We start from the raw sequence: 66,591 nt of genomic DNA on the forward strand, positions 1-66,591 counted from the left end.
CTTGTCCTCCTCCTCATCCTCCTCCTCTCCTTTTCCTCCTCCCCTCCTCCTCCTCCTTCTCCCCTCCTTTTCCCTTTCTCCTCCTCCTCCCCCTCCTCCTCCTCATTTCCTTCCTCCTCCTCTTCCTGTGGTAGACAGTTGAACAGGGAAGTAGGTATAGCTGGGGTTGGCTACCCAGTGGAGCTGGCTCTTGAAGAAGACCAGGAGAGAGAGCAATCTGGGAGGAGTAAGGCAGATGAACAATAACTCAGGGACTTCTTCAGCTGAGTTGCGGCTGCATTAAATCAGTTCGGTGCCTGTAATGGTTGGCACTAATCTGCCTGCAGCAGCCCAAGCTGGAATGGGCACCACAGCCCAGCAGCGGGTAGTCGTCATCCTGGGCATGACCTGCATCTCTTCCTACTTGTGGTGGAAGAGCTGAGAAGCTGAGATGGAGCAATATACAGTATTTATTGGGCGCTTAGTGCAGAGTACTGTACTGAGCATTTGGGTGAGTCCAGAAAAGTTTATAGCTGCAATCCCTATGCACGAGAAGCTTACAATCTCAGGCCCATCTCCCTAGGTGGGTCGTCACTTGAAGGAGGGAGGTGGGGCGCATGGGTGGCCTAGAACATCTCCCGGATATCCTGCCCCTGGTCCTGACCAGGCCTGACCCCTTCCTGGCAGGGGTCACCTGGACAGAGTGCCTTTGTGCGGGGACAGTGGGGAAGAGGAGTAATTCCCTCTGTCTACTTTTCACAGCCCAAACTGTCACCATGCTGCTCCAAACGTTTGTCATAACTCCCCTCGACAGCTGCCTCTCCCCTCTCCACTCCATAAACTATTCTCATGTCTGGGTCATTTTCTAAAGAATCATTCTGCGCATATCTCCCCATTCCTCAAGATTCTCCAGTGGTTGCCCAACCAATTCATTCACTCATTTAATCCTATTTATAGAGCGCTTACTGTATGCAGAGCACTGTACTGAGCACTTGGAAAGTAGATTACAGCAATAAAGAGAGACAATCCCTGCCCACAGCGGTCTCACCGCCACATCAGGCAGAAACTCTTCACCCTCAGCTTTAGAACACTCCCTTTTAGCTCTTCTCCTGCTCCTATGTATCCACTCTCCTGTTCCTTCACAACCCGGCCTGCGTACTCCACTCCTCTAATGCCAACCTGCTCCCCGTACCTCGATCTCGACTCTCTTGCCGCCGACTCCTTGCTCACCCCTTCCCAACTGCCTGGAACAACTTCCCCCTTCATATCCGACTGACCACTGCTCTCCCAACCTTCAAAGCTCTGCTAAAATCATATCTCCTCCAGGAATCCTTCCCTGACACCCGCCCATCCTATTTTCCCTCCTTATTGTCTTTTCCGTGCACTTAGTTCCACCCCCAAGCACTTAGATACTCACCCCACCCTCAGCCCCTCAGCACTTATTCTGTAGACGCCATGCCCTGCCCGGTGCAATCTTCTATTCGAAAGAATACCTCCTCCCCCTCCCCCTTTCTCCCTTTTCCTCACATCCTTATTCTCGGTTGTTTCCCTACCTGTACTTTATTTGAATGTCTGTCTCCCCTGTCAGGCTGTCAATTCTCTGAGGGCAGAGTTCATGTCTAACAATAACAATAATAATAATTATGGTATTTAAGTGCTTACTATGTGCCAAACTCTGTTCTAAGTGCTGGGGTAGATACAAGGAAATCAAGTTGTACACAGTCCATGTCGCACCTGGGGCTCCCAATCTTGATCCCCGTTTTCCAGATGAGGTAACTGAGGCACAGAGAAGTGAAGTGACTTGCCCAAGGTCACACAGCAGACGTGGCAGAGCCGGGATTAGAACCAACAAGCTGTGACTCCCAGACCCGTGCTCTTTCCACTAGGCCATGCCGTCTACCAACTGTATTCTCTCCCAGGAGTTTAGTACAGTGCTCAGCACACAGTAAGAGCTCCCAATGATAGACTGATTGATTGATTGAGGCTGCCAATGCTATCGGGCACACTGATTATGGACTTCTACACTAGCAGCCCATAGGAAGGCTTATCTAGGGCAACATCAGACTCTCCGACGACACCTCTTTCTGACCGGATCAACCATCCAGTCGTCTTCGGATCACACCTGCTGATCCCATCCTCCGCTTCAAAGTCTTATCGAAGGCACATCTCCTCCAGGAGGCCCTCCTTGACTAAGCCCCTCCTTTCCTCTTCTTCTACACCCCTTGTGTCGCCCTGACTCACTCCTTTTGTTCTTCCCCCCTCCCAGCCCCACAGCCCTTACGGACATGTCTCTCATTGATTTATTTATATTAATGCCCCCTCTAGACTGCAAGCTCGTTGTGGTCAGGGAGCGTGCCTGTTTATTGTTGTACTGTACTCTCCCAAGTGCTTAATACAGTGCTCTGCACACAGTAAGGGTTCAATAAATACTAATGACTGAATGACTGAATCCTCTGGATGGCTTTTCTCCCTCTGGACTGGATGCTGCCCCTTTACAGGGACATCTTAGTAGCATCTAGTCTACATTTTTTCTCACGGTCCTTCTAGATTTTTTTAGTGGTATTTGTTAAGTGCTTACTATGTGCCAGGCACTGTACTAAGCACTGGGGTAAATACAAGATAATCGGGTGGGATGCGGTCTCTGCCCCACATAGGGCTCTGAGTCTTAATCCCTATTTTACAGATGAGGGAACTGAGGCACAGAGAAGTTAAGTGACTTGCCCAGGGTCACACAGTAGAGAGACAAACCCTGCCCACAACGGGCTCACAGCCACATAAGGCAGAAACTTTCACCCTCAGCTTTAGAACACTCAATCAAATCTTCTCTGAGATTAGAACCCAGGTCCTCTGACTCCCGGCCCGTGCTCTTTCCGTGATTTATTTGTATTCATGTCTGCCTCCCCCTCTGGACTGTAAAATTGTTGTGGGCAGGGAATGTGTCTGTTCAGTTATAGTGTACTCTCCCAAGCATTGAGTACAGTGCTCTGCACACAGTAAGCGTTCAATAAATATGATTGAATGCAAAATGACTTTCCTCCAGGGATGCTGTTACCTCTCTAACTTCCTTTTTTCGCTCCAGGCAACCAACAACTGCGGCAATATTTCCCTCTCATCTCTTTTCCTTAGGGGCCTCTGGGTCAAGGGGCTGCACTGACAGTGGCCACGTTTGGCCCGGAAGTGACCAGGTGTCCCTGCCCTTACCTAGCCAGGGGTCCTGGGGATGAGCTGTGTGGCTCAGTGGAAAGACCCCGGGCTTGGGAGGCAGCGGTCATGGGTTCGAATCCCGGCTCCACCACCTGTCAGCTGTGTGACTCTGGGCAAGTCACTTCACTTCTCTGTGCCTCAGTGACCTCATCTGTAAAACGGGGATGAAGACTGTGAGCCTCACGTGGGACAACCTGATTACCCTGGATCTACCCTAGCGCTTAGAACAGTGCTCAGCACATAGGAAGCGCTTAACAAATACCATCATTATTATTATTATTATTATTATTATCATTAGAGCTGTGGATTGCGTAGGCAGCACCTGGTCTTGCTCGGTTTAGCCACTGGGTGGCAGCAAACCCCTGGGACCCAACTCCAGCTGTTCATTCATTCCTTCACTCAATCTATTTATTGAGCGCTTTCTGTGCAGAACACTGTGCTAAGCGCTTGGAAAGTACGATTGGGCAACAGATAGAGACTAATCCCTACCCGACAACGAGCTGCCAGTCTTGTTGCACTCCGTTCTTTTGCGGGGGGGGCGGAGTTACTAAGCCCTGGGGTAGATACAAGGTAATCAGGTTGCAATGTAGTAATTGATAATTATGATATTTGTTAAGCGCTTACTATGTGCAAGGCACTGTTCTAAGCGCTGGGGTTGGTACAAGGTAATCAGGTCGTCCCACGTGGGGTTCACAGTCTTCATCCCCATTTTACAGATGAGGGAACTGAGGCACAGAGAAGTAAAGTGACACAGTCCATCTCCTTCATGGGTCTCACAGTCTTGATCTCCGTTTGACAGACGAGGTGACTGAGGCACAGAGAAGTGAAGAGACTCGCCCAAGTTCACATGGCAGACGTATGGCAGAGGCAGGATGAGAACCCACAACCCGTGACCCCCAGGCACGTGCGCTTTTTGCACTAGGCCGTGCCGTCTGCCAACCGTCTTCTCCCCCGGACTTTTTTTTAATGGTAAAATAATAATAATTCTGGTACTTGCTAAGCGCTTGCTGTATGCCAGACCCTGTACTAAGCGCTGGGGTGGAAACAAGAAAACCGGGTTGGACACAGTCCCTGTCCCACATGGGGCTCACAGCCCTAATCCTCACTTTAAGGATGAGGACACCGAGGCACAGAGCAGTGAAGTGACTTGTCCAAGGTCACGCAGCAGACAAGTGGCGGAACGGGAATTAGAATCCATGACTCCCAGGCTCATGCTTCAGCCACTACGCCATGCTGCCGGGAAGTGCTTTCTATATGGACTGTACTAAGCGCTGGGGTGGATACAAACTGATCAGGTTAGACATAATCCATGACCCACATGGGGCTCACAGTCTTAACCCCCACTTTACAAACTAGTCTGATCTGGTCTGATCTGGGGACTAGACTAAACACCAATTCATACCCCCGCCTTGGAGTTTCTTGCTTTGTTAGGATTCCTACCTCTTTCTGTCTGGTTCTCTCTCTCGTTCATTCAGTCGTATTTATTGAGCGCTGACCGTGGGCAGAACACTGTTCTGAGCGGTTGGAAAGTACAGTATAGCAAAAAAGAGAGGCAATCCCTGCCCACAATGCCCTTACAGTCTAGACAGATAGCAAAACATGTAAACAGGCATCAACAGAAATAAATAGAATTATATATATTATATATATATATACACATATATGTACACATAAGTGCTGTGGGGTGGGGGGGCCCGTGCTCTATCTACTGGGCCACACTGCTTCTCTAGGCCACCTTCCACTTCCTCAGCTCCCCCTCCCTTCCGCTTCATCATAACTCGGTCCCTTTACAAATACAAATTATGAGAAGCAGTGTGGCCTAGTGGATAGAACATGGGCCTGGGCTTCAGAGGGACCTGGGTTCTAATCCCAGCTCCGTCACTTGCCCGTTATGTGACCTTGGGCAAATCATATCTGTGCTTCGGTTACTTCGTCTGTGAAATGAGGATTAAGACTTTGAGCCCCATGTGGGGCAGGGACTGTGTCCGACCCCATCACTTTCTGCAGTGTCCGGCACATAGAAAGCGCTTGACAGATACCATTAAAAAAACAAAAGGAAAAAAATGGAGTAAAATTGTAAATTGCTGTAAAATTGAGTTGAGCGGACTGGAAATCGTGGAAGGGCGGGGAGGGCTCCTCTGCCCCGGAGAGGTAGGGGGAGGTGGCTACTCAACCACTTCCCTCCCCACTGCTGGCGTGGGGCCAGGATGGAAGATTTCCGAGTGAGTGATTCTGTGAAATTCCGGGGGCCTCGGTGGGGAAGTGAGAGGGTGAGAGTAGGAGGGTGGTTGTGAGAGTGAGAGGGGTGGGGGAATCAGCACTATCTAGTGGAGAGACTGCAGGTTTGGGAGTCAGAGGAGCTGGGTTCTAATCCTGACTCCACCTTTACCTGTGGCGTAACCCTGGGCAGGTCTCTTCTCTGTTCCTCATTTCCCTCATCTGAAAAAAGGGGACTCAATCCCGGATGCTCTCTCCTATTAATAATAATAATAATAATAATGTGGGTATTTGTTAAATGCTTACTATGTGCAAAGTACTTTTCTAAGCGTTGAGGGGATACAAGGTGAACAGGTTGCCCCACGTGGGGCTCACAGTCTTCATCCCCATTTTACAGATAAGGTAACTGAGGCCCAGAGAAGTAAAGTGACTTGCCCAAAGTCATTAGGCTTGATTAGCTTACTTGATTACTCCTGCACCAGTAATAATAATAATAGTGATGGCATTTGTTAAGCACTACGTGCCCAGTACTGTTCTAAGCAGTGGGGTAGATACAAGATAATCAGGTTGTTCCACGTGGGGCTCACAGTCTTCATCCCCATTTGACAGATGAGGTGACTGGGACACAGAGAAGTGAAGTGACTTGCCCAAAGTCACCCAGCTGACAAGTGGTGGAGGCAGAATTAGAACCCACAACCTCTGACTCCCAAGCCCGGGCTCTTTCCACTAAGCCATGCTGCTCCTCTTCAGTACTCTTCTCTGCTTCAGTTCTTGGCACAGAGTAAGCGCTTAGCAAATATCTCAATCATTATGAGCACAGGAGCAAGAAGAGGGCACAAATTTTAGGGGGGATGTGGATTGGGAGGGGTTGAGCAAGTCTGGAATTTCAGCTCGCAGAACAGTGGGAGGGTTGTTTCTTTCCCCCATGGCCCTGTGGATTATTCCCCCATGATGGTAGGGCCTGGTTCTCTCTCCCTGCTCCCTTTCTTTATCCCCTTCTCTCCGTGTATTAGGTTCTCCAAAACACAGGAGAAGCAGCATGGCCTAGTGGATAGAGCACAGGCCTGGGTGTCAGAAGGACAAAGCTTCTCAATCCCGGTTCTGCCACTTATCTGCTGCAATAATAATAATAATTATGATGTTTGTTAAGCGCTTACTACGTGCCAAGCACCGTTCTAAGCGCTGGGGTATTTTTGGGGTAATCAGGTTGTCCCACATGGGGCTCACACTTTCCATCCCCATTTTATAGATGAGGTAACTGAGGCACGGAGAAGTGAAGTGACTAACCCTAGGTCACCCAGCAGACAAGCCAGGATTAGAACCCACATCCTCTAATCCTGCTCTTAGCCCCTGCTCTTTCCACTAAAGACACACTGTGTGACCTTGGGCAAGTCGCTTTAGTTCTCTGTGACTCAGTTACCTCACCTGTAAAATGAGGATCAAGACCATGAGCCCCACGTGGCTCACAGTGCTTGTACCCACCCCAGAGCTTAGTACAGTGTCTGGCACATAATAAGCGCTTAACAAATCTGATTACTATTATTAAGGAACTTACTGGTAACCTCTGGGTGACCTAGGTGACCCAGGGGTCCTGGGTGGAGTGAGTATCCCCCTGGGGAGTCTCAGGAGCAGGCAGTGGAGCAAGGAGAGCAGGCGGCGGTTAAGCGCTTACTATGTACCAGGCACTGTACTAAGCTCTGGGGTGGATATAAGCAAATCGGGTTGACCCACTCCCTCTCCCAAGTGGGGCTTACAGTCTCGATCCCCATTTTTCAAATGAGGCAACTGAGGTCCAGAGAAGTGAAGTGACTCACCCAAGGTCACACAGCAGACAAGTGGCGGAGCCGGAATTAGAACCCAGGACCTTCTGACTCCCAGGCCCGCGTTCTACCTGCTAGGCTATGCTGCTTCTGTAGAGGGTGAAGGGTAAGCAGAGCTGTTGCCGGGAATGTGCCTGCTAATTCTGATGTAATATACTCTCCCAAGCACTTAGTACAGTGCTCTGCACATAGTAAGCACTCAATAAATGCCACTGATTGATCAATTGATTGCCTCTGCCAACAAGGGATGATTGATGTCCAGGGGGCATAAGTGGACAAGGCCTGGCTTGCACCATTGGTGGTATTTATTGAGCCCTGACTCCGGGAGAATTCATTCATTCAATCGTATTTATTGAGCGCTTACTGTGTGCAAAGCACTGTCTTAAGCGCTTGGGAGAGTACAATATAACAACAAAAACAGACCCATTCCTGCCCACAAGGAATTCACAGTCCAGAGGGGATTTTTGTTAAACAACTGCAAGTTCTGTATTCTTAGACTGCCTTAGGTTACTGATTCGATTCTAGCTTGAAGGATTCTTCAATTAATATTAAGCATTCAGTACACTGCCCTGCACGTAGTAAGTGTTCAATAAATACCACTGATGATTTGGCTGCTGCCACACATTGGCTCAGTGAGTTAAAAGAGAAGCAGCACGGCTTAGTGGAAAGAGCATGGGCTTGGGAGTCAGAAGGCGTGGGTTCTAATCCCGGCTCCGCCAACTAATACTATGTGTGACCTTGGGCAAGTCACTTAATTTCTCTGGGCCTCAGTTACCTCATCTGTAAAATGGAGATTTAAAGTGTGAGCCCCACGTGGGACAACCTGATTACTCTGTATCGACTCCAGTGCTCAGAACAGTGCTTGGCACACAGTAAGCACTTAATAAATCCCATTATTATTATTAAAAGAATAGGCAATGATGACTCTTGAGAGCTCTTTCATTCATTCAATCGTATTTACTGAGCGCTCACTGTGTGCAGAGCACTCTACTAAGCGTGAACTATAATGTGGGGGCCTCTGTCAATTTAGCTGTACAATTCTTTCGGCCAAAAAGCATGTTTTCTTTCTGCAATTTAGACCAAACTTAATGGAATCTGTTAAGCGCTTGCTAGGGGTCAAAACCTGTACATAGCGAGCTGGAAAACACGCTCCTTGCCCACAAAGAGCTTACAGTCTAGAGGGGGAAGCGAAGATTAAAATTAATTAAAGCATGTGCATAAATGCCATAGGACTGAGGTGGGTGGGGTGAATATCAAGTGATAATATCAATATTAATTTAATAACAATAACAACACGTCCAAGAGTATAGGCGACACGGAAGGGAGAAGAGGGTAGGAGAAATGAGGATACAAATGAGGTAACTGCTTATCCTCTCCTTCCTCCCCCACTGCTCTTCCTCCTTCCCCTCCCCTTAGCACTGTGCTCATTTGTATATATTATTTATTATCCTATTTATTTTGTTAATGAGATGTATATCTCCTTGATTCTATTTATCTTAATGATGTCGTCTTGTTTTTGTTTTGTTCTGTTTTGCTTTGCTGTCTCCCCCGCTTAGACTGTGAGCCCGTCACTGGGCAGGGATGGTCTCTATGTGTCACCCAATTGTCCATTCCAAGCGCTTAGTACAGTGCTCTGCACATAGTAAGCGCTCAATAAATACTACTGAATGAATGAATGAGTGAGGGCTTAGTCGGGGAAAGCTTCTTGGGGGAGATGCGATTTTAGGATTTTAGGAAGGGTTTGAAAATGGGAGAGTGGTGGTCCATCACATGGGGTTGGGGGGAGGGAATCCAGGCCAGAGGAAGGACGTGGGCAAGGGAGAGAGATAGAGGAGATGGAGGAACGATGAGTAGGCGGTCGTTAGAGGAGCCAAGTGTTGGGGTTGGCACACTGACGGAGAACGTTGGCATTGGCAAGGCCATAGCTGTGTTTGTGGCTAAGACTGTTAGGAGCTGGGGGGAACTTGAGACTCTGCTTTTCTAGTCCCAGGGCCCCACTGCCCTGTCAAATTTAGTTTTTCTTTTTTCTGGTCTTTGTGTTTTTAATGTTCCACCGTCCCCAAGTGTCCATCATCCACTTTTCTTCTCAGTCGTGAACTTCCTGAGGGCCGGGGACCCTGTCTAATTCTCATCAGTGTATTTTTTTTCCCAGCACCCTTACACCGTGAACCCTGAGCCGGACAGGGCCTGCGTCGGATGCGATTATCTTGCATCTACCCTAGCGCTTACCAGAGGGCTTGGGGCGTGAGAAGCAGCATGGCACGGTGCAGTAGAGGACGGGCCTGGTAGGCAGAAGGTCTTGAGTTCTAATCCCGGCTCTGTTACTTGGCTGCTGTGTGATCTGGGGCAAATCGCTTCACTTCCCTGGGCCTCAGTTCCCTCATCTGTAAAATGGGGATTGAGACTGTGAGCCCCATGTGGGACAGGGATTGGGTCCAACCCGATTTGTTTGGATCCAGCCTAGCGTTTAAGACAGTGCCCTCTGTAGTTTAACAAATATCATCATTATTATTATTAGTATTATTAGAAAGTAATTAATATCATCATCCTCCCTGCAGTGTTCTGCCCACAAGAAGCATGTGATGAACACTACCGCTGGGATTACTACCGTGTGACACCCTGCTCCCCCCCCCACATTCATTACCATTGCGAAATGAACTCTCTGGCAAGTATTTAAAATTCATTGTTTAAAAGAAACTGATTGTAAGTCGTGCTAATTGCTTTCCCATGAGGTGCTAAAGACCACAGATAAGTGTCAGTGATAAAACACAAGCACAATAACTTCCTCTCAGTTTTAGCTGTAAAAAGCTGGAAAGAAGCCACACGAACCCTTTTCACCTTCCTCTGCCTTGGATTTTAACCCAGGGAGAGAGAAGCCATACAGAATTTCAATTGCTTTTCGCTGTTTTGGGTTTTTTTAAATGGTATTTGTTAAGTGCTCACTGGGTGCCGGGCCCCGTATCCACCCTGGGGTGGATAGAGTCTCTGTCCCAGGAGGGGCTCACAGTCTTAATTCCCATTTTACAGAGGAGGTAACATGGAGCCAGAAGTGGATTGGAGGTGGAAAAAGGCTTCTGATATAAGGATTAGCAATTAGGAATTTAGATTTATAAACTCACTGTGGACAGGGAATATGTCTGCCAACTCTAGTACACTGTACTCTCCTTAGTGCTTAGTAGAGGGCCTGGGACACGGTAAGCACTCAATAACTACAACTGAAAGAGATTTAAAATGAATTGTAAGAGCTACCTACCATATTCCATGGGAGTTCGGCTTTTGTTTCTGAAACAGTAAGTGAGTTAAACCCCAAAGGGTCCCCGAGCAGTCTCAAGGGATAAACCTCTCCATTGCTTAACAACTTTACCTTCTCAGAACTTGGAAAGAGCCTATTTTTAACCACATAGCAACACAGTCTATCTTCGGTAGGAAAACTGCGTGTCTAGTGGAAAGAGCTCAGGCTGCGAGTCAGAAAGACCTGGGTTCTAATTCTGCTCCGCCACTAGGCTGCTGTGTGATTTTTGGCAAGTCGCTTCACTTTCCTGGGCCTTGGTTGCCTCATCTGCAAAGGGGAATCCTGTTCAAATCCCGTTCTCCCTCAGACTGTGAGCCTCATGTAGGACCTGATGATCTTGTACCCAATCCAGCGCTTAGTACAGTGCTTGGCACATAATAAGCACTTAAAAATACCTCTATTATTAGTATTATTATTGTTGTTATAGCTTTGTGCTTTCAAAACATTCAAGCAGAGATCCAGTTTGAAATCTGACAACGGAACTGCAGAGGAGGAAAAAAGAAACTACAATACCAGGAACCAAAAGAGCGGACTAATGGCTTTTTGCACCTTCCCTCCCTCTTTGATTGTTTTTATGGTATTTGTTAAGCGTTTACCATGTGCCATGCACTGTACTAAACGTTGGGGCTTAGTATAAGATAATTAGGTTGGACACAGTCCTTGTCCCACATGGGGCTCACAGTCTTAATCTCCATTTTACAGATGAAGTAACTGGGGCACAAATAAATTAAGTGACTTACTCAGAATCACACAGCAGACAGTGGCGGAGCCGGGATTAGAAGGATTGGTAGTCTGTCAGGTGTGATCGTGGAAGGAGCCAATCTCCCCAGAGTTTTCTTGAGGCGGGGAAGACGAAACATATCGTTCTCTTCTCTGCTGGCCCTGGTCAAGATGGGTGGGCTGGGTCAAACTCTCTGAAGCTGACTTCTGTCCACATGAAAAAAAACACCCTATCACCTGATTAAGCAGATGGGAATTCAGGCCTGGGAAGTGGGGCTGCTGCCCTTTTTAGGGTTTTCTGGTTTAAATCTTCTTTGATAGGTTTTGTCTGGCCTAGAACTCCCTCCCCCATCATACTGAATGTAAGCTCACTGTGGACAGGGAATGTATCTACCAACTCTTTTGTACCCTACTCTCCCAAGCGCTTAATACACAGTGCCGTGCAAATCGTAAGCGTTTAATAAATACAATTGATTGAGATACGACAAACTGTCACCCTCCCCACTCTTAAAGCTTTATTAAAATCACATCTCCTCAAGGAGGCTGACCCCTCACTCCCCCTCACCCATCTCCCTTCACTGTCACTTATGCACTCGATGATGACGATGATGGTATTTGTTAAGCGCTTACTTTGTGCCAAGCACTGTTTTAAGCACTAGGGTAGATACAAGGTAATCACGTTGTCCCACGTGGGGCTCAGTCCTAATCCCATTACAGATGAGGTGATAGAGGCACAGAGAAATGAAGTGACTTGCCCCAAGTCACACAGTTAATAAGGAGCAGTGCTGAGATTCGAACCCACGACCTCTGGCTCCCAAGCCCGTGCTCTATAGATCTCACTTGGATCTATACCCTTTAAAAACTCAATATTTACCCCACCCTGAACCCCACACATATCCCTAATCCATTTTTATGTTTGTCTCCCCCCAGACTGTAAGTTCCTTGCGGGCAGGGAACGTATCTATCAACTCTGGTGTATTGTACTATCCTAAGTGCTTACTACAGTGCTCTGCACAAAGTAAACAGTCTAATCCCCTAATCTCCCGATTAGACCGTAAACCCATCAATGGGCAGGGATTGTTTCTATCTGTTGCCTAAATGTACATTCCAAGCACTTAGTACGGTGTTCTGCACATAGTCAGCGCTCAGTAAATACTATTGAATGAATGAATGAATGAAAGTAAACACTCAATATGCTACTGACTAAGTCTCGATTTGAGTCTTGCATTCTTTTCATTGGTATCTCTGATTAAAATATTGTTAGCAAATTTGCGTAGGCAGAGTTTTACAATTCTTCCAGGGACCCAGGCCTAGTTCTTTTTAAGATTCTGGAAAGATTTCACGATTCCCTCGTGCGGTCTGAAAGCCCGGTTTGGCCAAGGGCTCTGCTGGCTTCTCAGTCTAAGTACTTCAACAAAGTGGCCTCTTAGCGCAGTCTCAGAAAATAATCAAGCCCAATATTTACACGGTTGTCCTTTGTACTTGAGGAAAAACGCCACTGAAGCCTTGGAGATGTGTGTGGTTGAAGCTGACCAACCCACATCCTGGAAACATTGTGCACACACAAAGACTGACCACTGGGAACCCCTCCTGTCCATCATCAATGGCTTTCCCTCCCAATATGCTCTGTGCCCTAAATAATAATAATAATAATAATGTTGGTATTTGTTAAGTGCTTACTATGTGCAGAGCACTAGGCGCTGGGGTAGATACAGGGTAATCAGATTGTCCCACGTGAGGCTCACGGTCTTAATCCCCACTTTACAGATGAGGTAACTGAGGCACAGAGAAGTGAAGTGACTTGCCCACAGTCACACAGCTGCCAAGTGGCAGAGCCGGGATTCGAACCCAAGACCTCTGACTCCCAAGCCCGGACTCTTTCCACTGAGCCACACCTAAAGGACTGTGAGGGATTGAAACGGTCCGTTGACCGCTGGAATTTATTTAGGACTCACTGTAAGCGTTTGGAAAAGTGCGGTGAAATAAGTAGACATGATCCCTGCTTTCAAGGAGCCTTCATTCCAGAGGGAGGAGACAGATTCTAAAATAAATTGCAGATAGAAGGAAGTAATAAGAGGAAGTAATAAAGGGAGTGTGTGAGTACTCAAGTGCTTAGTTGGCATGAAACCGCTAGGGTGGCAAGTCGTGGGTGATAGCAGTCGGGGAATGAGAGATCAAGCAGGGAAGGCTTCCCGGAGGAGATGGGCTTTCAGAGGGTTTTGAAGATGGGGAAAACAGTGATCTTTTAGATGGGAAAGGGTGTGGAGTCCTAGGTAGGAAGGGAGGGAACAAGAGGTCGGCTGTGGGAGGGGGGAGAAAGAGGAACAGAGAGCGTGTTGGATTAAAAGGAACCAAGCGGACAAGCTGGAGCGTCCAGGGAAAAGAGTGAGGATTGGTAGGGGGGAGAGAGCTTGATTGAATGTCTCAAAGAAAGAGTTTCCGCTTGATGTAGAAGTGGACGAGCAACCATTAGAGGGTTTTGAGGAGGGGGGAAAAGGGTTCCAATGGATGGCCCGTTGTTGGGCAGGGATTGTCTCTATCTGTTGCTGAACTGTACATTCCTAGTGCTTCGTACAGTGCTCTGCCCACAGTAAGCGTTCAATAAATACACCTGAATGAATGAAATGGTATTTGAGAAAAACGACCAGGGCACAGAGTAAATTATGGATCGGAGGGAGGAGAGGCAGGAGGCGGGGACGTCGGCGAGGAGCCTGATGCAGTAGTGGAGACAGATTATGACAGGTGCCTGAATTATTCAGTCATTCAATCGTATTTACTGAGTGCTTACTGTGTGCAGAGCATTGCACTTGGAAAGTACAATTCAGCAACAGAGACAATCACTGCCCCCAAAGGGCTCACAGTCTAGAAAGGGGGGAGGCAGATATCAAACAAGAAACCAGGCATCAAAAGCATCAATATAAATACAATTATAAATATATACACATCATTAATAAGATAAATAGAATAATAAGTATGTACATATATATGCACGAGTGCTGTGGGGCGGGGAGGGGGTTAGAGCAGAGGGAGGGAGTCAGAGCGATGGGGAAGGAAGGGGGAGCAGAGGAAAAGGGGGGCTTAGTCTGGGAAGGCCTCCTGGAGGTGGTGAGCTTTTAGTAAGGCTTTGAAGGGGGGAAGTGTGCTAGTTTGGCAAATGTGAGGAGGGAGGGTGTTCCGGGCCAGAGGTAGGACAAGGGCCAGGGGTGGAAGGCGGGACAGGAGAGGACGAGACCCATCGAGGAGGTGAGCGGCAGCAGAGGAGCGGAGTGTGCGGGCCGGGCTGAAGAAGGAGAGGAGGGAGGTGAGGTAGGAGGGGGCAAGGGGATGGACAGCTTTGATGGCAAGAGTGAGGAGTTTTTGCTTGAAGCGAAGGTTGACAGGCAACCACTGGAGGTTTTTGAGGAGGGGAGTGACAGGCCCAGAGCCTTTCTGTAGAAAGAGAATCCGGGCAGCAGAGTGAAATGTAGATTGAAGTGGGGAGAGACAGGAGGTTGGGAGATCAGAAGGGATGCTGATGCAATAATCCAGTGGGGATATGATGAGTGATCGTACTAGCGTGACTGAATTAACATGGTGGCCTTTTGTATGAAGAGGAAGGGGAGGATCCTGGAGATGTGGTGGAGAAAACTCATAGGATTGGGAGCAGACTGAATAAGGGCTTCAAGGAGAGGAAGGAGTCAAGGATAATGCCAAGTTTATGTGCTTGACCTATCCTCCCTGTCTTACAAGCATTGTCTTGAAGTCCCCCTCCCATATAACCCACATATTCAATCCTGTAGGTGCTACCTTCATAACATCAAGCACGGGCTTGGGAGTCAGAGGACGTGGGTTCTAATCCCGACTCCGCCACTAGTCTGCTGTGTGACCCTTGGGCAAGTCCCTTCACTTCTCTGTGCGTCAGTTACCTCATCTGTAAAACGGGTATTCAAAGTGTGAGTCCCATGTGGGATAACTTGATTACCCTGAATCTACCCCAGCGCTTAGAACAGTGCTTGGCACATTGTAAGCGCTTAACAAATGCCATCATTATTATTATTATAACATTGCTAAACCCTGCCTTTACTGCATCGGCAGCCCCACGTGGGACAACCTGATTATCTTGTATCTACCACAGTGCTTAGAACAGTGCGTGGCACATAGTAAGCGCTTAACAAATATCATCATGATTATCCTCCTACTACAGCCCAGCCTACACTTTGCTCCTCTAATAGCAATTTGCTCACTGTGCCCTAATCTCTTCCATCTTGCTGCTGACCCCTTTCCTACATCCTTTCTCTGGCCTGGAACTCCCTCCCCCTCCCTATAAGCAAGACCACTCCTTCCCCCACCTTCAAAGCTTTATTAAGGTCACACATCCTCCAAGAGGCCTTCCCAATGAAGCCTTCTCTTTTCCTGCTTCCTCTCTTATGCATCATCTATGTACTTGGATCTGTACTCTTTGGGCACTTGATATTCACCCCACCCTCAGCCCCACAGCATTTATATACTTACTTGCAAATTATTTATTTATATTAAAGTTTTAGACCATCAACTCATTCTGGATAGGAAATGTGTCTATCAACTCTGTTATATTGTAACACTCAGGACATAGCAAGCACTCAATAAATACGATCGAATAACCGAATGTTGTACTCTCCCAAGTGCTTATAGTGCTCTATTGATTGATCTGTCCCCTCTCAAATCTGACAGAACAATCAAATCAATGGCATTTACTTATTTATGGTATTTGTTAAGCGCTTACTATGTGTCCAAACAGTTCTAAGCACTGGCATACCCTCATGTTAATTAGGTCAGACACAGTCCCTGCCCCACATGGGGCTCAGCCTAAGTAGGATAGAGAACAGGTATTTAATCCCCATTTTACAGTTGAGGAAATTGAGGGACAGCGAAGTTAAGTGACTTGCCCAAGATCGAACAGCAAGTAATTGGCAGAGCTGGGATTAGATCCCAGGCCCATGCTCTTTCCACTAGGCCACGCTGCTTCCCTTGAGCACCTCTCTGCGCAGGGCACTGTGTCAAACACTTGGGTGAGAATAATGAGGTTGGAAGATACAATCCCTGTTAATATTATCTTTATTTTTATGTCTGTCTCCCTTGTCAGAAGGGAAGAAATACATCACCTGCTTGTTTTGAACTTCCCAAGCATTTAGTTCAATGCTTGCACTTAGTAAGTGTTCTAACAGCACACTCAGTCAACCATATTAATACAACACTTTGTGCAAAGCACTGTACTAAGGACTTGGGCGAGTGCAATAGAGTTAGTAGACATGATCACAGCCCTCAAGAAACATAAAATCAAGTAGGAGAGACAGATGCTAAAATAAATTACAGGTAGAGTGAAGCCTTCAAGTGTTTAGATATGTTCCAAAGTCTTGGCGGTGGGGGTGGGGGGGAGAACAAAGCTGAGTATGTGCTTACAGATAGACTCAAATGCCTAGGTAAAGTAATATGGAGGTGAATAAGGTGGGGAAATGAGAGATTAGCCAGGGAAGGCTTCCTGGAGGAGATCTGTAGTAGAGCTTTGAAGATGGGGAAAGCAGTGGTCTGTTGGATGTGAGGAGAGGGAATTCCAGGCAGGAGGAAGGAAGGAGTAAGAAGCCGAGGGCAAGAGAGATGAGCACAAGGCACAGTAAATAGGTTGGCAATAAAGGAACTAAAGGGTAGGAGTTGGGCTGCAGTGGGAGAAGTGTGAGGAAAGGTAGAGGGAGAGAGAGCTGATTGAGTGCCTTCAAGCCATTGATGAGGAGTTTCTGATTGACGTGGAGACGAACAAGCAACCATAGAAGGTTTGTGAGGAGTGGAGAAACCTCAGAATGGTTTAGAAAAATCATATGGGCAGCAGATAGGAAAGGCTGGTGGCAGGGAGGGTTAGCAAAGAAGTTAATGCAGGAGGGGAGTCAGGATATGAGAAATGCTTGAACCAGTTTGGTGGCAGGGTGGATGGAGATGAAGGGAATAGACGTTCGAGAGGCTGTGAGGAGAGGGCTGACAGGATCTGGCGACCACCTGAATATGCAAGTTGAGAGAGAGATGAGATGTGAGACAGGGAGGGTTGTGGGTCAGGTTGGTCTCGATAGCAAGAGGAAGTTGTGAGGAGGGGAAAGTTTAGGCGGGAAGATGAGGAATTGAATTTTGGATACGTTAGGTTTGCGGTGTCAATGGGGCATCCAAGTCAAGATGTCCGGAAGGCAGGAGGAAATGAGAGATTGCAGGGGTGAGGTGGGGGATGGAGTGGTAAAATTGGTAGTCAATAGTGTAGAGATGGTACTTGAAGCCTTGGGAGTGGATGAGTTTCCCAGGGGAGTGGGTAGAAGTGGAGGATAGAAGAGGACCCAGAATCAAGTCTGAGGGACTCCTACAATTAGAGGGTGAGAGGCAGAGGAGGAGCCAGTGAGACTGAACGGGAATGGCCAGAGAGGTTGGGAGGGAGTTGAGTTCAGGGGAGAAGGCAAAGTTGAAGATGTGGGTTTGTGATTCAAGAATCAGGAGGTAAGATAATGGTCTGGGATAAGTAGAGGGGGTCGAGAGACTGGAGATCTCTGGGGGGAGAGAAGACAGTTCTCTGGGGAAGAGGTGTACAGGAGAGAAAGGTGAGGAGGTTGTCATTGAAGAGTGAGATTTCAGAGCAGGTGAGATTAGAGATTGTTCAGCGATTACCAAAACAACTTTCAGGTAGCGAGGAAAAACTGGTATAAGGCAAACAAACATTTCCATGGGGTTAACTAGGGAGAACCACAGAACTTCGAAAAAAGGGCACAAACTAGCCAGCTGGAAGAAAGATTGTTTGAGGCAGGAAGAAAAATGGTATTGTCAGGTTGCAGGGATGGAAAATGTGACCTCCTTTCGGTCTTCCTTAGGGGAAGGTCTGAAATGATGGAGCCTAGACAGGTGATCAACGAAGAGCTGAGCAGTTGTCCCCCAGCACTTTGTGTAGAGGAATGTGAAAGCTCTGGGGTGAGGAGGGTAATTGAACCCCTGTAGGCTAGGTAGTTTGTAATGGATTTCTTTTTATAGTGTTCTCTGGAAAAGAAATGCTACATACTTGGATCACATTTTATATTCAGACAGGTTATTATGACTCACCAGGGTGTGTGGATGTTTCCAGGTGGAAAAAAAAGACCCAAGCCTGCAGCTGAGAAGAAAAATTGAAAATGTCCAGAAGGGTGGGTACCATCTCCAAGTTAACAAGGAGACCTCTAGAAAAGGGACGGGAGGAGAAACAGATGGACCCCAAAAGACCAATTTGCTTTTGAGGGTCTAATTGGAAAGCAAGGTGCTGATGAAATCTAGGCGAAGGAAGTTGCTGGGGGCACTACTGAAAACAGTTCGGGTCCTGGGAAGGGACAAACGTGAGTTTTTTTTTTTTTCTGGGGAGGTTGTGGGGGTGGTAGAGGGGAGAAAATAAGAGCAGAGGCCTGGAGAATATCCAGACATCTTCCCAGTGACCCTTGTGGCTTTTCTGGATGGGAGGAGAGCTATGGGGAACGCCAACATGTCACATGGCTCCATCGAGTCTTTTTCCAAGAATCAGTCCTCCAGGGTCAAGTGTTAGACCCTGGAAGCCCTAGGAAAGAAGACCCACTTTTTTCTAAAGGTCACTATCATTGTGGTATTTGTTAAGTGCTTTCCACTCGCCAAACATTGTACTTTGTGCTGGGGTAGACAGAAGATAATCAGGTTGGACACAGTCCCTGTCCCACATGGGGCTCCCCAGTCTGCCCCAGAGGATAAAAGGACAAGGGCTAAACTGTCAAGGGAGTTAATACCAAACATACAAGAGGAAGGTTTATTACATGTACATTCATTATAAAAAAAAATTCCAAATGATATTTTATACATTTATCATGACAACAGGAAATCAAGTTTGAAGTTCAGCTTTATGTTTAAGTTTGGAATTACAAGATCATAGACACAGGTAAGAAAGAAAGACCAGGAGTGACCAAAAAAAAAAAAGTTTGCAAGAGTCCAAGTTAATGATTATTTAGCTGGGTTCGCAGTGGAAACTTGGATTTGGGCACATATTGCTCCATCGTCTCTTCTCCTTTTGCCATTTCCAAGATGGCTACAGCTTTGTTTTCTTTATCCTTTTTGTGTGACTTTTTATGCTGTGGATTGAAGGAAGGAGAAACATATCACTACATTTGACCCTGAAAATTCAGTATTTCTCATTGTTTCTCAGTCTTTGGAGGTGGATCTGGAAACAGAAATTGGAATTACCTTCTCCCTTCCTCCGCTCTGAGGATCAAGCTAGGTGGGAATGACAATGATTTCCTATTCTTTCTCCTGTCCAGGAGAGGGACAAATGGACTTTTTTTGTGTATTTTCTTTTTAAAGGTATTTGTTATGGGCTTACTATGTTCTGGGCACTGTATTAAGTCTTGCGATGTAAACTAGTCAAGTGGGACAGTCTATGTCCCACACGGGGCTCACAGTCTTAATCCTCATTTTACAGATGAGGTGGTCGAGGCACAGAAAAGTGAAGTGACTTGTCCAAGGTCACAGCAAACAAGTGGAGGAGCTGGGATTAGAACCCAAGTCCTTCTAGCTCCCAGGCCCATGCTCTACCCAACAGTTTCCAGAGTGGAAATAGTAATACTGCAATAATAATAAGAAGTGTGGTATTGTTAAGCGCTGACTATATGTCAAGAATTATCCTAAGTGCTGGCATAAATACAAGACAATCAGGTCAAACACAGTTCCTGTCCTGTTTGGAGCTCCCCATAGCAACCCCACAGCCACTCTCTTTGAAATCGATCCAGCTGGTTTCCACTTCCTCTATGCACACAGGGCTGAGGGTCACCCACAGCCCAACCTACATCCAGTCCAACCCTCACCAAACACCTGGACTCCTCTGCCACCTCCCGCTCCAGCCCCCTGGCCACTTCGCTGCTCTTAGTGTATCATCTGCGTGGGGCAGAGGGAAGTACTGCTCCTCGCAGGCAGCCCTGACTGACGTGTTTTATTTTATTTTTAAAGATAAGGGGCTGAGACTCGTGGTCGACTTGAGGTTTTTGCTTTCTCTGAGATTGAAACGCCATTCCCCGGTTAAAGCTGACCTCTCCAAAGAGGGAGCCCTCTCCCTTGCTGATAAGGTACCAGATCAATAAACTACGTTGAAGGCGATGATGGGAACGAAAAGATCCGCAGACGGTTGAGCAGAATACCAACGAGGGCGGGGAATTGAGACTAGCCCAGAAATGGCTGTCAGAAAATACGGCGCGTACGTGTTTCTCACAGTTGAGTTGCCCTTAACTAACTCTTGGTGTTTCTCCACCCATTGCAGTAGGCTCCCTTAGCTAATAATAATGGGGTTTGTTAAGGGCTTACTCTCGGCCAAGCACTGCACTAAGCAGAGAGATAGATTCGAGATAATTGAGTCGGACACGGTCCTCGTCCCACTTGGGGCTCACAGGCTAAATAGTGGGGAGGCTGAATCCTGGGCTCAGACGTGGGGGTCTGGCTCACTGCATCCCTTCCGGCTAGGGATCCTGGAGGCCCAGGCGCCTGGACGAGCTCTATCAGTTATCAAAGGACAACTTGGCTACATGACTTCCTTCCCGAGGTGGGGGGTCAGGGAAAAAACGCATCCGAAATTCTCTCTACTCCAGAGGCACCTCTCCAGCTCCAAAGTCCTTGGAGGGTGAAGACAACATCTTTGGAGGAAAAAAAGCCTCCCCCAGAGTTACTGGCCCATATGAAATGGAATGGAATGGAATGGAAAATGGCAGAAACTGATCGGAAGAGGATGAAGTTCACTAATCAGTGAGTTCTTTCTCAACTTGTCATTAAGGAGGGGGAAGAAATGAAAAAATGGTGTGGTGGGGGAGTTTGCGGAAGGGTGCAAGACAAGTAGGTGGGGGGAGTGGACAAAGACGATAGTTGTGTTGAGGGGGACCATGAACGCTGAATCCCTAGAAAAGACGGCGTGAGAGAATGTGAAGGGCCGGGGGACTGGGGAGAGGTGAAAGAACCAGACTGGCTTCTTACTTTCCTGCTGACACCCGTAGGGTTTCAGCTGCAGCCTTGAATTGCTGCTCTCTGGGGCCTCTGCTCTTCTGTTGTTGCTTGGCTTTATTCTCCTCCGGGGAAGAAGGGAAAAGAAGGCAGGAGACGGTGAGGGGCCTGGTTGCTTCAGTGGTAGCAAGTTCCTGGGAGAGTCCATTGACCCTTAAGCTCCGGGGATGCCGGGGGTCAGCTCCCTTTTTCGGAAGAGGACGTGCGAGGCCTTCCAGAAGAGGGCCCGGGCTGTGGGATGCTTCGTCTGGACAAGTTTAGGAAATTCTAGGATGCCCTCGCCAAGCAAGCAATCTGTCTCTCTCAGATCCTGATCCTCGAGGAGTTAAGCCTATTCCCAGCGGGATACCGCATAAACACACTGGCGGTGCCGATGAAGGCGTGGTGACAGACCTATTGGTCCCTGACTGGCCATGGGGCTTAGGCCTCAGATGCCCGGACAAAAATTAAGGCAAGGCAGTCCCCGGTGTTATAGAGGAGCTAAGAGGAAGTGATGGGAATCTGAATATCTCAGCTTTGCTTCTTTCCTTGGGGACTCAGGCAGGCGCCTGGGGGCGAAGTGAAAAATTCCTACTGCTGTGGAGCGTGGGAAGAGTCCCATCGAATGTTCCCAGCAGCGTGGGGGATCAGAAGCTGGGCTTCCCTGCAGGCCCCATGGCCTGAGAATTGCAAGCTCCAGAGGTAAAGAACCTTAAGAACCTAGAGAAGCAGTGCAGTCTAGTGGATAGAGCACGGATTTGGGATTCAGAAGGACCTGAGTTTTAATCCCGACCCAGCTGCTTGTCTGCTATGTGACCTTGGCCACGGCCAAGAACTTCTCTGAGCCTGTTACCTCAGCAAGTAAAATGGGGATTAAGACTGTGAGGCCCATGTGGGACGGGGAGTCTGTCCAATTTGATTAACTTGTATCTTCCCCAGCACTTAGGAGAGTGCCTGGCACATAGTAAGCACTTAACAAATACCAGAAACAACAACAACAAAACAAACACTCAACTTCGCTCTGCCCCTTCATGAAAGGAGCCTCGCTGGATCCGCTAGTAAGTGGAGATGGGACCCAATCACCCCTTCCTCCACTGCAATTGATCCAACTTAAGTAGCTCGACCGAGCAATGAGAAATACGCTTTCTACCGTAAAGAACAGAAATCGAGGGCTGTGTTCCCGCAGACGGACAACCGAACACGCTCAGATGACAAGAGGGTTCCCTCCAATGCTGTATCCCACTCTATCCAAAGAGATTCAGGTTGGAGGAAGAATGTTCCCTAATTTCCTAACACAGTTCCAGTCAAAACCCAGACAAAAACGTTTTAGCCTAACTGAATATAAAATAAAACCCTACTAGACCTAGGTCAACGCAATGGGACAAATTTCTTTTCTGCAGGACTTTGGGGAAATTCTAATGTTGTAACTGGAAATCCTTAAAAGCCCAGTTTTCACTTCTTGGTAGGAATTAGAACTGGTCCAGTATTATCAGCAGAAATACCTGGAAAAACGGAACTCCTGCTTTGGCTTGATAACAGATGCTCACGTCCACAGATGATGTGTCACTGGGATTGTCGTGAACGGAGTCCGGAGCGAGCTTTCCTGCATCAGCTTCCGGCAGTAGTTTCCCAACCTCTGGATCCTAGAAAACGGCGAGTTCAAATGCTCATTTTACAGGTATTTACTGAGCTCCCCGAAGGTGTACTGAACACTTGAGGTTCCCTTTAAATGGATCCTGCCTTCAAAGGAGCTCAGCCATCCAGTGGAGGAGGTGTGAGATGCCCACATGCCTTTCAATTCATGAAATACAAGAATGAGCTGAGGGGGATGTAGGTGGCCAAAACTGCACTGGGAAGGAATGAATAAATGTGCCAGGCACTGTACTAAGAACTGGCATAGATACTTGTATTGATGTCTATCTCCCCTCTTCTAAACTGTAAGCCTAGTGTGAGCAGGGATTGTCTCTCTCTATTGCTGAATTATACTTTCCAAGCACTTAGTACAGTGTTCTGCACAAGGTAAATGCTCAATAAATACAACTGAATGAATACAAGCAAATCTGGTTTGTCAGAGTCCCTGCCCCAGATGGGGCTCTCTGTGTCTCAAACCCCATTTTATAGATGAGGTAACAGGCACAGAGAAGTGGAGTGATTTGCCCAAGGACACAGAGTAGACAAGTGGAGGAGCTGGGATGAGAAATTAAGCCATGTCCATGTTGCGGGGCTAGCATGTGGAGGAGGAGCTAAGGAAGAAGCTGAATGAATGAGCCAAGATTTAAGATGCAACTCAACCAGAGGGGGTGACTAGGAAGACGTGACCATTTTCCTGGTCGCCCTAACCCCTGGGGGCTACTGGGGGATTCTCATAAGCCCCTGCTCCAGCCGGGAAAAGATTCAAACAACAGCAGGTTGCCCTCAGTGTCGACTTCCAGGGCTCATCAGGGCGGGAGAGATGCCGCCACCCCCGCGTATGAACAGGACTCCCATCAGTAAGCCCATCAAAGGGCAGAGACTGTCTCTGTCTGTTACCGATTTGTACATTCCAAGTGCTTAGTACAGTGCTCTGCACATAGTAAGTGCTCAATAAATACTATTGAATGAATGAATGAATCAGCCTCCGCTCCAGCCCGGGAAGGACGGACCGCTGGCAGCCGCGATGCCTTTTCAACTTTTAGAAAGGGGAGAAAGGTCACTGCTGCAACTGCAGAGCTCTGAGGAGCCAGAAATCTCGCTGCTCTTTTTATATTTACCAACATTAATTGACTGCTTACTGTGTGCAAAGCACTGTGCTAAGCACTTGGGAGGGTACAACAGTTGTTATGCATGGTCCCTGCCCACAGAGAGCTTACAGTCTAATGGGGTTTAGTTACATGTCTTTAGCTAACTCCTCCCCACCCACCTTCTTATTCTTAGATTATAAGCTCCTTGGAGGTCAGGGCCATGTCTAACTCTCATCCGGACAGTCCTTTCCCAGGAGGAAGTACTATGCTTTGCACAGTGTTTAATTTTATTGCTATACCTACTTCTAGGTATATTGATCCAGGGCCTTGGATTTCTCCTTGAGATCACTGATCACCTTAGAGAAGGTTGAGAGAAGGGGACACCTTTCCCATGGAAGGGACACCCAAGGTTTTCATATTAAAAAAGCAAATCACCCCACAAAACGAAATGAAAAGCACACATATGCCTTTAATGGGAAATTAATGGATATGAAATCCTGTCCTGCTGTTTTGAATTTCTACACCCAAATCACAGGACTGGGGGAAACGAATGGAAGAAAAGCATAGGCATACTATTTAATAGGATTGATTGTAGTATTTGTTAACAGTATGACCTGGTGGGAAAAGAACATGCTTGGGAGGCAGAGGATGTGGGTTCTATACCTGGCTCTTATGTGCCTACTGTGTGACCTTGGGCAAGTCACTTTACTTCTCTGTGGCTGAGTTCCCTCACCTGTAAAATGAGAACTCAACCCCCATTCTCCCTCTTAGATTGTGAGCCCCATGTGGGACAGGGATTGTATCCTAGTGTTTAGAACAGTACTTGACACATAGTAAGCATTTAAATACCATCAAAGAAGAAGCGTGGGGGATGTGTGGAGACAGAAGAAAAAAAGGAATAACCCATTTAGGAATTAACAAGTCCAACAACTTTACCTCAGTGGCGTCACCAGTGGTTCTTGCTGCGTTGTTCAGTGAGCTCAACAGCTCTGGCTGCTTTTCCCTCAACTGGCTCAGAAGAACATCCCGAGGCTCAGTCCTCTGCAGTGTGGCCGGGTACAGATAGTCCTTTCTCTGTGGAGTTGTACCTTGAACGAGTCGCAGCACATGAACAAATTCATTGCAGGTACGGAATGGTAATGATGGGATCTGTGAAGTGCTTACTATGTGGCAAGCACTATCCTAAGCACTGGGGCTAGACGCAAGTCAATCCGGTAAGACACAATCCCTGTCCCAGATGTGGCTCAAAGTCTCCGGAAGAGGGAGGACAAATCCCCATTTTACAGTTGAGGAAAGTGAGGAGTGAAGTGACTTGCTCAAGGTCACACACAGCAAGCAATTGGCAGAGCTGGGACGAGAACCCAGGTGTCCTGTCTTCCAGGCCTGTGCTTTTTCCACTCGGCCACACTGCTTCTATTCTTTCAACCCTCCTAAAGACACGGGAACCATCAGCAACGTTATCACCGGTCAGTTCTATGATCCATCCAGTTCAAGATTCTGTCTCTGACAGGGCCATGAAGGGGACGGAAGCAGTTTGCTGGTTACCTTCCGGAACCTCTGAAGGAAAAGATTGAACTCAAATTCAGATTTTACCAAGGTGCCCTTTGAGAAGCAGCATGGCCTAGTGGATAGGGCTCGGGCCTGGGAGTCAGAAAGACCTGGGTTCTAATCCCGCTCCGCCACTTGGCTGCTCTGTGACCCTGGGCAAGTCACTTCACTTCTCTGCGTCTCAGTTATCATGGGGTTGAAGACTGTGAGCCCCATGTGGGATAGGGACTGTGTCCAAACCGATTAGCTTCTATCTACCCCAGAGCTTAGTACAGTGCCTGGCGCATAGTGAGCGCTTAACAAATGCCACATATTGTTATTACTTAGAAAATAAAAGCGTCTCACTCTGGTTTCCGTAAACGAACTTTCCAAATAACAACATATTTTTTAATGGTATCTATGACAACCACAGGAGATGGGGCTGTGTCCAACCTGCTGAACCTTGGTGCTTAGATCCACGTTCAGCACAAAGTAAAGGCCTAATACATACTGCAATTATTTTTATTACCTGTTGGGACATCTTGCCTCAGATCCTGCTGCAGGAAGCAATCAAGCTTATTCAATCCAGTCTGAATGATCTCATTAAGTTCCAGTCTCTGGTCCACTTGTTTTTCCTTGTCTTTTGATATCTGATCGAGAAAGGAGTTGAGCTGGCCCTCTTCAACCACTTTCTGTCTATCTTCTTTCTCTGTGATTTTGGAAACTGAGGTGCTGCATCCATCGCTCACCACCTAGAGGACACACAAATGAGGTTCCCCGTTGGAATGAAAACAGCAGGGGCTTCCAACTTATGTTTTTATCCCCTTCGGGTTCCCCTAAGACAGAGGCAAACTGGCCTCCTTTTAGAAAGGGAAGTCGAGATCCAGAATTTTGCCCAAGTCACCCAGGAGAGCAGCAAGCTCATTCAATTAATCAATCGTGTTTATTGAGTGCTTACTACGTGCACAGCACTGTACTGAGCACTTGGGAGGGTAAAAAAGGCAGATACGTTCCCTTCTTACAGTCTAGAGCGGTAAGTAGATGTTAATATGAATAAGCAATTTATAGTATATAATTTGAAGATATTTACATAAGGGCTTGGAGTTGCGGGTGGGGAGAATATTAAATGTCTTAATGTCTAAAAAGATGAATAGATATAGGATTCCTGGGCACAGTTCAGGGAGTCAAAGTAGTCTGTCATTCATTCATTCAATAGCATTTACTGAGTGCTTACTGTGGGCAGAGCTGTGTACTAAGCGCTATGCTACGGAGAGTACAATACAACAATGAACGGACACATTCCCTGCCCACAGGCATACAGTTTTGGAGGCGGAGGCTGGAAGAGACATACATGAATATAAATAAGAGATATGTACATAAGTGCAGTGGGGCTGGGAGGGGGGGAAGAGCAAAGGGAGCAAGTCAGGGTGATGCAGAGGGGAGTGGGAGAAGAGGAAAGTTGGGGGGAGGGTTTAGTCAGGGAAGGCCTCTTGGAGGAGGATTTACCTTCAATAAGGCTTTGAAGGGGGGCAAAGTAATGGTCTGTTGGATTTGAGGAGGGAGGTGTGATCAGGCCAGAGGCAGGACATGGGTGAGGGGTTGACGGCAAGATATGGACTGGAGTGGGGAGACAGGAAGCTAGGAGGTCTGCAAGGGGCTGATCCAGTAATCCAGGAAGGATAGGATGAGTGACTGTATCAGTGTGGTAACAATTTGGATGAAGAGGAAGGGGAGGATTTTAGTGATGCTGTGAAGCTGATATCGATAGGATTTAGTGATGGGTTGAATGAGAGAGGGGAGTCAAGGTTAACACCAAGGTTGTAGGCTTGTGACACAGGAAGGATGGAGGTGCTATTTACAGTAATGGGAAAGTCAGGGAGAGGACAGGAGTTCCATTTTGGACACGTTAAGCTTGAGGGGACGGGAGGACATCCAAGTAGAGATGTCTTGAAGGCAGGAGGAAATGCGAGATTGCAGAGAGGGAGAGGTCAGGGCTGGAGATATAGATCTGGGTATCATCTGCATAGAGGTGGTAGTTGAATCCAGGGGAGCGAATGTGTTCTCCAAGGGAATGGGGGTAGATGAAGACTAGAAGAGGACCCAAAACTGAACCTTGAGGGACCTCCACAGTTAGGGGTTGAGAGGCAAAGGAAGAGCCCGTGAAGGAGACAGAGAATGAACAGTAAAAGAGATGAGGAGAACCAGGAGAGGACAGCATTGATGAAGCCAGAGTTGGATAATGTTTCCAAGAAAAGCAAGTCCTGGAGTACCATCCACTTCTGAGTTCGACAGTGCCACCCAGAGAGGTTAATCAGGGTCAATTCCATATGGGTACTGCGCCCGGGAATTCTGGATTGAAAATGCGAAATGCAAACTACTTGGGTTTTTACAGCTGAGAACAAGAACATTCAATTTCTTGGTAAGTATTTTCTCCAGAAATCAAGCGCCTGGGTACAAAGAATTACCATTTGTAAACTCTGAAGTTTTTCCTTCTTGTCCTTTAAGCAGGAGACCCTTTTATCGGAACTGTCAGCAATGATTGTGGTTGTAACTTCACACCATCGTTGGCTCTCTTGAGACACCTTTTTAAGGTTGCTGCTGACTTGTTCACAGTACTGGACAGACTCATCCACAAGCTTGATGTTTTCACTGTTTGCCTGTTGAAGTTCTTGTGAGAAGTCATTAGAAACAGCGAGAAAATTTAGGTGGTGAGTCTTTGAGCTGCTGATTATATCCTTCGTACGCCTGCAGGACAATGAAGAATCATCATTTGGTGAGCCCATCCAAACCGAAAAGATCCGTGACGTGCTAACATCCAAGGCCAGAGTCCACCATCAGCATAGGGGTGAGATCTGGATGACCTCGGGCTCATATGGTGGTCCCAGCCCGTACAACAAGCATGAGAATAACCACGGTGCGAAGGTGATCGATGCGCCAATGATACCTTGGATTTGTCTAGTGTTCTAATTTTCCCCCAAGTGCTCTGATATGCATCTCATTTTATCCTCTAGACTGTAAGCTCGCTGTGGGCAGGGAACATGTCTGCCCACTCTGCTATAATAGGATAGTACTATATCCCAGCCCACACACTTCACTCTAGTGCTAAGCTTCTCACTGTATCTCCATCTCATCTCTCTCACCACTGACCTCTCACCCATGTCCTGCCTCTGACTCCGAACACCTTCCCTCCTCATATGTGACAGACAATTACTCTCCTTGCCTTCAAAGCCCTATTGAAGGCACATCTCCTCCAAGATGCCTTCCCAGACTAAGCTCTCCCTTCCTCTTCACCCATTCTTTTCTGCATCACCCTGACTTGCTCTCTTTACTCACTCTCCTCTCCCCACAGCTTTTATGTACATATCTGTAATTTATTTATATTCACATCTGTCTCCCCACCTAGACTCTAAGCTCTCTGTGGGCAGGGAATGTGTCTATTTATTGCTGTATTGTACTCTCCCAAACAGTTAGTACTGAGCTCTGCACATAGTAAGTGCTCAATTAATTCAATTGACAGTCACTGGTATTTAGATGCTGGCAAGAATCAGCACCTACAATCAATCGGCCATCATTTAAGAAGTAACGGTATTAAATCTGAATTGAGGAAGACTGGCCTACTTGTTTGAATTCCAAATGAAAAGAAATCTGACCGCATGAAAAACTGAGAGAAGGTTCAAAGCTCAGCCAACTGATGGCTATCCAGAGGCGACTGCAAAGAGCTCAACTTCCAAACTCTTCTAGATCCCTTACTTCATTTCGGAAGAATTAGTTCACAGGCCAGCCTGCTGAGATGATCACTGCATCAGAAGCTGTAGCCACAAGGAGTCCATTGAGCAATTTCACCCATCCCCGGTCCCCTGCCTACAACTGTCAGGGTCAAATTCTCTCCCACTGATGCGAGAAGAGCAGAAGCCAAAATGGCAGCAAATCTGTAGAAACCGCTAGAACGCTGGCGGAGTAATGTGGCCTAGAAGAAACAGCCCAGGCCTGGGAGTCAGGTTTTAATCCCAGCTCTGCCTCTTGTTTGCTGTGTGTGACTTTGGGAGTGTAACTTAACTTCTCTGTGCCTCAGTTATCTTATCTGTAAAATGGGGGATTTGATACTTGTTCTCTCCCAATTTCGATTAAGTCCCATGACTGTGCCTGACGACTGTGCCTGACCTGATTAACCTGCATCTACCCCAGCGCTTAATACAGTGCTTGAGACATATAGTAAGCACTCAATACCACAGTCATCATTATCGTCAGCCAGGGTGAGACTGTATCTGTGAGTGTAAACGTCACTGAAAGAAAAATCTCTCATATTTAATCCACAAAATATAGTAGTGCACTGCTTCTGGTCCCCGGCCTTTTGGAGTACCACAGGATTAAATTCCAAACATCCTGGAGAATGTGAACTCCCTCTAGCAACCCATTATGGACAGCTTATCATAAAATTCATTCTAACCCCTCCTGTACCTACTGCTATTTTCTACCTGTATAAAGCCTTGTGGTAAAAGACACCTCGCACTTCTCACTCACTGGAGGAAGAAATGTTTCCTTTCATTTGTTTTTAGTCTACCATCTTCAAGCTTCAATCGGCGCCCTCTCTTCCTGACATACAGCCGTGACTAGTTTGCCTTGTCCACCACTTTTTGTGGTTTTGGAGACTTTTCATCAAGTTCCCTCTCATCTTTGGTTCTGAGTCCTCTAAATGCAATGGGCCAAATACTCCACAGAGAGCAATCCACATTTTCCATTTTTAACTAGCAACCTCCCATTCTCACCAAATCAAATACTCTTAGCAAAATTACTTAGGCTGAATTCTACCGATTAGTCACGAGATATATTGCCATAAATAAAATGGTGAAAAGTTTATGCTTACTGTGGTATGCTCTCTTGACCGGAACAAATTGGTTTCTGAATATTTCCACAGCTTTCTTCACAACTATTCAATTTCTCTTCAGATTCCTGAAGAAAGCTTTTCATTTGGCTCTGCATAGAAGCCATGAATTGGTGAAATTTCTGTTGATAAAAATGAAAAGATTCAATATGCATTCCGTTTGAACTCCTGTTAAAGATTCATAGTTATACAATGCAGTTGAGTCCTGGAGCTGCTGGACAGGGGAAAGTTTGTGAAAACAGCGTGGCCTACTGGAAAGAGCATGGGCCTGGGAGTCAGGAGGTCCTGGGTTCTAATCCTGACTCTGCCACGTGTGTGCTGTGTGACCTTGGGCAAGTCACTCCCTTTAGATTTCTCTCTTTAGATTGACAGTTCCTTGATGGCCTGGCTTGCTTCTGATGCCCTCCTGCAAAAAAGCACCACTCAGTGGGTGCTCAATAATTAGGATTAATGAGGAAGAGGAGGAGGGCTTTTACTTAGGCGACACAAAGGGCATTCGCTGGATTGTAGAGGAGAAGAGGGCAGTTAGACTATAGGGAGACAACTGGTGGAGACTGAAACAAGAGCCGGCCTTAGAGGAGTTGGCATTGTTCAGGCAATTACACACATTAAGGAAACGGTACTTTTTTATGTAATAATTTGTTTGTATAAGAAATGTTTTTATTCAAGGGGGCCAACTTTTCCTTTTGAGGTTTGGGGTGAGTGAGGAAGACAAGGAAAGGGAGTGGGAGGAAGAGGAGAGGGCTGCTTGATTGTGCCGCCCTGTGAGGTTTAAACCCAACGCCATGATCCTACGGCAGCCTTGTCCTCAGAGGATCATTTTGGGATGCCTGGAAATCGGGCATGTTTCGCATCCTCACCCATCTCCGGGGCCAGGGAGCAAGAGGAGCCTCTGGCCCAACCTTATCCACTAGCGTTAGTACAGTGTCTGGCACACAGTAAGCACCTAATACCACTCCCCTCACCCCCAAGACACACACACACAGTTACCAAAACCTTTGAATGCAAAGCTATCTGCGTTGGTTGGTTATCACTAACCAGTCAACACCCAGGACTAGAGAACAGTTCTGATTTTTGTGGGGCAGAGGGTGAAGGGGAAGATGAAAATAATTAATAATAATTACGGTATTTGTTAAGCACTTTTCTCTGCGCTGAGCACAGTTCTAGATCTCGCTGCCCATTTCTGAAAGTTCTCTGATGCTGGTATAACTCTGCTCTTTGCCTCCTGACCACGTGAGGAGACTCGCCCCTAATTCATTTCTCTCTCTCAACGTTGCTTCCGGTCTGCTGCGATAGATGTTTCTGTCCTTTCTATAAACACTCCATCCCCAACCCCATTTACTCAATATCGTCACTGTGGAAAGTGCTGTTGGTTTTGACACCATTAAAGCCAGCTAAAATTTCGGAGAATTTCTTGAATGCATAGGCTGGTTATGCTCTAAGCCCCCTTGCCTCCTCTTCTGACTCAGTACTGAGGGAATACCTTTATGGGCCTCAGGTTCTTGGACAAAATCTCGCAGTGTTGCTGGGCTTCAGCCAAAGAACAGACAGTAGTTTCCTCTAGTTCAAGGAGACGCTCACACAGAGTGTCATGGAAGACACTCGCTTCCTTTTTCTGCTCTTCAATCTATAAGAAAGAAACGGATTTGTTTTTTCTCTAGACGGTATTGTTCGTTGCAAGATTCTAGATAACTTCCTTGTGGGTTACCTTCTCTTGGACCTGACTGATCATCTTAAAAGAATCCTTTAAGCGACAGTTGAGTTCCAATATTGAGGTCACTATAGGTGAAATAATCATTTCCATTGATTTTTGCAGTCCGGTTTTATGGTCTTCCTGGGTTAAAAAAGGAGATAGAAAAGTTAGTGATCTCTATTTAGTATAATGGTATTAAATGCTTACTTTGTGTCAAGCATTGTTCTAAGTGCTAGGGTAAACACAAGGTAATCAGGTTGTCCCATACGGGGCTCACAGTCTTAATCCCCATTTTACAGACGAGGTAACTGAGGCACAGAGAAGTGAAGTGACTTGCCCAAAGTCACATAGCTGAGAAGTGGTGGAGCCAAGATTAGAACCCACGACCTCTGCCTCCCAAGTCCATGCTCTTTCCTCTAAGCCATGCTGCTTAGTGATCACCATCATCCTTATAAGTATTCACTGAGGGTTTAGTACAATGCTCTGCAGAGAATAAGTACTTGGGAGAGCATATTAGAGTTGGTAGACACACTCCCTGCCCACAATGAGTTTACAAGTCTAAAGCGGGAGACAGACATTAATATAAGTAATTTATAATGTATAATTTTAGATATCCACATAAATGCGGCAGGGCTGAGGATGGGGTGGCTATGAAATGCCCAAAAACCACAAATCCAAGTTGTAGATGATTCAGAAGGGAGAGGGACCTGGAGAAAAGAGGGCTTATTCAGGGAAGGCCTCTTGAAGGAGATTTGACAGTAAGAATAATGATTATAAGTAGAGGGTCTAGATAAATGTGGAGAATTTTTTTTTTTAAATACCTTATGCCCTAGTCATCTCAAACCCCCTTCTCCCTACCAAAGCGTCTCAAAAAGAAACTACCACTGAGAGTTACCAGAACTTCCATTTCAGAACTTCAGAGGAACACAAAGTCTGAACTGCCAACAATTTTAGAATGCCCCAGAGGAATTTTCTAATGCAGTGGGTAAAGCCACCAGAGCCTGAACCTTTCTGGAGTTGACAATGTCCCAGGGGAGTTTGTTCAGGGGCTAAAGGTGGGCTGCAGCCTTAGAGAAAATGATTTCAGGGTTCCCAAGGAAAGAAAAAATGAAGTCAGAGAGAGTTCAAGTGGCTTCAAAAGGAATCCAACGACTATCCCCATGCACAAACATAAGAATAGCACAGAAGATGAAATAAAACACCCAGGTACTGCAGCACAAAGTAGACACACACACAAAAACCCCCACCTACAACAGAAATTAAAAAACAAAAAATCTGAAAAAGAAAATTTGAAATACTTTGGGAACTAGAGAAGGAGAAAAGAAAGTGGGAGTAGTTTTTTTAGGGGGAAGGAAAGGGTTGAATAGGTTTACAGAATAAGGTTAGAGGTTTCATTAGCTATTAAAATGAGTAAGAGGAGTCGGGGTAGAAGAGTGAGCTGGCCCCTGCCCTTCTATACGGCCTAGAGGTTATAAGGAAAATGTTTCTCGCATAATTTGCTTCTAATTCTAGAAAATCATGACTGAACTATGTTGGAAATAGAATCTCTTGAGACATTAGGGAAGGGCACACCAAGGCATTCAACCACCTTCAGTTACAAGGAATAGGCAGTCACAGCTCAGAGTTGCGGCTGAAACAGTTTTTAAGGTCGATTCAAATAAGGTCGAAAGAGTTACGAACAATCAGTTTCTGAAGAATATCTCGATTCTCAGCCTCCAAGAATGCCTCCTCCGACACTGCATCAGAAAACTGAGAAACACCTGTAGAAACCATTTCTGCAATTGACGTAAAAGATCCCAGTGCTATTTTTGTAATATCTTTCAGTGAAGATAGATGGGTAGTCATCTGGTTGCCTAGAAAAAAAGTGGAGACAACTTAAATAATAATAATAATAATGATAATAATGGAATTTGTTAAGCACTTACTATGTGCCAGGCACTGTAGTAAATTCTAGGGTGGATTTAAGCAAATCGGTTTGGACACAGTCCCTGTCCCACTTGGGGCTCAGTCTTAATCCCCATTTTACAGATGAGGTAACTGAGGCACAGAGAATTTAGGTGACTTGCCCAAGGCCACACAGCAGACAAGTGGCAGATCCAGGATTAGAACCCGTGACCTAGAGACAACCTTTTAGAGACAAGCTTAAACACACAACAAAGCAGTGACTTTAAATGTCCACAACGTGGCCAGGCCCTGTTCATTTGGTCAACTGAGGCTACAAACCTCCTGGATTTGTTCAGATGTCTCCTTCACCGCGAGTGTGGATGAGAAACCAGGCTGACCAGAGGAAGGGATATGAGGAGCCACTCTAAAGAACAAAATTTGGACGCAAAGAATGATTTACCATTGTCTGTCTGCTCCCAAAATGAGATCAGCGAATATCACAGCGTCACTTTTGCTGATGTGTAAAATTTCCTTTCCAAAGTTGGATTTATAATACTAATAATGATGGCATTTGTTGAGCACTTACTATGGGCAAAGCACTATTCTAAGCGCTGGATAGTTTTGATACCAGAGTGGGCCTCTAAAGCAATACAGGATTCCATCAGTTAGGGACTTCTCGGAACGTACAAACTTACCGATTAGTGTGGAGTACAAATCCAACATTCTTTCCTGTTTTGTACTGCCATCATTTACCAATGTGTGCAGGTCATTAAAGATGCTATTCATCTGACTTCCAAACACTTCCTGTGCTCTTGCGTTATGTTGATCAATCGCCTTTTTACGGTCCAGTTTTAAGTGGAGTCCTGACACGTCTTTCGTAGTTTCTTCAACTGTATTTAGCAACTAAGGGTGTGGGGAAAAGGCAAAAAAAGAAGCATAAGCCCGATATAGCAATCACGGTGGAGAAACGCAGCACATCACCAGTTGGAGTTAATCATTTGACCCAATATTGGAGTGGAAGAGGATGAGATGTTCATTTTTCTCCCACTCTTTTTCTAATGGTCCTTGTTAAGTGCTTACTAAGTGCCAGCTCAACAAAGCGCTTAACAAATGCCACTATTAGTTATTTATTGAGCATGTACAATGTGCACAGCACTAAGTACTTAGTACTGTACTCTCCCACATTAAAGCACTCAACAAATACTATTGATTGGAAGAGTACAGTGCAACCAAGTTAGCAGAAGTCCCCTCGCCACCATGATGGTACAGTCTAGGAGGATGTTTTTACTTCATGGCTACAAGAGCAACGTTTTTATGTCACCCTGCTACCTGATGAGTTTTACTGTAAACACCTAGAGGGTAGGATCTATATCTACTGCTTTGTAGAGCATCATGGGCAAAATAGGCACTTAAATTGCATTTTTGATAATGGACCTCTGGAAACTTTCAGTGTTAAAGGGAAGTTTGGCCACCTCGGTGTTGACCTACAGGTAAACACTGAGGAGAGACTGCAAGGGCAACTAGGCAACCAGCAGATGATGCCGATGTGCCTCCCACTGCCGTCTATCAATAACAATGGCAACAATAATAATAATGGCATTTGTTAAGCACTTACTAGTTGCCAAGCATTGTACTAAGCACTGCAGTAGACACAAGGTAATCAGGTCCCACATGGGGCTCACAGTCTAAGTAGGAGGGAGCAGAGTTTTGAATCCCCATTTACCAGATGAGAAAAATGAGGTACGGAGAAGCTAAGTGACTTGCCCAAGGTCACACAACAGGTTAAACATCAGAGCCAGGATTAGAATCCAGGTCCTCCAACCTCTTTCCACTAGGCCAAGCTGCTTCCCAAACAGATTTCCATGAAGATGAAGATAAATTAAGTGGTCTCTCCTCAGTGGATACAATCACTGGTATTTATTGAATACTTCCTGTGTACAGAGCAGCGTACTAAATGCTAGGGAAAGTACGATAGAATAAATAGATCCGCTCGATCCCTGCAACTTCTATGGCTTTACTGGTTCTCCCAAGAGGCATAGCCATTATTCTATAAAAGCTTTTAAGATTTTTAAGGAGACGCGAAGAGAAGTTTAAGACAGTGGAGAACGCAACGTCGAGAGCGAAAAATTAATGCCAGTAACTGTGCACCAGAGATTAGATTCCTGATCCCACCAAAAGTCAGAGACGAGAGTATTTTACAAGCTTCCCTTGGGTGAAAAATCTAGTACTGGATATACTCTATGGCCCGGTTAACCCCAATTACTAGCATTTTGCAAAGAAAATAATTTATAGATTCTTTTTTTCCTAGTCAAGCCTCTGAAGGCTTAAATGAAGCTTGCAAGCCATAATTTTGGAATGAGGAATAAAAACCCCAAACAAACCTGGCTGGCAGTTTCGTGAAGCTGCTCCTCTGTGTTTTCCAAAACTGTTGTCACATACTCCTCTTCAACAAGCTGTATTTTCGTTTCTTGCAAAGTTTTCTGAGTGTATTTAAGTTCCTTCTCCTTGCTTTGCAGGTCAGCTTTATACTGTTCCAGTTCATTTTTGTTATCTAGAAACAGTTCTGTGACCTAAGAACAAAGTAGTTAGAATTCAAACCAGGCACCTATACAGAAGAGAAAACCAATGTTACTACACCTTTATCATTTTTGCTCCCCGGATATTAAGCAATGGACGTGAGCCTCTCTGCACTGGGGTAAAATATCGCTGCCCAAGACCCTCTTGTTTTAAATCACCCAAGTACATTTGGGGGCACATTTACCTCCAGATTTTGTTGGCGACCCGGTGGCCACCATGTCACTTTCCAATTCCTCAGAGAATATGGCACCTGTGGCCAAAACCCCATCTATGCAGGGCTTAATTTTGTCAGTCGATCCTATTTATCGATCGCTTACTGTGGGCAGAGCACTGTTCTAAGAGCTTGGGAGAGTAAAATATAACAATAAACATTCCCTGCCCACAACGAGCTTACAGTCTAGAGGGGGACACGGGTATTAATATAAATAAATTATAGCTATGTACATAAGTGGTGTGGGGTTGGAAGGGGGGATGAATAAAGGGAGCAAGTCAGGGCAACGCAGAAGGAGTGGGAGAAGAGGAAAGGAGAGCATAATTTTATGTACAAGGAAATGGGCGGGGAGAAGAGATTTAGGCCATTAAAAGAAAGTGTACATTATGAAGAAAGAGAGAGCTGTTCAGGAAGACTTTCCAAGGTTTACATCTGGAACTGTGGCAAAACAGTTTCTATAGCCTTACCCTTTTTAGCTCTTCTTCCATAACACCAATTTTCTCCACATACTCGGTAATTTGCTCTTCCTGGACAGTCAGTTTTCCATTCATAGCCCTAGAAGAAACCCAAATTCACAATCATGTTATTTTCAGAATAATGCCAGAGAAAGAGAATCAAGTGATGAAGCAGGAATGATTTACAGTCTCAAGAAACAGAATTTTTATTAAGATCTTAAGCAGGTCTTGAATCTATATCTCCAGGAAAGTTAGTATCGTAGATTTAAGTATCAAAAAAGCAGTGTGTCTTAGCAGAAGGAGCATGGGCCTGGGAGTCGGAGGACATGTGTTCTAATCTTGGCTCTGCCAATTGCTTGCCGTGTGACCCTGGGCAAGTCACTCGAGTTCTCTGTGCCTCAGTTTCCTCAACTGTAAAATGGGGATTAAATATCTGTTCTCCCTTCTACTTAAGACTGTGAGCCCCATGTGGGATGGGATGGTGTCCAATCTGATTAACTGGTATGTATCACAGTGCTTAGAACAGTAATTGACACACAGTAAGCACTTTATTCATTCAGTCATATTTACTGAGCACTTACTGTGTGCAGAACATTGTACTAAGTGCTGGGGAGAGTATAATACAACAATAAAGAGAGACATTCCCTGCCCATAATGAGATTACTGTGTGGGGCGAGGGAGACAGACATTAATATAAATAAGTGCTGTGGGGCTGGGAGGGGGGATGAGCAAAGGGAGTGGGAGAAGAAGAAAAGAGGGCTTAGTCAGGGAAGGCCTCTTGGAGGAGATGTGTCTTCCATAAGGCTTTGAAGGGGGGAAGAGTAATAGTCTGTCAAATTTAAGTAGGGAGGGCATGCTAGGACAGAGAGGCAGGACGTGGGGCGAGGGGTCAGCTGCGAGATAAATAAGATCGAGGCACAGTGAGAAGGTTAGCACGAGAGGAGCTAAGTGTGAGGGCTGGGTAGTAGTAGGAGAGTAGCAAGGTGAGGTAGGACGGGGCAAGGTGATTGACTGTTTAAAGCCAAAGGTGAGGAGTTTTTATTTGGTGCAAAGGTAGTTGGGCAACCACTGAAGGTTTCTGAGAAGTGCGGAAACACGTCCTGAACGTTTTTTGTAGAAAAATCATCCGGGCAGCAGGGTGAAGTATGGACTGGAGTGGGGAGAAACAGGTGGAAGGGAGGTCAGCAAGGAGGCTGATGCAGTAATCCAGAAGGGACAGGACACATGATTGCATTAATGTGGTTGCAGTCTGGATAGAGAGGAATGGGTGGATTTTAGCGATGTTGTGAAGGTGGGACTGACAGGATTTAGCGATTATGTGGGTTGATTATGTGGGTTGAAAGAGAGAGGAGTCAAGGAGAATACCAAAGTTACAGGCTTGTGGGACAGAAAGGATGGTGATGCCATCTACAGTGATGGGAAAGTCAGAGGGAGGACAGGATTTCGGAGAGGAGGAGTTCTCATTTAGACATGTTAAGCTTGAGGTGACAGGAGGACATCCAAGTAGAGATGTCTCGAAGGCAGGAGGAGATCCAAGATTGCAGACAGGGAGAGAGTGGAGTGCAGGAGATGCAGATTTGGGAATCACCTGCAAAGAGGTGGAGGTTGAAGCCATGGGGGCAAATGAGTTCTCCAAGGGAGTCGGTGTAGATGGGGAAGAGAAGGGGACCCAGAACTGAACCTTGACAGGTAGGGGATGGGAGGCATTTGGAGGGGAATGGTAGGAGGGAGATGGGGAGAAAACTGCACACGTCCAGTACCACTGTGTGATTGATAGTGAGCACGTTCAAGGCCCCAAGCCACCCCCAAGGGGTTAGTTGAGTGCCAATCACCTGTCCTGGAAAGGTTGGAATCTAAATAACCCAGAATATGTCAAGGCGACAGTGGCTGGAGTGGTTTGCGATCAGGCTTTACACAGGAGGGACAAAACCCCTTGAAGCAGTCTCGTGTCTGATCTCCTCAGAGCCCTAATGGTGTGACATGACTATGGATGATGGGAAGTTGAAGATTTGCAAAAACATTATTTTCATGCAGTAGTGTGGTTGTTTTTTTTTAATGGTATTTGTTAAGCACATACTATGCGCCAGGAACTGTACTAAGCACTGGGGTAGATATAAGTTAATCATATTGGACACAGTTCATATCCCACATGGGGTTCATCGTCTTAATCTCCATTTTACAGATGGGGGAACCGAGGCACAGAGGAATGAAGTGACTTGCCCAAGGTCACACAGCAGACAAGTGGCTGAGCAGGGATTAGAACCCAGGTCCTTCTGACTTCCAGACTCAGCCTTTATACACTTAGGTCCCACTGCTTCTCGGTCTTGCCTGCCAACTTGAGTCTTCAGGTTCCTGGGTCAATTCTAATTTCCAGGGCTGCCTTAAGCATGATCCTGCCTAGAGATTATGAGCCCTCTCACTCTAGGAGGAGTGACAATATTAGGGGTTTATGTACAGAGCACTGTGCTAAACACTGGGAGAAAATACACAGGTGGGAATTAAACACAGTCCCTGTCATTCTAAGAAGAATATCAACTGCTGTCCCTCACTCTCTGCTTTAAAGACGAATATCTAAAACCTTACAAAACTGCAGAAGTACAGGTAAAATCCCTTTTCTCTAGAAAACAAGCCTCGGCACTGGCCACGGACTTCATTTTTCCCAGTTCTTTGCTCCCAGTGCCAAACCTGGGATCCTAAAGTACTGACCCCCGTCTCTTGAAGGCTGGGCAGGGCAGAGCGCCAGAAAGTCTCCAGAATAGTTTCAAGCCAACCCATTCCAAGGGGATTTCTCAGGAATTTCTCCAAAGTGTTTCATAATTCGAAGCCTTATTTCTGCCAGCCCCTTGCTCTCGGAATGAAATCTCTTTTAATACTATTTTCTGGCGGGACTTACTCATAGCTTTCAACCGAAATGTACATTCCATTTTTCTCTCTGGCAGCAGTGAGGTCTCGTTTCAACCGCTCTATTTCTTCTGTGTACTCCTATAAAAAGAGACGGAGAGGGTTTGGCTGTTGAGTTTGATGCATTTCAGATAACACACTCAAGATTTGGTAAACCAACCGACCTTGTGAGCCTGCCCAATTTAACCAGATCATTTGCTAGTTAAAAATACACTTAAAACGAAAGAAAGCACCCCTTGGTTCCAATAGATGTCAAAGATACTTTGAGAAGCAGAATGGCCTGTGGGATAGAGTATTGGCCTGAGAGTCAGAAGGACCTGGGTTCTAATCCTGGCTCTGCCACTTGTCTGCTGTGTGAGCTTGGGCAAGTCACTTAACCTCTGTGCCTCAGTTACCTCATCTGTAAAACGGGGATTAATATTGAGAGTCCCATGTGGGACAGGGACTGTGTGTCCAGCCTAATTTGCTTGTATTCACTCCAGCGCTTAGAACAGTGCCTGGCACATAGTAAGTGCTTAACAAATGCCATAATTATTAATAATTTAAATTATTTTTATCAACGTATCTAAACGACCAGCTGCACCAGCCCCACTACTACCAAAAAGACACTCAATCAATTGTATTTATTCAGTGCTTACTGTATGCGGAGCAAGAAAGGCCATCACTTATGATGCTAACACCTAGTATTAGAGAAATGGCATGACCTAGTGAAAGAAGCATGAGTTTAGGAGTCAGAGGACCTGGGTTCTAATCCCGGTTCCCCCACTTGCCTGCTGGGTGACCTTGGACAAGTCACTAAACTTTTCTGTGCCTCAAGTTTCCCGATCAATAAACTCTCTTCCTACTTGGATTGTGAGCTCTATGTGGGGTAGGGACTGTGTCCCACCAGATTATCTTGTAATAATAATAATTGTGGTATTTGTTAAGTGCTTTTACTGTCCTTACTGTACTGGGCGAAAAGATAGTCTGGACTGAGCCAGCCAACAGAGTTAGGCTAAAGCCCCAAGCTTGGTGTTTCTCAAAGTGCCCCAACAGCATAAGTTAAAAAATAAAATAAAGTAAAAAATTTGTGGGTTTTTTATTTTATTTTAATGTTATTTGTTAAGTGCTTACTATGTGCCAGGCACTGTACTAAGCAGTGAGGTAGATATAAATTAATCAGATTGGACACACTCCGTGTCCTACATGGGGCTCACAACGTCAATGCCCATTTAACAGAGATATGAACTGAGGCACAGAGGAAGTGATATCGCTTGCCCAAGGTCACACAGCAGAGAAGTGGATGGGGGGAGATTAGAACCCAGGTCATCCTGACTTTCAGGCCTCTAGGCCACGCTGCTTCTCTTTGTCAGCTCTGTGTCCGGGGCTGAGGCCGGGTCAGGCTCTCTCCCAGTGAGACCCAGACAGTGGGATCCAGCTTCTTCCATGTTTGCGAGGAAGAGAGTGTGCTAATGCGATTCCTCTCTTCAGGGGCTCCAGGAGGCTGGGCTTCCAAGCTGTATGATGTACCTTTAAAGGTTCCCGAGGGTAAGCAAGCGTTCAGAAGTTTGCTTTGCCACTAGCCACGAGGGAAAACAGAATGTTTACCACATAACTACTAGAGGACAGATGCTCCTTCTGGCCACCTCTGAGGCCATTTTCTTACAGCTGCTGTGAACTGCTCATTTCATATTTCAAAAATTCCACATTCTGCTTTTGTTTAAGGTTTTCGGCAACTCGAATTTTTCAAATGAGGGATGCGGTGTGTGTGTGTGTTTTATGATATTTGATAAGCACTTACCCTGCACCGGGCAGTGTTCTAAGCCCTGGGGTAGATACGAGATACAGTTTGGACACAGTGCCTGTCCTATGTGGGGCTCCCAGTCTTAATTCCCATTTTACAGATGAGGTGGCTGAGGCACAGAGGAGCAAAGTGACTTCCCCAAGGTCACACAGCAGACAAGTTGCGCAGCTGGAATTAGAACCCAGGTCCTTCTAACTCCAGATCTGTGCTCTATCCACTAGCCCACGGTGCGGCCTTAAAGTGGCTGCACTGTATTACAGCTTCCAGGGGCTGGGGTCTTTAGCTTCCTGTTCTCTCACCTATTTAGACTGTGAGCTCTCAGTAGCTTCCCCATCGCTGCTACAGGGCATCAGTCATTCCCATTTTGTATTGGGCAGAATCTGACCGACATGTTGCATATCTCAAGTTCTACCTCTCTACGAGCCATGTTCTAGCCTGCTCTTCCTCATGTTCTAGCTAGTTCTTCCTCAAGTGGTTCCGAGAGCCGAAGATAAGGTTTTGAGTCCCAAATTCATATAACTCATCCAAAGTTCCCTATTTATTCCACCCCTTCCAGGGGGTAAGGGAAGAAAAGTGAGTTCAACTGTTATTACGGTAAGGCAGTTTGGGTAGGTTAAATTAATTTTATTTCATACTGTTTCAGGGTGCCAAAGTATTTAAGGTAATTTACAGTCACTTGAGACACTGCAAGGGAGGGGGTAGGCTCAAATGGCAGGACTGGCTGGACAGGTTGGCTTCATGTGCAACTGTCCTAAGAGAGTTGGTCAGTTCTTAAACTCTAGTTTTGAGCAAACGCAAGTTAAAATTGCCATAATGGAGGAAACTCAAAATGATTACCTTAATAAGAGCTTTTTTGGTCAACTTCTGATTAATTTCCGGTTTATTCATGATATTCTTGGCTCTATGAGCATATTCCAAAGTACTCAGAGTTTCCTATTGAACAAAGACAGGAAGTTAGTCAAAAAGGCTACGGTTCCAGTACCGTTTTATCCCACTGGGTCCAGAATAGTTCCAATAGGTTGACCAAGGTGGAGGTCTCAAGGGCAGCCACAGGTAATGTCTTCACTCTCGACCAAAAAGGGCCCACCGGCGATGGATCTGTTCTGTTCCTTGGCCTTGATGACCTTGCCAAATACTCTAAGGAAAACTGAATCTCTCAGACATAAGCACCTCAAAGTCTTCCCCTCCCCTCTCCAACTCCTCCTTCTGTCTTCACCCTGCTCCAGAAACTAGTCATATCTACTCCTGACTTCTGAATCAGCCTCCTCAGTGGTCTCCCTGCCTCCAGTCTCTTCCCTCTCCAGTTACTGGCATCATTTTTCTAAAATATTCTGCTCCTGTAATCCATTAGAGAATGGCACGAACAAAAATAAATTACAGATACATCAATAAGTGCTGTGGGGCTGAAGTGGGGGGTGAATTAAGGGTACAAATCCAAGTGCGACGGTGACGTGGGAGTGGGTGAAGAGGAAATGAGGGCTCAATCCGGGAAGGCCTCTTGGAGATGTGCCTTCGATAAGGCTTTGAAGGTGGGGAGAGTGATCGTTTGTCGGCTATGAAGGGGAGAGTTTCCAGACCAGAGGGAGGACACAGACCAAGATAGAGAGATCAAGGTATAGTGAGTCGCAAACCCAGACTGTCCATCTTTAAACTGAAAGCTCCTTCAGTCAGTCAATTGTATTAATTGAGAGATAACTCTGTGCAGAGCACTGGACTAAGCATTTGGGAGAGTACAATATAACAATAAACCGATTTATTCCGTGCCCATCAGTCTAGAGGGGAAGAGAACTCATCTACCCGCACTGTTGTATAATCCCAAAGCGTTCAGTACAGCGTTCTGCATTCAGTAAGCGCTCAATAAATACCACTGAATGAATGATTGATTGGAACTTTTCTGAAGGCTGCCATAGGAATAATAAATGTGGCTAGTATCTTCTGGGCCGGGGAGGGAGGACAGTTTCTCACCTCTAGATTGAGGGATGCAGGAGAAATCGTAGCAATTATGGATGTCTTGGTGCGGCCTCCGAGAGAATCTTGGAGGATTCTCGTTAGTTTGGATTCCCTGTACGGAATATGTGGCGTTCTCTCTACCAGGGCAGTAATAACCCTTCCCAAAGTTAACAGGGACTGATTGATGTTTCCAGCTTCACGAGCTCTTTTGTCAACTGCTCCGGAGCGACCAATGTTTTCACTTCCTGCAAGATCAACCTTGTGAAAATTGGAGGGGGAGGAGAGAGAAAACAAAAGCCTTGAGTGGGTCCCAAATCAGTCGAAAATGTCAGCAAACATTTTCCAGTTGACGAGTTTCTTCCCAACCGATAACGCCTCCACTGATTCCAAACATTCATGAGGTTGGTTAAGCGGCTTGGGGTAGCGGTACTTACCAAGTTCAGTTTCCCGATTTTAACAAGCTCTTCTCCATCGACAGTGGTTTCTTTCATGTGTATTGTAACAGAAAACACAGAGTGGGAACGACTGAAAAAAAGCAAGGTCATTAAAAACAGTCTTTAGGAAACAAGGTATCATACAATGGATGAAGACATCGAAGACATCGATCAGGATATCTCTGTCAAAGCCAATCACCCGCACGCCAAGCCAAGCTCCTCTCGTTGTGGCCCAAACTTCTCCACAAGGCCGGAGCCTGTGGCCATTAGCCCTCTTCCCCGGTGGGATACAGAGGGGAACCCAAAGGAGCCTTTGTGGCTTTCAGATCATAGAGGCAGTAGCACCTCAGAGGGCCAATTGGTCCCCCTCATCCTGTCCTCTTCCCACCACACATTCCCTCTTCCTGTTACCCTCTCCTGTCATCCCCCCAAGTGCTCCTTCTCTCTCAACACCTGCCAATCCCAATCCCTAATGTCAATCCCGTTACGAGGATTTAGAGACTTCTCTAAATCCCCCTCAATCCACAACCTGCCCTCGGCACTCATTCCTCTTCCCCGTTGGAGACTTGGAGGTCACGTCGATGACGCTGTCTCCCCACCCTGCCGTATCTCAAGGGGGCCTCATCTCCTCCCACTGTGCCAGACCGATGGGGAAAGGGAGTAGGACCTGCTTTTTGCCCCCCCCCCCCCCCCCCCCCATCCACCACATTGCTTTTGCTCTACTTCGTCCCCTCCATCTCTCTCCTTTTCCTTCGAGTCTCCCATCATCCACCTCTACTAGTTGCTGATATCTACCGCCCCCCCTGGCTCCTCTGCATTTCTCGCTAATATTCATGCTTGTCTCACCCTCCTGCTCTCCCCTGCTTCAAAGCCCTATTGAAGGCACATCTCCTCCAAGACGCCTTCCCTGACTAAGCCCTCCTTTCCTCTTTTCCCACTGCCGCTGCATCACCTTGACTCGTTTCCTTTATTCATCCCCACAGCACTTATGTCCATATGTGTAATTTATTTATTTACATTAATGTCTGTTTCCCCCTCCAGACTGTAAGCTCATTGTGGGCAGGGAACGTATCTGTTTATTGTTATACTGTACTCACCCAAGTGCTCAGAACAGTGCTCTGCACACAGTAAGCGCTTAATAAATAGGATCGAATGAATGAACCCCCTTCTCCCATGCCAATCCTTGAGGATTTCTGCATCTATGATGATTCCCAAGCCACCTGTTTCCTCTCCCCCACTGACTACTTATTACCCTTCGGCCATTCACAAAGGGTGTACACAGGCTTAATCTGGTCACCTCCAAAGAACACCTCTCACGCTCTCACGGCTTTGACTACCATCTCTATGCAGGTGACACGCTGATCTACATCTCCGCCCCTGTCCTCTCCCCCTCCCTTCAGGCTCGCATCTCCTCCTGCCTCCGGGACCTCTCCACCTGGATGTCGGCCCGCCACCTAAAACTCAACATGAGCAAGACTGAGCTCCTCATCTTCCCTCCCAAACCCGGTCCCCTCCCAGGCTTCCCTATCACCGTGGATGGCACAACCATCCTTCCCGTCTCTCGGGCCCGCGATCTCAGTGTCATCCTTGACTCGTCTCTCTCGTTCACCCCATACATCCTATCCGTTACTGAGACCTTTACAATATTGCCGAGATCCGCCCTTTCCTCTCCACCCAAACGGCTACCTTACTGCTACGGGCTCTCGTGATATCCCGGCTAGACTACTTTGTCAGCCTTCTCTCTGATCTTCCTTCCTCCTCTCTCGCCCCGCTCCGGTCTATTCTTCACTCCGCTGCCCGGCTCATCTTCCTGCAGAAACGATCTGGGCATGTCACTCCCCTTCTTAAACAACTCCAGTGGTTGCCTATCAACCTCCGCTCCAAACAAAAACTCCTCACTCTAGTTTTCAAGGCTCTACATCACCTTGCCCCTTCCTACAGCCCACCCCGCACGCTCCGCTCCTCCGCCGCCCACCTCCTCGCCGTCCCTCGGTCTCGCCTATCCCGCCGTCGGCCCCCGGGCCACGTCCTCCCGCGGTCCCAGAACGCCCTCCCTCCTCACCTCCGCCAAACTGATTCTCTTCCCCTCTTCAAAACCCTACTTAAAACTCACCTCCTCCAAGAGGCCTTCCCAGACTGAGCTCCTCTTCTCCCTCTACTCCCTCTACCACCCCCCTTCACCTCTCCGCAGCTTAACCCTCTTTTCCCATCTCCCTCTGCTCCTCCCCCTCTCCCTTCCCATCCCCTCAGCACTGTACTCATCTGCTCGACTGTATATATTTTCATTACCCTATTTATTTTGTTAATGAATTGTATATCGCCTCGATTCTATTTAGTTGCCATTGTTTTTACGAGATGTTCTTCCCCTTGACTCTATTTATCGCCATTGTTCTCGTCTGTCCGTCTCCCCGATTAGACCGTAAGCCCGTCGAACGGCAGGGACTGTCTCTACCTGTTGCCGACTTGTTCATTCCAAGCACTTAGTACAGTGCTCTGCACATAGTAAGCGCTCAATAAATACTATTTAATGAATGAATGAATGAACCTCTAACTTCATCGACTCCAACTCTCCGACCACAAATTTCTAACCCGCCACCTCACACCATCTGACTCCAATTCGGCCCTCACCCTGCCTCACTCTCCATACTCTAGACCCACTCTGTCTATCCCAGGCCATCACACCTCAACTAGATAGAAAACAAACACACTCTCGCTTCCGCCCCCTCTATGTCCCTCAACCTCCGCCCATCCTGAATCCTTCACCGCTCCAGCACCTCCGACCCCCAGCCCTAGATCATAATTGCCTTCTCCACTCCTGCTCCCGTGAAGATGAACACAGCTGGCTTTGGACCAATTTCTCCCACCAATTCACCCTTTCAGGCTTTACCTTGGCAATGTTTCCTTCTCCGCAACCTTTCTCTTCCTCCTAGCACCAGCTTGCTTTCTGTGCCTTGATCATCTCTCTTGCCATTGACCCCTTGCTCACCTCCTACCTCTGGTCTGGAACACCCTCCCCCTCCAGATGCCAGACCACCACTCTCCCACCTTACAAACTTTCAACTCTCTCCAACTCTCTTATTTTCCTCCCAACCTCAGTGACCTTGTCTTTGTTGGTAAAATCGCGGCATCAGACATACACATCCCAAAACCTCCCTTTTAACCCCTCGACACTTTAGCTTTTCTTCCTCATCTCCCTCCTGCTTCCCAGCTGTCTTCCAAGTCGTCGTCTACATTTTAAAAAAGCCCTCTCTTGAACCCACAATAGCCTCCCGTTTTCCCATTCCTATCTAAACTCCTAGCATTTATCATTTTACATCTGCTATCTCAATTTCTTCACCACCAACTCTTTTCTCAACCCTCTGCCCACTGGCTTTTGCACGCGTTCAATTCTACCAAAACTGCTCTCTTCATAGTCACCAATGACCTCCTTATGCATCCTGATAATTCTCAAACTCTGCTACTTTTGACCTTGTGGGTCGTTCCCTCCTCCTCAAAACACTACCACTCTACTAATTGGATTCTCCTTCTCCCTCTCCTCTCTGCCTCATCCTCTAACTGTGGGTGTCACCCAAAGCTCCTGACATTGGGACAAGAAATCTGAGGTTCAAAGCTTGTGTTCAGCAGATAGCTTGTAGAGGCTGTGAGGTGTAATAATTAATAATAATAATAACGATAATAATAGTATTTAAGCACTTACTACGCTCCAAGGGCTGTTCTAAGCGCTGGGGCAGAGATAAAAGGTAATCAGGTGGGACACAGTCCCCCTCCCACATGGGGCTCACAGTCTTAATCCCCATTTTACAGCTGAGGTAACTGAGGCACAGAGAAGTGAAACCACTTCCCCAAAGTCACCCAGTTGACATATGGAGGAGCCTGGATTAGAACCCAGGTCCTCTGACTTCTAGGCCCGTGCTCTTTCCACTAGGCCGGGCTACTTCTCACATAGAAAATGAGAAACAGGTAATACACTGTCCACCTTTTGGGCTTGTGCGGAGAAAACTCCACTAGTCTTGCCAAATAAATGCAGCTTAAATCTCGAGGGGATTTAATTTGATCCGTGGCCCTCTGATCAACGAGGAGCACCGGGGAAAGGGTCACGTTTCTCTCACCTGGAGTAAGCATTCAAGAAAGTGGCTGCTGTCGTTCGTTTGGCTGCCCCCCTCTCCAAGATTTGGTAGACTTCATCTTTGTTGTGCACGGTGATTTCTTCCAAACCTTTGATGATGACTCCCCTCTGTCGTCGTATCAAGAACAGGTAAACAACGTATAACTTTTAGCTTCGGAAAGGTTATCGGCTCTTGAGGACTCAGAGACTAGAATTCAAGAAAATTACCTTGTTCCGGGGATCGTCAAACATTTGCAGTTTCTCGGAAACGTCGGCCGATGGATTCAGTAGATCGAAGAGTTCCTCGTTGTAGATTTCCAACAGGGAGACTTTGATCGAGAATTCCGTACCGTTCTCACTAAGTTTCTCAAATATCTGATGCAGCGTGCGGGGTATGATTCCAGCCAATGGATCCTGAAACAAAAGGACAATCAGTTACCGCCAGCTAACCAGCGGAAGGAGAATCAGACGTTTAGTCTCAAAAAGGGGAGATAGGATGGTGCAAGAGCGATCTAAAGGTTTTTATTTTTAAAATCAAGGGACCACATTATGAAGCAGGTCAAAAACTAGCATTTTTGATCTACACCAGCATTCTCGGACTTCAAACTAAGTCTACCGTATCTGGCTTTTAACCAGCTGAATCGCCTTTCTAGGTACCAGACCAAGTCCTCGGAAAGGAAAGCTTACTTTCGGAGAAACGGGAAGAGGAAATACCACAACCAGGCATCCAGGTAAGAAACTCCTCCTCATCGTGGCTAAAGGCAGATTAAGGAACTTTGTTGGACTTATTTCTCTCCCACACAAGAGGCAAAACTTTCTTTTCTCTAGCCTAATCTCAAGCCCCTCCAAATTCACACACTGCAAATCTTGAGGTGCTAGAAGCTGGGAAGGACAATCACACAATCTCCTCACACCCCTAATTCCTCTTGGAAATGAGGGAATAGGAGGATCTCATTTAAAAATTCCTTCCCTGCAACTGACCACAGGCTCAATTCTTCATCTCGGGAGGCACCTATCAACACGGACACGTGCTGAATCTCACCATCTCTAGTTATTGTACAACCTCTATCCTCACCAACTCCGAAATTCCTCTATCCGGAACACCAGCTCCTCGCCTGCCTTCCCTCCACATACATCTCGTTCCTTCACATCTGCCCTGTTCCCCAATAGAGACCTCCGATCTTTTGACCCCCCCCTCCAATTTTCTGAAGTCATCATACCCCATCTGGTCTCCACAACCAAACTACTTTCCTTCAGTGTATTTATTGAGTGCTGATTGTGTGCAGAACAAAGTACTAAGCACTTGGGAGAGTACAACACACTTGAGAGAATATATTATACTGAAGAAGCAGCAGGGCCTAGTGGATAGAGCACAGGCCTGAGAATCAGGAGAACCTGGGTTCTGATCCTGGCTCTGCAACTTGTTTATTATGTCACTTCACTTTTCTGAGCCTCAGTTTACCTCACCAGCAAAATGGGGACTAAGACTGTAAGCCCCAAGTGGGACATGGATTTTGTCCAACCCGATTGGCTTTTATCGACCCCAGAGCTTAGAACAGTGCCTGGCACGTTGTAAGCGCTTAGTAAGTATCATAAAATATATATACATATGAAGGAGCTGATGGACACATTCCCTGACCTGGAGCTTAAAGTCAAGAGGGGGTGCACAAATGCACATCTGATGCACAAATTCACACCACTCTCTCCACTGAACTCAACTCCATCTCACGTACCTCCTACCAATCCTCTCCCACCTCTTGATTGAGTTGTTCACACTTCATTTGCATTTTTTGAGTGCTGACTGTGTGCAAAGCACTGTTCTAAGTGCTTGGGAGAGTAGAATGTAACAACAGACATTCCTGCCCTCAGTTAGTTCACAGTCTAAAACTAGTTCACACCTGCTGTCTCCACTCCTCACAACTCTCTCCTTGTCCTCCTCCAATTGGCCTTCCACCCCCTTCACTCCACAGAAATTGCCCTCTGAGGTCCTTCTTACTAAATCCAATGGCTTCGACTCTATCCAATCCTCCTTGGCCTTTCTGCTGCTTGCCACCCTGTGGGCCGCCCCTTAGTCTTGGAAACACCACTGTCTTCCATCTCACAAGCCTGGGACCATGGTGCTAGCCTTGACACTTCTAGTTTAACCCACATTCAATCTGTCACCAAAACCCGTCACTTCTACCTTCACATCTGTGGAATCTGCCTTGTCCTCTCCATCAGAGCTACCACCCTGATTCACTTATCCTATCCTGCCTTGACTACTCCAGTCCACGTTAGAATCCCTGTTCTTTATAGAAAATTAAAAAAAAAAACAGACCACATCTCCCCACTCCTCAACCTTCTAGCCTGGAAGTTGCCCTCCTTTATAGCCAACAGATGACTAGTCTCCCGACCGTCAAGGCCTTCTTAAAATCACATCTCCGTCAAGGGGCTGTCTCGGACAAACCTCTCATCTTGCCTACTCCTACTCCCTTGTGCATCACCTATGCGCTTGGACCTTTATCCTCTAAGCAGTTGACATTTACCCCGCCTTCAGCCCCACAGTATTTATGTACATATCTATTTTTATATCTGTCTCCCCCTCTAGACTGCAAGTTCTTTGTGGATAGGGACTGTGCCTATCAATTCTGTTATATTCTCCGAAGAGCGGTGGTTTGTCCATAATAAAAGTTCAGTACCACTGACTGACAGACTCGGTAATGGTCCTGCAAACCCAGAATGAAATGCAAAGCAGTTCACCTGGATGAAAAACAAGGTCAAAGATCCAGAGGGGAGAAAGATGGGTCAGACACTGAGTTAGCAGAAAGAAGCTTGGGGGGTGGGGGTCATAGACCCACGTGAACATTAGTTTATAATATAGTGCCAGTATTAAAAGCAATATTTTACTACTGGGATGAAGTCTAGTAGTCACTGTAGTCTAGTAGTCACTGTACTGGTCAGATGGATTAGAATACTGAGAACAGGTTTTAGTTTTCCTCCTTTAAAACTTCCTGGCTTTTAGGATGAAAAAACAGTGGCACAACAGGCTACTAAGACTTTGGGAGCCTCCATCCCCGAATAGGGAAAAATATAACTACCTGCCATTCAGCCTTGAGGAGGGATGGGAGCAGCATGTCCTAGCGGAAAGAGTTCAGGTCTAAGAGGCAAAAGACCTGGGCTCTAATCCCCGTTTTGCCACTGCCCTCTTCTATGACCCTGGGCGGGTCACTTAATTTCTCTGTGCCTCACTTCCTCATTTGCAAAAGTCAATGGGGTTTACTGAGCACTTATTTTATGCAGATAATTGTACTAAGCACTTGGGAAAGAACAGTTCAATACGAGTTGGCAGACAATCCCTGCCCACAAGAAGTTTGCAGTCTACGGGAGGGGACAGACTTGAAATAGTAATGAAGATATAGCAAGTCACTTCACTTCTCTGTGCTTTGGTTACTTTATCTGTAAAACGGGGATTGAGACTGTGAGTCCCACATGGGACGGGGACTGTGTCCGACTTGATTTGCTTGTATCCACCCCAGCGCCTGGTACATAATAAGTGCTTAAAATATCATTAATATTATTATTATATGTACATGAGCTCTGGGGGGATGGGGTGGATATCAAAGTACTTAAACGGATAGTCAGCCAAATGCACAGTTGACGGTGGGGAGAGGACACAAGGGCTGAGTCGGGAAAGACCTCTTGGAGGAGATGTGATTTTAGGAGGGTTTTGAAGGTTGGAAGTGCTTTTGAAGGGTTTTGAGAGGAGGTCTGTCAGAAAAGACGAGAGAGGGAGTTCCAGGCCTGAGGATTCTATACCTGTTCGCCCTCTCCCTTAACCTGTGAAGCCCATGTGACACGGGGTCTGTGCCTTACTTGATTATCGTATATCTACACCAGGTCTTAATCCAGTGCCTGGCATGTAGTAAGTGCTTAAATACCACGAGCATTATTTTTAGTAGTAGAAGGAAGAAAAAGCAGCAGCGTATTCCCCAAGCTCAGACTTCTCCCTTTCAGACAAAATGGCTGCCGATTCCCTGGGTTCCTCCCTCAGGCCCTGAAAGCACAGCAGGGTTAAAAAACTGTACACTCTTGAGGATAGAAATATTCTATGATTTTCTTTTATTTCCCTAAATGCCTGGACCAGTACTCTAAACGGAGTAGGTGCTCAGTAAATGATGATATCGACTGCACTGTTAAATCATCCTGGAGTTTTTTCTGCAGGTGAAAATGGCCCCTAGTAAATGGGTGGCTAACCCAGGGGAAGGTGGAAGACCATTTGCCACCTGGCAAGCTCCTAATAGTCGATCGATTTAAAGTTCACAGCTGTCAAATAAGAGGACCCCCTTTATTGTCTCAACAAGTTAAAGGCCAACCTACCTGGATGAGACGATACCTGCTCAAGAATTGAGTCTGGGGCCAGGAACAGAAGGAAATCGAAATGTGCTCGTTAATCGGTGAATTTTGGTGGGGAATGAGTCCAGACTGCAATTTCTCCATCCCGTAAACATTCCTGCATCAGCATGCTAGAGTATTAAAGGTTACTCATAATATTAAAGGTTGCTCAGCTAGTTTAGAGTTGCTGCAGGGCTTTCCTGCACTCATCCTCATGAGCTCTTCCCTCAGCTTCTGCAATCTGGACTCATTCCCTACCAAAATTCACTGGTTTCCAGTAGGAAAGATTTCATACTTGAACCACACACTAAAGTGAGAAAACAGAAAACTCTACAAAAGGCAGCTTTTCTTAACCACAGAGCAGGATTAAATAGGGAATTCTAATGCTTTCCAAGTCTGGTTTGGAGGGAAAATAAGCAGAATTAAGTTCCTGTTAGTGGATTGGGGCAGCAATTACTGAGTAATACTAACAGTCTCCGAACAAGCGTGAAAGGTTGAGGACCTTAGGATTATAAAACTTTGACATGGTTTAGATCGGGAAACGTTCGGGCTTGTGTGTGGGTTTGGGGAGGGCTCAGGAAAAGTGCAAATGTCTTGTGGGGGATTGTCGGGATAGTCCAGATTTCAATGTGGCCTCCAGGCAGACCCTCCATCCCCAAACTGAGGGGATGACACCACCCCCAGGACCAATTAAGGACACCAACTCTCCTCAGGGTTAGGACAGCCAGCCTCACCGTGGGTAAAACGTATGCTCTGCCCAGTTAACAAGTTAGCCCGGTGGTGTTGATCTGTTCTTGGGGGGTTAGTGTAGGCCGGCGCTAAAAAGGCTTTGGAGGCAGAAGTCCTAGGTGCTGAAATGGAGAGACCAAGATGGCGGGCCTGATTGGATCTTCCACACCGGTTTCTTTCTCAACTCTGAAAGCTGAAGCTCTTTTCCTGAAGCTCTTCTTTGAGAAGCAGTGCGGTCTAATGGATAGAGCCCGGGCTTGAGACTCAGATCCGGCTCCACCACGGGTCTGCTGTGTGACCTTGGGCAAGTCACTTCACTTCTCTGGGCCTCAGTTCCCTCATCTGTCAAATGGGGATTAAGACTGTGAGCTCCATGTGGGACAGGGACGGTGTCCAACCGGATTAGCTTGGATCTACCCCAGCGTTTAATACCGGCATTATCTCCCAGCAAGTTCAATAATAATAATAATGGCATTTGCTATGCACTTCCCATGTGCCAGGAACTGTTTTAAGCACTGGAGTGGATACAAGCTAATCGGGTTGTGCACATTAAGTGCTTATTGCAATGCAGATTGCCGAACAAAGCGCCGGGAGAGGATACACAGGTGGAAAATAGACCCGGCCCCCGGGGGTCTCAGTAGGAGAGAGAGAAAACACATACTTCTTCCCAGGTGTACTCTTCATTAGGTGACCGCTCTCCCTCCATAGTAAACGTCTTTCCGGTACCGGTTTGGCCATATCTGTAAATGGGAATCGTGAGAGTTTTTAGCTGGATGCTGCAGACCACCAAGCTGAGAAGGCAGCGTCGTCTCACTTACGCAAAGATGGTGCAGTTGTATCCCATAATGACTTCATCCAAGATAGGGCACACCACACTCCTGTAGACATCGATTTGTTTTGTGGAGGGCCCAAAAACCTAGTAAAGGAAACCCAGACAGAGGGGTTATTAGACAGTGCTTTTCCCAGAGATCCTATAAATGAAGACTGCTGGCAGTAAAATACAGTGAGTATTTTGAGGCCTCTCGGCGGCCGGGTGGAGGCACTGTACCTCTGAGCCCCCAGATTGAATTCAGGGAGGGATTTAGGTACAGGAGGAATCCAGATGAGGGGAGACTCCGGCTTAGGGGTTAAGATTATGCTTTACAATAAAAAAAAAAAACCCAAAAGCAGCAATACCATATCAAAAGTATACGTCTTCCTTGCGGATTTGTCAGTCACTCCTCCGGTGCGAATGTTGACTTCTTTTTTGGCCTGGTCACATTCTACCACAGCATGGGGGCCTGCTTTGCGTTCTGACAGGTTAAAGGGCCTATTAAAAAAAAAAGTCATTTAATGCATACCTATAACACCTTCACATTTTCCATTCCTGTTGAATTCCTGTTGCTTGGTACTTGTTTTGATGTATATATACCTATAATTTTTATTTATATTGATGCTACTGATGCCTGTTGACTTCTTTTGATGTCCGCCTCCCCCCTTCTAGACTGAAAGCCCTTTGTGGGCAGGGATCGTCTCTCTTTTTTGCTGAATTGTACTTTCCAAATGTTCAGTACAGTGCTCTGCACACAGTAAGCGCTCAATAAATACGATCGAATGAATGACTGAGTGAACTCCAGTCTCAGTAGGGAAGACTTACTAGGGAGGCTGCTGTATAATGGAACTATAGAATGGGGGTCTTTGTGGTTTTTAAGGAAATTTGTTAAGTGTTTACTATGTGCCAATCACCGTATTAAGCACCGATGTAGAAACGAGATCGACAGGTTAGACACAGTCCATGTCCCCCACGGGGCTCCCAATTTTAATTGCCATTTCACAGATGAGGAAACGGAGGCATAGACAAGTGGCGGAGCTGGGATTCGAACCAAGGTCCTCTGACTCCCAGTCCTGTTCCCTTCCTACTAGGCCACGTTGCTTCGAGAATTTTCTAACTGAGGCCTTGACTACGAGGACTAGAATTCACTTGGGGAATCCCACTTTCAGTGTCCACCTTGAGGAGGGAAGGAGGCTAGACGTCAGGTAGAGGTGACAACAGATGGGAGAGAGTAGCAGATTCTTCCAAAAGGAATTGGAAAAAAAAACCCCAAAAAGACAAAAGGACAACTTCCATGTCTTCTGAGAAGAATTACCAGTAGCTGAAATATTGGAATTGTATGAGGAATGCTTAAAAAGTTCAGATATTAAACGCTGCACTTGATTTTGTTCTGATGACAAACCAAGTATTCCTAACCTCTACCATGCATTTAATAATAATAATAATAATAATCAAGGTATTTGTTAAGCGCTTACTATGTGCCAAGCACTATTCTAAGTACTGGGGTAGATACAAGATAATCAGCTTGTCCCACGTGGGGCTCACAGGCTTCATCCCCCTTTTCCAGATGAGGTAACTGAGGCCCAGAGAAGTGGAGTGACTTGCCCAGAGTCACACAGCTGACAAGTGGTGGAGTGGGGATTAGAACCCACGACCTCTGACTCCCAAGCCTGGGCTCTTTCCACTAAGCCACACTGCCCAGAAAATAAACTAACAGCACAGTTCTAGGAAGGGGCAAAACTAGGTAACAGCAACACGTGTAAGATAATTTAGCTACTCTTAAAGGTGAGGGTTAAGGTTCGAGAGATAGAGCTAGTCACCCATCACGTACGCTTGGGGCGATTGATCGATCAGGGGGATTTATTGAGCACTTACTGTGTGCAGAGCACCGTATTAAGTGCTTGGGAGAGAATAATACAACAGAGTTATAATAATAATTGGGGTGTTTGTTAAGCGCTTACTATGTGCCAAGCACTGTACTACATGCTAGGGTAGACACGAGATTAGCGGGTCCCACATGGGGCTCACAGTCTAGGTAGGAGGAAAAACAGGGATTGAATCCCCCACATTTCAGATGAGGGAACCGGGGTCACAGCAGACAAGCGGCGGAGGAGGGATTCGAACCCCGGTCCTTCTGACTTGCGGGCCCGTGCTCGATCCACTAATAATAATACTAATTATGGTAATTGTTAAGCGCTTACTATGTGCCAGGCTCTGGGGTAGATACAATCAAACGCGGTTGGACACAGTCCCTGTCCCACGAGGGGCTCACAGTCTCAATCCTCATTATACGGACGAGGTACACGAGGCCCGGAGAAGTAAAGCGAGTCACAGAGCAGAAACCTGTGCAGAGCACTGTACTAAGCGCTCGGAAAGTACAATTCAGCCAAACAGAGAGACGATCCCTGCCCACAACGGGCTTTCAGTCACAGAGCGGAGCCGGAATTAGAACCCATGACCTTCCGACTCCCAGGCCAGGGCTCTATCCACTATGACAGAGTGAAGAAGAAGAGCAGCAGCGCGGAGAAGCAGCGTGGCTCAGTGGAAAGAGCATGGGCTTTGGAGTCAGGGCTCATGAGTTCGAATCCCAGCTCTGCCACTTGTCGGCTGTGTGACTGTGGGCGAGTCACTTAACTTCTCTGTGCCTCAGTTCCCTCATCTGTAAAATGGGGATTAAGACTGTGAGCCCCTCGTGGGACAACCTGATTCCCCTGTGTCTACCCCAGCGCTTAGAACAGTGCTCGGCACATAGTAAGCGCTTAACAAATACCAACATTATTATTATTATTATGACACGCTGCTTCTCTATTAATAGATCGTGCTGCCAACTTTCCAGGGGAAGGCAGAAATCCTTCCCAGATATTATTTTGCAGAAACATCTATGCTCTGAAAACCTCAATTTTTCCTCCTCCCTCCAGGAAACTCTCCACAGATCTGCAAATTGACCTGCCAGTTTCCGGCAACGCCCGCCCTTCTTGTTTCGCTAAACATTCACCACCACCAAAACCTCGATGCCAGCTCTCCGTCGGGCTCAAAGAAGCGCCCCGCCTTTTTTTTATATAAAAGGCATCCGGTAAGCGCTTACGACGTGCCGGGCGCCGTACCGAACCCCGGGCTCACGGCCTTAATCCCCGTTTTACAGTTGAGGAAACTGAGGCACGGGGACGTGAAGTGACTTGAGGTAAAAAAGCAGGGAAGTGGCAGAGCTCACTAAATACCACTGAGGTACTTTCCATAAGCACCTAGTACAGTAAGCGCTCAAAAAGTACCAACGATTGGGAGGGTTTGGAGGGGATTCGGCTGAAGGATTAAGCAACGCGGCTGGAGAGGAACCTTCCCTGCAGTTTGAAATGTGGTAAAAAGCGGGAGGAAGTAGACGGATGACAGTTTCTCTGCAGCAGGGCCCAACCAGCAAAAACTGGATGGGGACAGAAGAGGCCTCGTAGCTCAGGTCAGGGGATGGACCACAGATCCGGGAGTCACAGGCCCCGAGTTCTAATCCCACCCCTGACCCCCGTCTGCTGTGTGACCTTGGCCAAGTCACAGCTTTTCTGACCCTATTTATTTTGTTAATGAGATGTACATCACCTCCATTCTATTTATTTGCTATTGCTTTAATATGTTCATTTATCCCCTTAATTCTATTTATTGCTATGGTTCTTGTCTATCCGTCTCCCCCGATTAGACCGTAAGCCCGTCAAAGGGCAGGCACTGTCTCCATCTGTTGCCGACTTGTTCATTCCAAGCGCTTAGTACAGTGCTCTGCACCTAGTAAGCGCTCAATAAATACTATTGAATGAATGAATGAATACCTAGGTCACCTCATCGGTAAAAACGGGGGTGAAAACCGGGAGCCCAACTGCGTCCAACCCGATTAGCTCGGAAACAGCCCAGCGCTTAGGACAGCGGCTAGCGTGGAGTGAGCTCTTAACGAATACCATTAAAATTATTTCCAGGGGCATTTTTTTTTTCCTTTTGGAAGGAGCTGGGTCTCCCAACTCACCAAAAGGAGCCCAAATCCACTCTACCCCAAGGATTCTCTCTCCCACCCCCATGCCCAGACGGGGCTTCTCGTTCCTTTTTTTCCGCCGGGTGTCTAATTGGACGGGAGGGCGGATTTTTAAAAATGCACCCGAGTCCATACTTATCGAGCACTCGCTCTGTGTGGAGCACTGGGGAGAGAACACTACAAAAGAACTGTATCTGTTGCCGATTTGTCCATTCCAAGCGCTTAGTACAGTGCTCTGCACATAGTAAGCGCTCAAATACTGAATGAATGAATGAACTATTATTATTAACTAGGAGACACTTTCTCTGCCCGTAACGACCCGATGAAACACTCCGGCACCGGCCCGCAATCCAATCAATCAATCCATTGTATTTCCTGGGTGCTTACTGTGTGCAGAGCACTGTACTAAGCGCTCGGGAGAATCCAACGGAGCTGGTAGACATGTTCCCAGCCCATACGGAGCTTCTGGGCTAGAGTGATTCGACCGATCGTACTTACTGAGCGCTTACCTTACGCAGAGCACTGTACGGCGCTTAGAACAGCGACTGGCACATAGTAGGTGCTTAACAAATACCATTATTAGTATTACCAAGCGCTTGGAAGAGCATTCATTCATTCAAAGACTATGTAGTGAGCACTCATGCCGCGCACAGCACTGTACTAAACGCTTGGGAGAGTCCAACAACAAACAGATACCTTCCCTGCTCACTCTGATCTCACAATCTAGAGGAGAGTGGAGCAGCTGATAGACACGTTCCCCGCCCACAGTCGAGACTCAGTCAACGCTATGTACTGAGTGCTTACCCTGTGCACAGCACTGTGCTAAGCGCATGGGGGGAACCACAATAAGACATTTAATCGTTACTAATGACTTCTCATGAGCATCAGGCCTGGGAATCGGGGCACCCCGGGGCAAAGACCTGGGAATCGGAAGGACCTGGGTTCTAATCCCGCTCCCCTCGTCTGCTGGGTGACCTTGGGCAAGTCACTTCACTACGTTTCCTTTCCCTCACCTGGGAAATGGGGGTTAAGACGCTGAGCCTTCAGTGGGACAGGGAGCGCGTCCATCCCGATGAACTTGGCTCTACCCCAGCGCTTAGAACAGTGCTTGTCACGGAGTAACAAAGGAGCAGCCTGGCTCAGTGGAAAGAGCCCGGGTTTGGGAGTCAGAGGTCGTGGGTTCTAATCCCGCTTCTGCCACCTGTCAGCTGGGTGACTTTGGGCCAGTCACTTCACTGGGCCTCAGTTTCCTCTGCTGTAAAAGGGGGATGAGGGCTGCGAGCCCTACCTGGGACACCCTGATGGCCTTGTACCTCCCCCAGCGCTTAGAACAGTGCTTGGCCCCTAGTAAGCGCTTAACACATTCATTCATTCAATAGTATTTATTGAGCGCTTACTATGTGCAGAGCACCAACATTATTATTAAATACCATCATCAGCTCCGACCTCCCCGCTCACTGAGTCGGATGTATGGCGCGCTCACGGCGTGCAGAACACTGTGCTAAGCGCTTGGGAGGATAAAACAGCGTGGCTCAGTGGAAAGAGCCCGGGCTTGGGAGTCAGAGGTCATGGGTTCGAATCCCGACTCCACCTCTTGTCAGCTGTGCGACTGTGGGCAAGTCACTTCTCTGGGCCTCAGTTCCCTCATCTGGAAAATGGGGATGAAGCCTGGGAGCCTCACGGGGGGCCACCCGATGACCCTGTCTCTCCCCCAGCGCTTAGAACAGCGCTCTGCACAGAGTCAGCGTTTAACAAATACCAACATTATTCTTCTTCTTCTTCTCTGTGCCTCAGTTCCCTCATCTGGAAAATGGGGATGAAGCATGGGAGCCTCACGGGGGGCCACCCGATGACCCTGCATCTCCCCCAGCGCTTAGAACAGCGCTCTGCACAGAGTCAGCGTTTAACAAATACCAACATTATTCTTCTTCTTCTCCTCTGTGCCTCAGTTCCCTCATCTGGAAAATGGGGATGAAGGCTGGGAGCCTCACGGGGGGCCACCCGATGACCCTGCGTCTCCCCCAGCGCTTAAAACAGCGCTCTGCACATAGGAAGCGCTTGCCAAATACCATTATTATTCTGCCACTCAGTCGCTGCTCCGGGCCTCAGTTTCCTCATCTGGAAAATGGGGATGGGAGACGTGGGTCGGCCCGAGGGCCTGGGAGGTCTCCCAGCGCTTAGGACAGTGCTTGGCACAGTATCATTAGAATAATCAATAATTATATTATCATTGATTATATAGCATCAACAAATCAGTGCCCGTCCGGCTCACCTGCAGCGCACCACCACCTGGATGTTCTTCCCCTTGTCCTCCTTCTTGGAGGCGGAGGCCATGGCGCCGGGAAAACCGGGATGAGCCGGGAGCCACCGAACACAACGCTCGCCCCCGCCCCGCCCGCGCGCGCCCCCGCGGCGATTTGAACGCCGTTCGCTGTTGCCGCGGCCAATCGCAGCCCGCCGGCCGCGAGGCACCACGGGAAGCCCGTTCAAAAGAGCGGGACCCCCCCCCCCCCGCCCGCCCTCGCGGCCGCCGAACTACGACTCCCAGAGGCCCCCGCGGAACTACCACTCCCAGAAGCCCCCGCGGACCCGCCGCCGAACTACCACTCCCAGAAGCCCCCGCGGCTTGCGCACAGCTCCCCGCCCCCCCCCCCCAGTTTGGGGCCTGGTTGGCCTTGGTGGTGTTGGGCTGCACCTAATCTTGGTATTTGTTAAGCGCTTCCGATGTGCAGAGCACTGTTCTAAGCGCTGGGGGAGATACAGGGTCATCAGGTGGTCCCACGTGGGGCTCCCAGTCATCCCCATTTGACAGATGAGGTCACTGAGGCCCAGAGAAGTGAAGTGACCTGCCCACAGTCACACAGCTGCCAAGGGGCAGAGCCGGGGGTCGAACCCATGACCTCTGACTCCCACGCCCGGGCTCTTTCCAATAATAATAATAATGTTGGTATTTGTTAAGCGCTTACTATGTGCCGAGCACTGTTCTAAGCGCTGGGGTAGACACAGGGGAAGCAGGTTGTCCCACGTGGGGCTCACAGTCTTAATCCCCATTTTACAGATGAGGGAACTGAGGCACAGAGAAGTTAAGTGACTTGCCCACAGTCACACAGCTGACAGGTGGCAGAGCTGGGATTCGAACTCATGAGCCCTGACTCCAAAGCCCGTGCTCTTTCCACTGAACCACGCTGCTTCTCTACATGGTGCTAAAGGCTGCGCTGAGCAAGGGCCTCCCCCCACCCCCCCAGGCTTCATCCCCTTTCATGCCATAGTATTTATTGAGCACTTACTATGTGCAGCGTGGCTCAGTGGAAAAGAGCCTGGGCTTCGGAGTCAGAGGTCATGAGTTCGACTCCTGGCTCTGGCACTTGTCAGCTGTGGGACTGTGGGCGAGTCACTTCACTTCTCTGTGCCTCAGTTCCCTCATCTGGAAAATGGGGATTAACTGTGAGCCTCACGTGGGACAACCTGATTACCCTGAATCTCCCCCAGCGCTTAGAACAGTGCTCGGCACATAGTAAGCGCTTAACAAATACCAACATTATGTGCAGGGCGCTTGGGATGGACAGATCGGTCCCAGATGGAGACGGTCCCTGCTTTCATCCCCTTCTTGGAGGGGCACGTGGGTGGTCGGGTGACTCCACCAAGGTCACACAACACCCACTGGTAATAATAATGTTGGGATGTTGGAGAAGCAGCGAGGCTCAGTGGAAAGAGGCCGGGCTTTGGAGTCAGGGCAGAGTCGGGATTCGAACCCATGACCTCTGACTCCCAAGCCCGGGCTCTTTCCACTGAGCCACGTTGCTTCTCTATGAGATGTTCAACCCCTTGATCCTATTTATTGCCATTGTTCTTGTCTGTCCGTCTCCCCCAATTAGACTGTAAGCCCGTGAAAGGGCAGGGACTGTCTCTATTTGTTACCGATTTGTCCATTCCAAGCGCTTAGTACAGTGCTCTGCGCATAGTAAGCGCTCAATAAATACTATTGAATGAATGAATGAACGTTACAGTGTACCTCGATCTCGTCCATCTCACGGCCCATCCCTTGCCCGCGTTCCCCCTCGGGCCTGGAGCTCCCTCCCCCTTCATAGCTAACAGACCATCGGGTGGGCTTCGTAACCTTATTAAAAATCACTTCTCCTCCAAGAGCTCTTCCCCGACCGACCCCCCATTTCCCCTCCTCCCTCCTACGTCACCCTTTATCCGTACCCTTTATCCCCCCCGCCCTCAGCCCCACAGCACATACGTACGTATTTGTTACTTATTTTAATGTCCCTCTCCCCTTCTAGACGGTGAGTTCCTCGTGGGCGGGGAACAAGTGTACCCGCTCTATTCTACGGCGCTCTCCCAACCGCTCAGCACAATGCTCTGCACCTAATATGCAATCGATCAATGTGATAGATGGACCAAAGTAAAGGGTGGAAGGGGGAAGAAGAGGCAGCAAAGGAGAAACGGTCAGAGAGGTGGGAAGACGTCAGTGAAAACCAAGTGAGAAAGCATTCCCAGCGATAGAGAGTGAGCCTCACTTGGGACAACCTGATTAGCCTGTATCTTCCCCAGCGCTTAGAACGGCACTCTGCCTCTCCTTCTCCCACTCCCCCAGACTCACCGGTAAGGGAGGAGGCGTCGGATTCCTCCTCTCGCCCCGTTGCCGCTTCTGCACTATCCCTCCTCCCCCCTCCCTCTCCTTCCCCTCCTTCGAAGCCCATATCATTCGCCTCTACCACCCCCTCCAGATACTTGTCGCCGTCATCTACCGCCCTCCCGGTCCCACCTCCGACTTCTTCAACCACCTTGACCCCTTTCTCACCTTCCTTCTCTCCTTCTCTCTGCCCACTCTGATCCTCGGAGACTTCGACATCCATATGGATGTACCCGACGACTCCTCTGCCTCCCGCCCGCTATCCCTCCTCGACTCTGCCGACCTCCTCCTCCACCGTAGAGCTGGAGAAGCAGCGTGGCTCAGTGGAAAGAGCACGGGCTTTGGAGTCAGGGCTCATGAGTTCGACAGCTCTGCCACTTGTCGGCTGTGTGACTGTGGGCAAGTCACTTAACTTCTCTGTGCCTCAGTTCCCTCATCTGTAAAAATGGGGATGAAAACTGTGAGCCCCACGTGGGACAACCTGATTCCCCTGTGTCTACCCCAGTGCTTAGAACAGTGCTCAGCACATAGTAAGCGCTTAACAAATACCAACATTATTATTATTACCGTACCGCGCCCACTCACCGACTCGGTCACACCCTCGATCTCGTCATCTCCTACCGCCGCACTATCTCCTCCCTCACCGACTCTGAAATCCCTCTCTCTGACCATAACCTTCTCACCTGCCTCATCTCTCACACTCCCTCCCCCTGCAAATCTTCGCTACTGCCCCCCAGAGACCTCCGCTCTCTCGATCCCATCCGTCTTTCCAAAACCATCTCTCCTCACCTTGCCGCCCTGTCCTCACTTCCCACTCTCGACGATCAGGTCTCCGCTCTCAACTCCACCCTCTCTACTCATCTCGACTCTCTCGCCCCCCCTTTCCCTGCGCCGCTCTCGCTCCACTAACCCACAGCCCCGGATCACCTCCTCTGTCCACCTCCTACGCTCCTCTGCTCGAGCTGCCGAGCGCTGCTGGCGAAAGTCCAAGCACCGAGCCGACCTCACACACTTCAAATTTATCCTTTCCTGCCTTAACTCTGCCCTCTCCTCCGCCAGGCAAAACTTCTTCTCCTCCCTCATCGACACCCATGCCCGTCACCCCCGCCGATTGTTCCGGACCTTTAACTCTCTCCTTAGGCCCCCTGTTCCTCCCCCTCCCCCATCTCTCACCCCCAATGATCTGGCCACCTATTTCCTCACGAAAATCAACACGATCAGGTCTGAGCTCCCCAAAGTCACCCCTCCGCCTCTCCCCTCCCCCCCACCGACCCCCTCCCCTACTTTCCCATCCTTCCCTGCAGTATCCTCAGAGGAGATCTCCTCCCTCCTCGCAAGTGCCACCCCCTCCACCTGCGCCTCGGACCCCATTCCCTCTCACCTTATTAAAGCCATCGCTCCTGCCCTCCTCCCTTCCTTAACTTGTATTTTTAACCACTCAATCTCCAATGGCTCCTTCCCCGCTGCCTTCAAACATGCCCACGTCTCCCCCATCCTAAAAAAACCTGCTCTCGACCCCACTTCCCCCTCCAGTTATCGGCCTATCTCCCTACTACTCTTCCTTTCCAAAATCGTAGAATGAGTCGTCTACGATCGCTGCTTAGAATTCCTTAACTCCCATTCTCTCCTAGACCCCCTCCAATCTGGCTTCCGTCCCCTCCACTCTACCGAGACTGCTCTCTCTAAGGTCACCCGTGACCTCCTTCTTGCCAAATCCAATGGCTCCTACTCCATTCTGATCCTCCTTGACCTCTCTGCTGCCTTTGACACTGTCGACCATCCCCTCCTCCTCCATACCTTATCTCACCTTGGCTTCACGGACTCTGTCCTCTCCTGGTTCTCCTCTTACCTCTCTGGCCGGTCATTCTCGGTCTCCTTCGCTGGCGCCTCCTCCCCCTCCCATCCTTTAACTGTTGGAGTTCCTCAAGGGTCAGTTCTCCATTTACACTCACTCCCTCGGTGAACTCATTCGCTCTCACGGCTTTGACTACCATCTCTACGCAGATGAAACGCAGATCTACATCTCCGCTCCTGTCCTCTCCCCCTCCCTTCGGGCTCGCATCTCCTCCTGCCTCCGGGACGTCTCCACCTGGATGTCGGCCCGGCACCTAAAACTCAACATGAGCAAGACTGAGCTCCTCATCTTCCCTCCCAAACCCGGTCCTCTCCCAGACTTCTCTATCACCGTGGATGGCACGACCATCCTTCCCGTCTCTCGGGCCCGCGATCTCGGTGTCATCCTTGACTCGTCTCTCTCGTTCACCCCACACGTCCTATCCGTTACCGAGACCTGCCGGTTTCACCTCTACAATATCGCCGAGATCCGCCCTTTCCTCTCTACCCAAACGGCTACCTTACTGCTACGGGCTCTCGTTATATCCCGGCTAGATTACTATGTCAGCCTTCTCTCTGATCTCCCTTCCTCCTCTCTCACCCCGCTCCGGTCTATTCTTCACTCCGCTGCCCGGCTCATCTTCCTGCAGAAACGATCTGGGCATGTCACTCCCCTTCTTAAACAACTCCAGTGGTTGCCTATCAATCTCCGCTCCAAACAAAAACTCCTCACTCTAAGCTTCGAGGCTCTCCGTCACCTTGCCCCTTCCTACCTCTCCTCCCTTCTCTCTTTCTACCGCCCACCCCGCACGCTCCGCTCCTCCGCCGCCCACCTCCTCACCGTCCCTCGGTCTCGCCTATCCCGCTGTCGACCCCTGGGTCATGTCCTCCCGCGGTCCTGGAACGCCCTCCCTCCTCACCTCCGCCAAACCGATTCTCTTCCCCTCTTCAAAACCCTACTTAAAACTCACCTCCTCCAAGAGGCCTTCCCAGACTGAGCTCCCCTTCTCCCTCTACTCCCTCTACCACCCCCCCTTCACCTCTCCGCAGCTTAACCCTCTTTTCCCCCCATTTCCCTCTGCTCCTCCCCCTCTCCCTTCCCATCCCCTCAGCACTGTACTCGTCCGCTCAACTGTATATATTTTCATTACCCTATTTATTTTGTTAATGAAATGTACATCGCCTCGATTCTATTTAGTTGCCATTGTTTTTACGAGATGTTCTTCCCCTCGACTCTATTTATTGCCATCGTTCTTGTCTGTCCATCTCCCCCGATTAGACCGTAAGCCCGTCAAACGGCATGGACTGTCTGTGTTGCCGATTTGTTCATTCCAAGCGCTTAGTACAGTGCTCTGCACATAGTAAGCGCTCAATAAATACTACTGAATGAATGAATGAACATAGTAAGCGCTTAACAAATACCAACGTTATTATTATTATCAATGCTGTCAGAGGAGGCTAAGAGGTCAAGGGGAATTAGGACAGAGCAGAGAGCAGTGAACTTGGCAGTGAGGAGCAGCCTCGAGATTGTGACCTTGGAGACCAAGGATTCAGGGGAGCCAAAGATCCAAAAACCCGATTGTATCGTGATTAAGTTGTCTTGTTTTTTGACCGTCTGTTCCCCCCGATTAATAATAATAAGAATAAGAATAATGTTGGTATTTGTTAAGCGCTATGTGCAGAGCACTGTTCTAAGCGCTGGGGGAGATACAGGGTCATCAGGTGGTCCCACGTGAGGCTCACAGTTAATCCTCATTTTACAGATGAGGTCACTGAGGCACAGAGAAGTGAAGTGACTTGCCCACAGTCCCACAGCTGACAAGTGGTGGAGCCGGGATTCGAACCCATGACC

At 47.7% G+C, this 66,591-nt stretch overlaps 1 protein-coding gene across 1 annotated transcript; it reads right to left on the bottom strand.

The window, feature by feature from the left end:
• Positions 1-19,004: 19,004 nt before the first annotated feature.
• On the bottom strand, positions 19,005-60,656 carry KIF11 (kinesin family member 11). The gene is made up of 22 exons (XM_029061519.1): positions 60,540-60,656; positions 54,624-54,756; positions 54,266-54,363; positions 54,109-54,187; positions 48,576-48,761; positions 48,352-48,476; positions 44,243-44,333; positions 43,824-44,066; positions 42,696-42,791; positions 40,068-40,156; positions 37,187-37,274; positions 36,313-36,501; positions 34,627-34,834; positions 33,728-33,900; positions 32,063-32,188; positions 31,838-31,981; positions 30,337-30,476; positions 27,938-28,217; positions 26,002-26,224; positions 24,882-25,033; positions 22,728-22,868; positions 19,005-19,337 (listed from the first exon to the last, which is right to left on the bottom strand). Exons 1-22 carry the CDS (start codon positions 60,599-60,601, stop codon positions 19,203-19,205), a joined length of 3,201 nt encoding a protein of 1,066 aa, XP_028917352.1. The 5' UTR covers positions 60,602-60,656; the 3' UTR covers positions 19,005-19,202.
• Between the last annotated feature and the right edge of the window lie 5,935 nt (positions 60,657-66,591).

The sequence above is a fragment of the Ornithorhynchus anatinus genome, chromosome 3 (genome assembly GCF_004115215.2).
Source record: "Ornithorhynchus anatinus isolate Pmale09 chromosome 3, mOrnAna1.pri.v4, whole genome shotgun sequence".
In the NCBI taxonomy this organism is placed as follows: domain Eukaryota; kingdom Metazoa; phylum Chordata; class Mammalia; order Monotremata; family Ornithorhynchidae; genus Ornithorhynchus; species Ornithorhynchus anatinus.

What these genes read in the sequence shown, in the direction of transcription:
- KIF11 (XM_029061519.1), bottom strand. Translation starts at nt 60,601, where the DNA reads ATGGCCTCCGCCTCCAAGAAGGAGGACAAGGGGAAGAACATCCAGGTG. An exon ending in TGGAAGAAGAGCTAAAAAGG is followed by an intron (nt 36,502 to 37,186) that starts GTAAGGCTATAG and finishes CTTTGTTCTTAG; the next exon opens with GTCACAGAACTGTTTCTAGA. An exon ending in AACTTCAGAGTTTACAAATG is followed by an intron (nt 26,225 to 27,937) that starts GTAATTCTTTGT and finishes TGTGTCCTCTAG; the next exon opens with GTGGTGAGCGATGGATGCAG.